The 65810-nt window shown below is 44.6% G+C and overlaps 1 protein-coding gene and 1 long non-coding RNA gene across 14 annotated transcripts in view; both read right to left on the bottom strand.

The window, feature by feature from the left end:
* Nucleotides 1–13441: 13441 nt before the first annotated feature.
* On the bottom strand, nucleotides 13442–52493 carry PIWIL2 (piwi like RNA-mediated gene silencing 2). Of its 12 annotated transcripts, none has more exons than XM_038385074.2 (23): nucleotides 52371–52493; nucleotides 51619–51820; nucleotides 47644–47743; nucleotides 47359–47500; nucleotides 45583–45798; nucleotides 43976–44086; nucleotides 43072–43189; nucleotides 41902–42026; nucleotides 39256–39336; nucleotides 38027–38140; nucleotides 37451–37639; nucleotides 37095–37179; nucleotides 36209–36298; nucleotides 35098–35238; nucleotides 33687–33800; nucleotides 32591–32779; nucleotides 29210–29311; nucleotides 24610–24729; nucleotides 23813–23901; nucleotides 22865–22970; nucleotides 20084–20337; nucleotides 18772–18879; nucleotides 13442–15714 (listed from the first exon to the last, which is right to left on the bottom strand). In XM_038385074.2, the coding sequence occupies exons 2-23, from the start codon at nucleotides 51811–51813 to the stop codon at nucleotides 15558–15560; spliced, it is 2946 nt and encodes a 981-aa protein (XP_038241002.1). In that variant the 5' UTR covers nucleotides 51814–51820; nucleotides 52371–52493; the 3' UTR covers nucleotides 13442–15557. The 12 variants fall into 12 exon arrangements, with proteins under 12 accessions (XP_038241002.1, XP_038241001.1, XP_038241000.1 ...); XM_038385073.2 differs by having other exon boundaries at nucleotides 38027–38155; nucleotides 52371–52462; XM_038385072.2 differs by having other exon boundaries at nucleotides 38027–38155; nucleotides 52224–52455.
* An 8368-nt stretch (nucleotides 52494–60861) lies between these two features.
* The window catches only part of LOC122457543, a 14308-nt gene continuing 9359 nt past the window's right edge, over nucleotides 60862–65810 (bottom strand). For both annotated transcript variants that reach the window (XR_006277111.1, XR_006277110.1), the window contains 3 exons: nucleotides 65326–65455; nucleotides 61438–63911; nucleotides 60862–61006 (listed from right to left, as the gene is read on the bottom strand). This is a non-coding gene — a long non-coding RNA (uncharacterized LOC122457543). The remainder of the gene's footprint in view (nucleotides 61007–61437; nucleotides 63912–65325; nucleotides 65456–65810) is intronic.

The raw sequence follows: 65810 nt of genomic DNA, 5'->3' as shown, positions 1-65810 counted from the left end.
ACACCCCCCACTACACACTTACGCGTCCCACACCCAGCCCCAGGAATGCAGGGCTCTGCAGGTGTCCCAGGCAGAGTGGGGCCTGGCTTAGGGTGGATGACAACATAATAACAGGGTGCATGACACGAGCATAAATAATAAATGAATACAAATGACCCTTTGCCCTGCTCTAGCCCCTTCCCCGTGAGGCCTTCACAGCTCTTTACAAACCCTCATGAATTCAGTTACAGTCCCACGGAGCAAGGCGGCTACATCCCCGATTTAGACAGAGAAACTAAGGGATGAGACTGGCCCAAGGTCTCACACAAGTCAAGGGCAGAGACAGGAAACAAGCAACAGGGTTCCCAGACCTGCACGTTAACCAAAAGACCATCCACCTCCCCACCCTTGGTGTCATGCTCAAGCACTGGCCTTTTCATCCCCATCTGCAACAATAATCGGCTTTTCTGTAGCATTTTTCACCCACAGACCTGGTAGTACTTTACAAAGAGGTTAGTATCATCCACCTTTTACAGATGGGGAAACTAAAGCACAGCAAACTGATTTACCCAAGGTCATCACGCAGGCCTGTGGCAGAGCTGGGCATGGAATTCAGATCTCCTGAGTCCCAGTTTGAGGCTCTATCCTCTGAGTCTAGCATCTCTTCCTCTTGACATCTCTTTGGCATGACAGAACCAGCACTGTTAGTGACAAACCAAAACCTTCGCCTACCTGCTTGTTTCTCCCTGGAAGTCAGATAGAACGTGACCGGGTCAACAACCTTTCAGTCATAAGCCTGGCTGGTCACTTACAGCAAATGAGCACAGAGCAATCCTATTTAAGAGGTTTAGAAACCCTTCTGTTATGTGCCCGTCCCATTCCCCGAATTATACTGTCTGTTGTAAATTACACAGCAGTGACCCAGCAACTCTGTCATCTCAGCGTTTAGAGAGATGGGTCAAGCTTAACCTAGCCCCTTTGATAATGCAAAACAGGGTCTTTTAGAAACCAGAGATAATAAATCTTCTGTTCTTTATAACCAGCCTAGTGGTTATAGGTCTTTGTCTCATTAAAAGTGGCTGGTATGTGGAGGAATATTCAGGTGACGGGCAGCAGCTAAGACTTCTGTTTACATATTGTAAAAACAAAGGCAAGGAGAGGACACAGTATCTGTAGGCCTGATACCAAGTAGGCACACCACACATGGGCTGGAGCCAATTGTTGAACTATAGGCAGCCGAGAGTTCTCTGGAAGAATTCTCAGCCAGGGCACTAGCAATGTCAGTTATGAGGGAAAAGGCCATTAAATGCCTGTCTTTCTGGCAGCCTTTCCTCTTGCCCCTCTATCCTCATCCCTAGTTACATTTCTAGAGCATTTTAAGAAGTGTTTCTGGGAGATTCACTGCAGCTAATTGGGGTCTGAGATACAGCAGCAATTTTAACAGGGCACAACAACAGTACGAAACGGCTTAGGCAAGACAGCAAAGAATACCGTGTCCAGCTGAAATGCTGGCAGAATTTTGGGAGGCAGAAAACAGTTAATCAAGCTACCTAGAAGGCGTCAAGGACTCAGGATTAATAAACACACACTCTTGCAAGTGTGCCATTTGATTTTTAATGATCACAAGTTGTCAAGGCTTCCATTTGAAGCCTAATTAAATAGAAAGTATCTTCAGCAGCCTGGCTCCCCTTAGCCCCACAGAGGAACATGCTCCACAGGAACGAGGGCTATTAAAGAACCAGTGGAATTTTCCAGAACAACATTGAAGGGTTCATCTTCACCACACAGTTACTGCTATTGAGTCAATTTCGAGAGAACACAATTGGCCATGTTGCAAAAGAGCAGTTGAGTTCCATGTGCTTCCAGTAATACCCTGAACCCACACTGGCACTGTACCCAATTGTGGGAAATGCAAAGATTTTAGGGGATGCAGGCCATGGTTCATAGTGCCCCAGCAAACCACACTGTTGTAGGGTGTCTTCTGCAGGGTATAGGGGATAGAATGTATCTGTCCTTTTGGGGATTGCAGGTAGAACTGGGATGAGCCTAGGAAATCCCACAACTCAATGTAAATAATTCCAGGTTGTCCAAGATTTTGTGCTCTCATCTTGTGTTGTAGGGTATGCCACAGCACAAAGATGCCATGCAACAATTGCCTCCAAAGGTCATTAGGGGAATTGTGTGGGTTAAAGCACTCTGCTTTGTCTGGACTGTTAGACCTTTCCATTATTCCCGTATGTTGCAGAGCAGCTATACCTCTCCAGGCCATGTGGTCCCTATAAGCCATGATGCTTCCTCGGGGAACAGTGCAAGGTAGGAGAAGGAAAATAGGTACGGAGCGTGGAGTTTGGTCTGAATTCTGGACAGAGACAGACGCCTGGGGTAGCTGCTTCTTGGGACAGGGCAGCAGGGCTAGACTGAGGCTCCCGCACCACAGAGTTGCCAAGGGGCAGTTTGCATAGAGCACCAGGGCATGTTTTGTAAATTAGCGAATCATACTAAGAAAATTCCTGACTCCACATCACCAATTTCTGTTTCAAACGGAAAGGCTGGCTCCCAAGCTCTGCTATCGCTCAGCAAGGGGCCCCCACTAGTTTGGACCCAGCCCAACGTCCTGCCCTAGAGCAGGTGTAGGATTACGCATCAGAGTTGCTAATGGGATCAAAGGGCCTGAACGGTAAGAAATGAGATCTGGGACACATGAATAGTTTATAAGCTACCCATTCTCCTTCTATGCCTGTTGTGGAAATGCCAGAGAGAAACACAGCCTTCCACAGGGACAGCATCCCTTCTGCTGCTGGAAGGGGGAAATAAGCTGCTGCAGGTAGAAACTAGAGGTGGATGTTTTCTACTTCATGATTCTCTTTCCGATTGCTCCTCACCCTTTGTTATCTGCCACACTACCCTTAGTACGAGCATCCGACAGAGCATCAAGCGTAAATAACAAAGCAGTTACACTGCAGCAGTGGCTCTCAACCTTTCCAGTCTACTGTACCCCTTTCAGGAGGCTGATTTATCTTGTGTACCCCTAAATTTCACCTCACTTAAAAACAGCACACTTGCTTACTATCTCATTTTTACCTTATAATTATAAATCAACTGGAATATAAATATCGTATTTACATTTCAGTGTACAGCATACAGAGCAGTCTAAACAAGTCATTGTCTAAACAAAATTTTAGTTTGTACTGACTTCGCTAGGGCTTTTTGGGTAGCCTGTTGTAAAACTAGGCAAATATCCAGATGAGTTGACGTACCCCCTGGAAGAGCTCTGTGTTCCCCCGGAGGCACACGGACCCCTGGTTGAGAACCACTGCACTACGGTACTAGATTTCTGATTCCGAACCTAAGAGTCGGTCACTTATCCCAACTTATTAGCTTACAGAGCAGACTCCTGGCCTTGGAGGCAGAAGGCCCAATTGCTGTCTAGCTTGAAGCTGAAAAGACCGCCTTTTTTCCAGGCTGCAGGGATAGGGGCTTAACCCAGTCCCGGGAAAGGACACAGCAGGCCTTGTCCCCTTAAAGCAGCAATTAAGGCGGTTTATAAAAAGAAGTCTTATTAGGCCAGCAGCCCTGGGAACTGAGATAATTATAAATACTTGGAAACCACAGGGATGGGGCCAGGGAAGTATCTCGAGACAGAGGATGTGGAGCAGGTAATGTCAGAGGGGGTAGATGGGAGTAGACGGTGCGGGGTGTTCACCTATTAGCCAGGCCATGCACAGCAGGCCAGGGGACTCCTAGTGTTGAGTACAAGCTAAGGCAGCCCCTCTGAACAAAAGCTACAGGGAAGACAAAAGCCATGGGCCGGGCCTCCTCTAACTCTTTCCAAAGGAAATTGGGCTCTTTCCCCACCTGTATGGTCATTTATCTCCTAGCACCCCACAGTGGGCTGGCTCAGTGCCTCAGACCAACAGACCCCCTGCCCTAAGTCGGTTACAAAGACACGACATAAGCAGCGTGGCCAGGAGGCACATCCAGGACAGGGAGAGGACCATACTCACTCACTGAGGGACTTCCCGGGTAACTGAGGGCAGTTTCCTGCTATCACAGGCAGCTCTGCCCTATAGTCAGATGAGCACAGCATGGTGGAGGAAAGGAAGAGGTCGGGCAGCATTGTTTACATTGCTACGGATTGTGCTTCCCTGGAGATGCGATGTGCTCTGATCCCGCTCCCCCCACACCCTCTCAAACACACACAGAAAGGTAATAGACAAGGGCCCTCGGAGTAGAGCTCCTATTCTTTAATCACTCGTGTTTATAACTACATCCTGTTTATTTAGAACATTCTCTCCCCTAAGAGTGAACCTAGTCTCCTGCCCTAGCTGAGCAAGGTACACCAGCCTGCTAGCACTAGGCCATGTCTAGCCCCGGTTTGCTACTTCCAGCTATTGCAAAAATAAGGCTCGCGTTGGAGCAGTTGCAGCTACGGCCCATCTCTATACTGGTTTGTGCAGCATCTAGCATGCTTGGTCGCTGCTCTTTGATTGGGGCCTCCGGAGGCTCCTGTAAATAGGAACTCTCAGAACTCAGAAGAAGCCAAGATAACGAGACTGGCAAAGCTGCAACGAAGCACCCAGACAACCTAATTGGATTGAGAGGCTGTGCCGATGCCGCTGATTTTATTGCAAGTCTCACGCTATTTGGTGTTCTCTTAGAGTCATGCGATTGTGAGACCCTCAGCATTCTTTTTAGAAAGCGTCAAGCCGTGCTAGTTGCTGAGGAAAGCTGAAAAACATGAACCAAGTTCAACTTTCAAGGCCCGGAAGCCACCGGATAAATAAATCCCTTCCAAAACAGATTCGCAAAAAAACCCAAGAGGACTTGTAGCACCTTAGAGACTATCAAATTTGAGCATAAGCTTTCATGAGCTGAGAGTTTATGCTCAAATAAATTTGTTAGTCGCTAAAGGTGCCACAAGTACTCCTGCTCTTTTTGCGAATACAGACTAACACGGCTGCTACTCTGAAACCTGCCAAAATGGATTGTTTGGCTTTAAAAATATATAAAAATATATAGTAAGATTTTTAACGCCAGCCAGACTTTTCAAAGGCATGGGACTGGCACCACAGCTACCCTACCTCTTGCTATCTTAAAATCTGCTTCTAGCAGGTGGGGATGTACCCAGTGACGGAAGAATGACAAAGCAGACTGAGTGGCTAAGAAAACACCTCCAGCAGAAACTGAAGAGGCCAATCCCAGGGACTTTAGTCAAGGCTGGGCCATAGGAAGCTGCTTAAAACAAAGTCAGCAAGAAAAAATGTTGACTCACGGGATGCAAAACCAGGACCCGGATTTGGCCCTGGAAGCAGCAGGTCATGTCTGAAGGGGAAATCTACCACTTTAGAGCAGAGCATGATTCAAATTAAAATGCTGGGTGAGCGAGTTGCTGTTTGCACACAACAGATTTACTTTCACCTTTGTCTGTACAGGCGCTGAGATTAGGGTTCTCTCCATGACAGCCGTAGGCCAACACAGTGCACAACAAGGAAAAGTAACGTACGGTCACTACTGCACTAAGACTGGAGAGCTGAATAGCAGCTGAAGCCAAACTCCAGGGTTTGTTTCTAGTGGGTCTGGGCAAAGCCAACCTGTGGAACTCCTTGCCAGAGGATGATGTGAAAGCCAAGACTATAACATGGTTAAAAAAAGAACTAGATAAGTTCATGAAGGATAGGTCCATCAATGGCTATTAGCCAGGATGGGCAGGGATGGTGTCCCTAGCCTCTGTTTGCCAGAAGCTGGGAAAGGGCGACAGGAGATGGATCACTTGATGATGACCTGTTCTGTTCATTCCCTCTGGGGCACCTGGCATTGGCCACTGTCAAGACGGGATACTGGGCTAGATGGACCTTTGGTCTGACCCAGCATGGCCGTTCTTATGAAGCAGCACGTCTTCATGCACTCACACACAGAGCCCTCATTCAGAAGCTGGGGAGTGCACTTCCATTCGCACCTGGCCTCCTTCCCGAGAGTTAACCGCTCTCCTTTCAGTGCCTAGGGCTCAGCACTGGCAGAATCCCGACGCTGCTCGCCCAGCTCAGCGAGATTGGCGGCAGAAGCCAATTTAGAACTTCAGAAGCTTCCTGCCCTACTTGAATAGTTTTGCTGCTGTAATCCACATGCCAGCTGATTTATTCCATGCAGAACAGTTCAACAAGGCTAGCTGTAAAGGCTCCAAAGTCAGTCAGTAATTCCAAGCAAAGGGGGAATCACATGCTGTAACAGGACCCAACGTCTGTTACAACTATGTCAGAGACCTCTAAAGAGCAGGACAATAACTGTCCTGGCTGATGTGGCCAGTGGAGATAATAGAATCACAGGACTGGAAGAGATCTCACGAGGTCCTGCACTCATGGCAGGATTAAGTATTGTCTGACTTAGAACAGCCTTGAGACAGTACATTTTTCTGGGGAACATTGAGCCTAACACGGTCTGGTCCAATTTAGCACAGCTGTGCCCAGAGAAGGCACCGTATAGCGTATAGTATATAACTCTCCATCGCAGAGTTCACCATACATGAGTTATTCCCCCAGTTGGCCTAACTTGCATGGTAGCAGCCACAGCGCAAATTAACCCACAGGCTGCTTTGTCATCAGTGGAGCTGCACTCACTCGTATGTGGCACTAAGACACTTGGGGGGCACATCCCATGAGCCTTAGCGCTGCAGTAATCTATGCGGTTCTATGAATTCTTTCCTCCTAGTGAATTGGAGAACTTGTCTGCCCTTTCTGGGCCCACAGGGAGAATGGTGGGAAGGTACTGGAAGACCAGCAGCACTCGCGTGGCTCTAGCTGGCATCCACACTACCATGTGTGAGCAGCTCACTGAAGTAACACACACTACCACTGTGCTTACACCACCACTGCATGCATCTTCTGTAAGAAAGCAGTGGTAGGTCTGCTCACGGTTATTCCTGTGCATTCTGGTTTACTGTTTCCAGACTCTCTTGCAGAGGTTATTGCAGGGAAACAGGAAGGTAAGTTCATGCTGTAGACGAAAATAGAGAGTTTTAAAATATTTTTTCTTTCCAGTGCAGTTTTGTTAAATTCTTTTATTTCTCACTGTTTTCTTTGGCCAAGTTATCTCATGTCTCTCAGCAGAGACTGTTTTGGATTCTGATCAAAGGCAAAAGCTGCCCCTATAATTTATGAAAAACGTCAAAATCAGGGGGAAATAATGAGCGCCTCCTTATTTAGCAGCGAGGCATATATGTCCATTTTCTCTTACTTCTGACATCAGCCTGAGAGTCAGATATACTAGACTTCCAAGGGAGGTTGTGGAATCCCCATCATTGGAGGATTCTGAGAACAAGTTAGACAAACAACTGTCAGGGATAGTCTGGGTTTACTTGGTCCAGTGTCAGTACAGGGGGCAGGATTAGGTGGTCTCTTGAGGTCCCTTCCAGCCTATGATTCTATGAAAATGAAGCAGGGGAATATTAATATCAACCACAGAGCTCAACAGATGTGGACTGAGTACTCTGAAGATGAAGAACTGTAGAGATTCTCCATCACTGACAAATTTTAATCAAGATTGGATTTTTTTTTTTTTTTTAAAAAGGATCTGCTCTAGGAATTATTCTGAGGAAGTTCTATGGTTGTGTTCTACAGGAGGTCAAACTAGATGATCACACGACTGCGTTTCGGCCTTGCACTCTATGAAACATGCCCAGCATTATTAAAACTATTAAGTGGAAAAAAAATCAAAAGGTTACACAAAGAGTGGAACACAATATCTGCCAAAGGTCACAGTGAGAGCTATCAAAACAGTAGGTGTAAGCAAATACCTCCAGCTAACAAGCAGGAATGGAATCTTGCCAAAATACATCAATGCTACATTTGTTGAAAAAGGGAGAACTTTACAGCATCCAGAGCTAGTCAGCCCAATGGCAGAGCCGTGGTAACATACACAGATCAGAGCACAACACGGAGCAGGTGTTTGGTCAGATCCCACCCACGGATTGCTGACCACAGTACTTCTTGCTCAGGCTTATGCTATTGTGCTAAGAACAGTTGCGCAGACATTGTGGTTCAGGCTGGTGCCCGGGCTCCCAAGACTAGTGAGTGGGGTGGGCTTCAGAGCCTGAGGTGCAATTTCAAAGTGCTGTTTACATATCTGTTTTAGCACCGTAGTGCAAGCCCCTCAAATCTGTCAACCCAGGCTTGGAGGCATGCTGCCATGGGCTGCTGCTGGCTGAGTGGAAGTACCCTAAGAGGTCATCTTGTCATCCAGAGAACTGATTTGTGCCTGCACCAAAGATCTGATGTTCATGGAAGAGCGGACGTGGGGCTCTTTGCTGGATTACTTCCCATGCACCTTTCCCCAAATGTATTTCATACCAGGGAACAGTTATTAATCTGAGCAAATCTCAGCCTTAAAAACCAAGCAATTGGAGAGTGCCAAAGCTTACCCAAAAATACAACTGTGGATTCATCAGTCACTGCACAAATATAACCACTCCCTGGAACTGAAACACAATGCTCACTGCAATTTGGATGTAGTTATCTGCAAAGAATTGAGAGAGCCCAAGGCAATGGCTCACACAGAGCCTTGCATGGTGTCCAGTAACAGAGGGGTAGTCCTGTTAGGGTGTATCCACAAAAACGAGAAGTCCGGTGGCACCTTAGACTAACAGATTTATTTGGGCATAAGCTTTTGTGGGTAAAAAACCCACTTTTTCAGATGCATTCTTCTTGCAAGCAGATTGCATTCTTCTTGCATCTGAAGTGGGTTTTTTACCCACGAAAGCTTATGCCCAAATAAATCTGTTGGTCTTTAAGGTGCCACCGGACTCCTCGTTTTTGCTCACACAGAGTGCAGGGATACCAACCCCATCCTAGTTTGTTCTTAACCTGGTTTTGGTAAAGGTGGCCAAAATCCACATTGGCTGACGTGGGACTGGCAAATAAAACAGTATAAAACCTGCTATTGCTAGCACATTAGGAGAATATAGTCGACAGAAGGTAAATTATTAACCAAAGGAAGAAAATGAAGTATGTGATGTATTCAGAAGTTCTGGAGATTGGAAGCGGGCAGAGAGAAAACACTGACTTCTTGCTTAGGGTAGTCCATTCCAGGCTGTCCTGCAGCCTCCTACTTTTGAGGAGAGCTGCCATCTTTCCGCTCAGCCTCTCATGACAAGGACCCTCTTGCCTTTGGAGACAAGTTTCATTAGAAGCAGTGTTTAGACCTGGTGCTGCAAGCTTCCCGTGTTGGGAAGCACCATGTGTGACACCTGCAGCACTAGCCTCCCAGCATGGCAGCCTGAGCCAACTGCACCTTGGCATTGGCTGTGCCCACCACAGGGCACCTTGATACGGTTTAATATTTAAACAAAGGTTTCAAGGCCTCTGATAGGTTTGCAATCCTGGTACCGAGGTTGCCCTGTCTGCAGCCCAGGTATCCTTGCCCAGCAGACATTAGGTTGTCTGCAGATGGCACACAAACGCCAGATACAAGTCTCTCCTTCGCCACATAACCCACAAAAAGGCCAAACGCCTTATCAACCCAGCCCCCTATTTTAGTGTATTAGAAACGATGGCCCAAAAATTCAAGTTAGGCACCCAGCTCCATAGTTAAGCACATAAATAATAATTCTGCCAGGGGCTGAGCACGCTCAGCTTCCATTACTTCAATAGGAGCTGCAGGATCCCAGCACCTTTGGAAGTCAGGTCGTTTATTCAGTATGCCTAACTCTGGGGATTTAAGGTAGTGAAATGAAGCATCCAGAGTTCAAAAGTCAAGGGGCAAAGAATCCCTCACTTCGGCCCCTTTAAATCTGGGACTGGTGTTTTTCAAAGATTCTGGCTGATGTTCACATATCCAAGGCCAACAGCCCCCCCCCCCCCCCAACAGAACCAGAGTCTAGCATCACCATCTTATTGCCTTGATTTTGACTGACCGACACACCCCGCCCAGCTTAGTTTCTACATCACCTAGCTAGATTGTAAACTCTTCAGCACAGACTTCAATCTCTGACTAAAGGACCTAGCACACCATTGGTGCTACAATATAAAATAATGCCCCCAGGCTACATCTTAGCATCTGGTGTAAGAGGAATTGCAGCAATGCAGGGAATGTCTTGTCTCCCATCAAAGGAGAGGAGCCACTATTGCACAATAGCAGGTACGGCATTAGATACACAAAAAGCACACCTGCGGGCCTTAGGTGTCAGGCAGTACCCTGAATGCAAAAGGGAAGCTCTGTTTTGTTCCAACTTCCAGTCACCTGCAGATACTATAATAATGATTTGTTCAACCAATGTCTTAGAGGTGCAGGGGAATTAAGAGTCCTTAGCTTGGGTTTCTGTCGCCACAGCCCCATAGTGGTATAGATTCCCTGCACTTTGCCCCTTTTCCAGCACAGCACCGCTGGGTCTCAGTGGCAGTCCGAAGCCGCCACTCATTTCAACACTCGGCAGAACCAGCTAAGATTACCAATGTGCAAGACAGTCAGGGATGAGGGGGGAAGCCTGATTTGAAAAGAACGTTCAATGGAACTGAAAAACCTCCTGTATGAAAGTGAGAGCCCCACACTTCTTGCTCGAGTAGAATTTAACTGGAAATTGCAAATCATGGGCCATTCAGGTTCAAGAGCATTAAAACAATGCACTACATTGTCTACAATCACTCTACATTAGTCAAATTCCTGTTCAAACCAGTTTATCTTCAGAGGGACAGCTCCTTTCTAGGCCACCAGTTCAACTCTAATCCACGTCAGCACTGACTAGTAGTAGTTACCATCCAACTACAGTTCAGTGGCTGCCCAGTTCGTAATGGAGAGGGGTCTACATCACAAAAAAAAGCTGTGACAGTTGGCACTAAATTGCCCTCCTCATTAGCAATCTGGATTGGAACGGGCTACACAGAGACTGAATGCCTTTCCCCTCCAGAGGTGGTTCTGTCCCATCAGAGATCAGGGACTTTGGCAGGGTGGGGGAAATAGGCAATGCCCAAGTGACCATCCCCCAAATGGGGGATATTGGTTTCCAGGGCACTTTTCACAAGTTTGAACATTTACTTATAGGGCAAATAAATCCATATGGGAGAAACACTGCTAAGGGCATGTACTTAGGGTGAACAATGGCATAGACCAAAAACTTACTGATTTCTCCCTGTCCTGTCCCTTTTCTCATACATCGCACTCATGCCTTCTGCAGCATTTATGGGCCCTCAGTGCATTCATGCACAAAACCTGGGCCAGTTTTGACCCTTTGGGTTTTACACCCTGACAAGATCAAGTAACAGAGATAAGTCAAGCAGGAAAAACGGATCGAATGTAGTTTTTTCAATCCCCAGAGCTACCTCTCCATTACTGCGGGACTGAAAACACACACCATGGCCCCACACCCCACGGGCTGCACAGTAAGGGTGGGGCAGCGGGTAACCTGTGCATAAAAGTGTCATCTATTTCCTATAAATGCATCTGCCAGACAGTGTGCAAACATTCCGACGAGCCAGCTTGCCTCTTTAAAAAAATCCCCCCCAAAAATGACAAGAGCCAACTCTGTAGAAAGCCAGCCACTAGCATTATTTCAAGGTGGCTACACAAGGCACAGGAGAAGACTCTGTGCTGAAGGGTGGCATGGAGGGGAAGGAGGAGGAAAAGACAGATAACGACTGTATAACCCTACATGTCTTTCACGTCAATTTTTATCAACCAAAGCCTTTCTTTAGCCTCAGACTTTGAGGGGTATATAATCTCACCCTCAGCTAAGGCCACCAGGGACTTACATGCCTGTACCCAGATTAGTGATTGGAGGAAGCAAAAAGTCACTTCTGTTAGGTCAAGAAATAAACTGAGTGAATGAATGAATCAAATGAAACCCTGCTTGGGAGCAGTTACAAACACCGCCCATCCCCCTTTACCAATTTGGAAGACTGTCAGCTCCTCTGATAGTTACCACACTGGTTACATTCTTCATTCACATACCTGTTAAATCTGATGAATTTATCTGTTTCTAAATACATGCCTGGTGAGAGCCTGCTTTAATATCCTGGGCTTCCCCCACTTGCTCCAGTCTAGCAAACCATCTCTTTAATGGGAGATTTTTGGCATTTCACTGGAGTTCTCATCACTTAGAATTGGTACAGTCCAATGCAAAACACTTTCAACACAATAAAGAAAAAAGATGTTTAACAGAGTTCCGTTATAATTTTACTGTGTTTAACAGAACTACACATTTATACAAAAGTTTTTCAACCATTCGGTATTAAAACTGAGAAGAGAGGCTACAAAACCAGGAACAGATACAAGATTCTTTAATCTACCCCCAATCTTGAGAGGAGTCATTCCATTGGACAGATGCAGATACTTTGCAAATGCAACTCCAAAACGAATTCCAATCAATCCACAGAGAAATCTTCAAGCCAAGAGTCAGTTCTAGATCAGCATCTCAACATTCATAGACAGTTTTAAAATTCTAGGTTTTTTTAGCCTCATCCCCTCACATACAAGTAAAAACATGCTGAATAGTTGAAAAGCTCAAATATATCATCTTTCCTGAGGATGCTGCATGCTCACATGGCAACTGGAAAACTTTGGTACTTTGAACAGCTATCCCAGCCTTAAGAGGAAGAATTAAAAAATATAGTTTTCTTACAGTAACCAGTAACTTTTAAGCACATATTTGCAAAAACAAAATAAAATGTAAGATTCTGCTCTTTAAAGCATTAGATTAAAAAAAGGAAAATGAAGTAGAAATGTAAAAGCTTCAAATAAATTCCAGGGTGTCGCAAGGGATTTTTTGGACATGGATCAGCAAATGGGTTGTCTTTGGTTTCATACAAGCACCAATATTTGTAAAGCACAAAAAAAAACAAACCTACAACCAGCAAAACACACTGAAAGCTACATTCAAAAGCTATTGGAAGACAGTCAGATTTTTCAAGTACACCCAGTGATTTCATTCGGAAATTATGAAAAGGGCAAGTATTCAATACTTTTGCATTAGCAGGGCGTTCATTCCAGAAACAGCCCTTTTTTGGAACATGAACTGTCTGTTTGAAGCGGTTTACCAGAAAGATCAATAACAGTGCCACAAAAGTTCCCTGGTCACTAATACAACAGCTCGTAAATGTATTACTACTGAGGCATGAACTGTGGCCAACCCAATGATCTAATTAAAGGTATATTTTGGAAGTCTTACTTCATGGACCACAATGAACCAGTTTCACAACCTCAGCACCTTTTAAACCACACAAAACCTAGTTCTTCTGTAAACCAACATTTCCTTTGGAGACATTAGTCATCTGTGTTTGGGCTTCTGGTTTTCTGAACTGATCAACTGACAACTTTAAAGGAACTTTTTCCCAGACTGCTGTGTAAATCCTGGGCGTAAGCCAACCAATATGGTTTCATATAATTCAGGAGTTTTCTGGTCTATTGTAATCTGTTGTGGTAAACTAGAAACTACACAGAATAGGTGTAAACCTTTACAGAGAGGCAGTGAAAAAAGGAATGAACATACAACAAATGCAGTTTTTATTTAGTTACGTTCATGCTCTCTAATCCAAAGCACAGACTAAGATGGGATAATATACACAGAAAACTGATTATTCAGGGAGCTATAGGAGCAAAAGGCAGCACCTGATGGAAGGTAGCTGGTATAGTGGGCTAATGTACTGTGGCTTTCCATTTCTGAAAGCTAAGGAACTAAAATGGCTTAAGTCACAAGTGGAACTAGTATGGTGGTCTCAGCCTAATCTCCAGACATCTCTCAAGCCATTGCAGCAGCACTTCTGGCCCTGCTATTCAATCGAAGTGCTGGAGCAGCAAGGCAATCCCCCCAGGACTGGAGCAGCAACAAGCATTTCCTGAAATTCCAGTTTGCACAAGGAGCAGATCATTAAGACAGTTCACCAGGTTGGCAGAGTGAAAATGTACACCTACAACACATCATCGCTCAGTCTCACACTCTTTAATGGAGCTGGAGATAATCCTAGCAGTCACTGGAAGTGCTAGGTGTTGCGCAACTATCCCATGCACACCACTTCTTGTGCCTCAGGACATCCTATTAGCCCATGTGGGAGTGAGGAAGGAGGGGACTCCAGAAGATCTGCAGATAACCCTCCCCCTGCTAAGTCTGAGGCTGTCTTATTTTGTGTTCTCTCTGGGCTCTGGCTTAATGCAGCTCTCCTACTGCAACCTGCTCTAGGGTAGAAGTGCAGAAACAGGGGCTCACGGGAAAGCTGCCTTCTACCACATTGATGCATAAATAATTTCTACATTATGCTTGGCCTTAGCCTGCACTACAGAACTATTTCTCTAGCGCTGAAATGCAACAAAATCATCCCAGACGTAAACAGGAACTCGTTGGGAAGGTCTAGCTTTCTCTGCCACCCAAGGCCTGCTGTTGTTAGTCTGAGATATAAGCTCCTGAAGGTTGCATTTACAGTCCAAGCTGAGACATCTCTTAAAAAGTAGAAAAAAAATAAAATTAAAAAAAAAGGTGGTGCCATGTTCCTTCTAAACAATGTATCCAGCCACCAGGCTCAAAAAATACCTGACTGTCTTCTTAGGGCTTGTCTACAGTACTGCTTAAGTCGATGTAACTTACATTGCTCCAGGGTGTGAAAAAGCCACCCCGCTGAGCAACACACAGTACGTGGACTTAAACGCTGTCTGCACCAGCGCAGAGTCAGCGGGAGACGCTTTCCCACCGACATAGCTTCTGCTCTCGTTGAGGTGGAGTAATTATGCTGATGGGAGAGCGCTCTTCCGTCCGCATAGTGCGTCTTCACCTGACATGCTACAGCAGCACAGCTGCATCGGCGCAGCCCATGTAGCGCGGTAGCGTAGACTAGCCCTTAGCATGTTACCTGCATATGCTCAAGCAAGCAAGCAAGCTCAAACTCTCCCTCACAATGGAACCCTGCAGTCCCATTTCATGGGACAACCAGCTGACCAGGAACAGATTTAATTGTTTGCAAACTGAACACTATCCTTTGAAACAAGATTTATCCATTCCTGTTGCATCTTCTCATCCCTTTGCAAATGGCTGTTACCAGGCAACCATTCATAAATGGCCACTGCTAATTATCTTTAACCTTAGGTCAACATTCCAGTAAAGATAGCCCTACCTCTGCTGATTCTGTTCCTTTGCTATGACCAGCAATGACCTGATCACACCTCTCCCTTGGTGTATGAAATTAATACTATTTACTTCTGTGCTGCTGAGCCAGCCTCAGTGCCATTAGCCCAGCAGTGGGGAGGTGGGATTAAAATACTGCTGTAAAGCCAGCATACTGCTTTTGTTTTCATACGCAGGACAGCAACAGAAGTCAAGAAGCAAAATTCCCCACCAGATTATTGCATCCATTTTAAAGGAGGTCGTGTTTCTGGGTCTAACGTTCAAGTGTCTTTTAAGTAACCAAGTAAAAAGAAATGCAGAATATATATATTTATAAAAACAAACTTAGAAGAGAGTCTCCTTTTATACGGCTGTCAGAGGCACTGGTGTGCAGTGTCCTTTCAGGGGGTGACCACAGAGCAATGAAAGCCCCATCCAAGAGGCTCCCTTCTCCATCTGCTGTTTGAGGAGCTAGATTCTCCCCCTCACCTCCCAGCTTTCCAGGTTACAGGAAAAAGAGTCTCTCACAGAGCTGAATAGCTGGCTCATGGTGCAGAAACTGTCCTGCGAGAAAGGCCAGCTTGTGAGCGTATTTGCAGGGGGCTGGAACTCGGATAGTGCCTGGCCAGTTCCAGTACACGTGGCAAAGCTTGAAAGTCAACCTAGAAACAACAGGAGGAAAGAAAATTCCATTAGAATTCATACCTCCCTACTTGGGACACTGTATGTCTAACCCACAGTGAACACCATGTGTTTGTGGAGGGCTGTCCTTTCAAGGCCACCGGATAGATGCTCTTTAAGGGCTAAAACTGTCTCTCACTGAATTGCCATCCTGGGGCAAACCTGTTAACCTAGCTCTGACAGCAGCCCATGCAATGCTAGGAATCTCCAAAGGGTATTATATCAGCTTTAACAACAGTGTATGTATATTTAGGACCTAGAGATTGTCTTCTGGCTCCATGGGGAGTTACAAGGAGCTTCCTGCAGGAATTAAAATAACCGGGAGGTGATACATCTATGCAAATCTCTAGGCAGGTATACAAGACAGGAGAAGTCCTCCCACCTTGTGGGAAGTTGCATATACCAGTTTGAGATGGTTAAAAGGAGGCTACCAAACAAAGAACTCAACTGTATAAAGTGACCACCCTCACATAAGCGAGAGGTTACTCTCATTTGATCCAAGAACTGACACAGCTATAACCCAGGGACCCCCTGATGCCAACTGATAGAGAGCACAGGGAATGCATAGGGTTGTACAGGGGTCCCCTGGGTCAGACATCTGCGTACTAGTTCACCAAAGGGGGCGTGAAGCCTCTGCTGAAAGCCATGAAAAATGTACATACAGATAAGATTTAAGGAGTTATGCATCTATACTGAAAATTATGCTCTTAGAGTTCAGGCACGTCACCAAGAGGTGACATATTGGAGATGTTCCTTTCAGGAAGGACATAAATGACACCTACCTCCCTGCCTGGCCATTTGTGTACTGTATGCCTTACGCTGTGTGCCTATGTGCATACTTAGCCAGGGGTGAATTGAGAGATTATGAAATCTACAGAAACACACAGCAGGGATGTGCGTGTCCTGTTCATGAATTATGACAAACGATTGGTCTGGTATATCCTGGAGTGCAAAAGAGACACTTAATCCTTCACTTCGGAGGCACACCGACAGCGTGCACGTCTCACAACAAAAAGGTCACGGCCTGCCTACAGGGATTTTGGGTGAGCAATACTCTTACGTCTAATAAAATATAGTGTTAATTACGTCTAGGCTCTAGAATGCATGCTATGATTTTCTATGTAACCATTTGTTTCCAATACTTCTAGTTGCTACTACTTGACTCTATGCGTTGTTAAATAAACTTATACTTGATTTCACTATAAACATATCTAAGTGCTGCATGTTAAGTGGAGTGGTGAGCAGAGGTGAAAGTGGGGCACACTGTTACTTTGGAAGCAGTGGATTGGTGAATACCTTGAGTGTCCATGGAGCAGAGGTTGGACGCTCAATGGAGAAGCTCGGAGGGCTTGACGGCTGAAATGGGCCCAGAGCTAGCCTGCAGAGGGACAGTGGAGCCTGCGTAGGCTGAAAGGGGAGGGCTTGTTTAGCCCGTGGAGCCGACCGCCACAAGGCACAGACAAGGCTTCCTCATGCTAAGGGCAGGTGGTAGCAAGGTGCCTCACAGTCCTGGGCTCCCCAGAAAGCGTCACAACAACATTGTGACCAACAGGGACAGACACTCGGGACTCTGTTCTTAACAGGGTCTCCATATAGAAGATGGGTGACTGGCTGGTAAGCTGAAACTTACACGTTAAGATACGTTTTCTCTGTAATGCTTCTGTTCTGAACAAATACTACTTTGCTTTATGAAGGCTGGATGGGTCACTGGTTAACCCTGCCATTACCCAAGAAAAAAAGAACGGCAGGTACTGAACTTAAGTCAGACTTGACAACAGTATCACAATGAACTGCAACTTAAATCCTCAGTCTAGAGGAGGGGAGACAAAGGACCGTGCCCCAAGAGAGGTGATGGCTACAAGCCTGAGACCCTTGAAGAGGCCATGAAGGGGATCAGAGGTGCAGTTACCTCAGCAAGTGTGACAGCCAGCACCAGCTACTTCAGAGGAAGGTACAAAAATCCTTAGTGCACAATTATGGAATAATCTACTCACAGGGGAAGTATGTTCCTGATCCTCTTTTAAAAAGAAAGCAATGACCTACTTAATGCAAACTGTGTATATGCTCATTATCCATAGATTTCTAACCGTTTTTTGAATCCTGCTCAATTATATATTGTCATTGGCAGTCAGTTCCACAGGCTAATTGCTAATTAATTATACATTGTATAAAGTAGAGTTTCTTTTTATCTGATTTCCATTTATTGCTTTTTTCAAATTTCATTGATTCCCTGTTCTCGGATAATGACAAAGAGTAAACAGGAACGTCCAATCTGCCTTCTCTGTACCATTCATTTTTGAGTCTTTAGCATTTGAGCCAATGAACTAAGGCATGACAGGAAGTCATTTCATCTCATTCTTTGTAAAGGTACATGTTGATCTCTAGCTAACTTCCAAATGGAGATTGTTTTGCAACAACAGGCCTTGGGGAAAGTTCCAGCTTTGCAGCTGTGTATTACAAGAGTATTTCTCAACACTAAGTCCTGTTGGAGAACAACAGATTACAAGAAATGGCCAAACCAATCAATCAGAGTTTGACATCATCATTGCTGGACTTTTGGCCATGATTTCCCGCTGCACCCCTTCAATAAACTCAGAAATCTCTCGAGCTAGTATTTCCTGGAAAAAGAAAAATGGGAAATAATATGCGAAGATGCCCAACTCGCAAGCGATCCTGCCTCACCTTGTAGAACAAACTTTGCAAATAAACTCAGAGGCTATTTCCAAAATGAAGATGTGCCATGCTGGATCAGACCACTGCACCAGTAAGTCCAATACGCTGACTCTCGCAGCAGTAGATAGCCAGCATTTCAGGGGGCTGGGGCAGGTGTGGAGCAGCTGCTAAACGCACCTCTGCAATCACATCAGAAGGCACACGGGAGCAACTTCCACTTCTCTTTAGGGCAGGATTTGGACGATGACATCACAAAACGTTCAAGACCCGAGTTACGTGTCATCAGTGCCACCTCCAGCTACTCGACCATGCAGCTTTGTAGGGAGCGGATGTTTGAGGAAGACCCCTCTGCTCAGTGCTCTCACCTTTGCATGTGATCAGGACTGAGGTTGGCCGTGTTAAGCACACAGATATAGTGCGTTGGGATGCCGCAACCCTGCCGGACATGATGAGACAACAAGTAAAAATCCACCCTGAGAAGGATAAAGAGAAACACTTTAAAGAGTCAAGTTGTCCACCTGTAAATAAGAAAAAAGCCTGTGGCAGTTCCTTAGTTAGGTCTGCTAAAGGGGTTTTACACCTGAAGTTGAGTTTGCTTTATCAAGGTTTCATTCTAAGTTGAAATCACAGCATGACCTCACTGCCTACTCCTTCAGTGTACCCTCCCCAGGGGTACACTAGCATCTACACACCAATTATACAACAGCAATGCCTAAGAGTTACATATGTAAGAGGGCCTTTCATTCCCAAAGCACTTCAGTCTATATTCATGCCAAACGTTCTGTGATGGAGAGCAACCAGTACCGTGGGGAAGTGGATGGGAAATTTTGAGCAAGGGCCGAGCAAAACCCCTTCTTATAAAATGCTAGGGGTATGTTTTATGCAGCGTTGTAACTGCATTGGTCTCAGGATATGAGAGAGAAAAGGTGGGTGGGGTAATCTCTTATCGGAGAAACTTCTGCTGGCGAGAGAAAAACTTGAGCTTATAAAGAGCTATTATTCAGGGGTATGTTTAACATACATAGAGAACAGATGGGACCCTCTTTGCGAGGTCTAATGAGAAAGTGCTCCAGAGTAAATGGCATTGTTACATAAGGTAACCTACTGAGGCAGAAAGAAAAGGAGTACTTGAGGCACCTTAGAGAGACTAACAAATGTATTAGAGCACAAGCTTTCGTGAGCTACAGCTCACTTCATCGGATGCATTTGGTGGAAAAAACAGAGCTTCTGTTTTTTCCACCAAATGCATCCGATGAAGTGAGCTGTAGCTCACGAAAGCTTGTGCTCTAATACATTTGTTAGTCTCTCTAAGGTGCCTCAAGTACTCCTTTTCTTTTTGCAAATACAGACTAACACGGCTGCTACTCTGAAACCTATCATTCTACTGAGGCAGGTAAATGAAGGACTGAATTGAGCTTCTGGGGCCTGGAAAGTCTAGGTACCAAATGCGTTAGATCCCCTCTGGCTATGACTGGCAGCATCCTGCTATAAGCCACTGCTGAGCCATATTCAACCCTTTGCTCTGGAACTGAAATGTGCACTAGGTTTCCACAAGCTAGTAATGCAATGCAACTTGACTCTCCGCTTTTATTGGCAGTTACAGAACGGTGATGGGGATGGGGAGAAATATATGGATGCTGGCAGAGAACAGACTTTTGTGGGTTGCCTGCCACTTACCAATCTCTGCTGGTGACAGTATGGTCAATTACAGTCCCTGGAGCGGGGGTTACAAAGTGCTCACTGGAAGCAGAGTAGAGATTGGTGCTGATTTTCTTCTGAACCACAAAGAACACCATCTTAGGCTGGTAGTTCTCAAAGGCTTCAAAGCATTGCTGGAGTTGTGGGATCTCATAGCTGACCACTGTGTTCAGCTGGCTGTCTGACACCCCATCTCTATAAACTGCTATCTTCTCAGGGAGACAGTGGTTCACCTGAATAAGAAACAAGACAAAGAATGGAAGCTCCTTCACTGGAGGTTTTCCAAAGGAGACTGGATAGCCATTATCTTGGATGGTTTAGAAACAACAAATCTTGCATCTTGGCTGGGGGTTAGTCTAGATGATCCTAGTGGTCCCTTCTAACCCTATGATTCTAAGAATGGTCTAGGGTAACATGGGTGAATTTGATGTCTTAGTGAACCTTCATGCTGTGAAAGAGGCCAAATTATATTTGGAGATTATGGTCTGAGAGTCCACAAATATAAGCTCAAGTACCATTCTTGATCCGTAACAGAGTACCCACTGACATCAGAAGGCAGTTTGCAAAGTTGAGCGTAGGACACGGACCTTTTAGTTAAAGTCACTGCTGTATGCAGCATCACTTGGTGGGAAAGAGGTCAGTAACTTGGAACCTAAATTGCTTGAAAAAATCTGACTCTATGTGTTATCATGAGCATTAAGAGTTAACACCTAATTTTGAAGAAGTATTTCTCAGGCTGAGACAGTGCTGCATCAGTTTCTATCTGGAAGGTTATAATCCTAACCATATGGGCTAGAAACTCATTCTTTCCTTGAAGTGAAAGCTTGCATTCTGTGAAACAGAATGGGCCACAAAGACTACACAAATACATTGACACTTCTGGCTTTGACCACTGATCTTTTTACTTTGGGTTTAAATGCAGACAGACAGTCTGCTTTTGGATACAAATGATGCCAACTTAACTGCTGCCCTGGAAGATGCTGGTTCATCGACTCCCATGTGAAATGAGTTTGCTGGGTCTCATTCCAGTCCCAAGTTGACAAGTATCCACATTCAAAAAGCCACCACCACAATCAGCACCTTTCTGGACAGCCTCATCAAAAAGGCTAAGGACTGAACGGGCCATGGAAATTGAATCCCCCTTCTCCCACTAGAAAGGGATTCATTCCAGAGCACTATTAAGGCATATTCATAGGACAGTATTGGGAAAAGCTTGCCCGACCACTGCCCATGAAGGACCTGTCCGGCGACTAGACTTCAGTTTCCAGAGCTGTTAATCCAGCGCCTTCGAGAAGAAAAACTCGAGATAAAAATCTACCCTATCTAATTTACATTTTTGTAAATAGGACTGACTGCCTTTTAAATAAGTGCCTTTGCAACTCAAAACCCTAAAGCAGACCTAACCGTGTGACTGGGAGCATGGCTTTACTTGCGGACACCCACTGTAGATTAAAGCATATACACAACCTGCTGAAGTGGTGAAATAATCAAGCCACCACATCACGGTCCTTACACTTTCATACAGAACGTGCCATTCCCTTTTTTGCACCGAGGGGATTTATGGTGAGATAGAAGGGCTGAGGTTATTCAGAGACAGGAGAATCTAACCGCTTAAGACAGGCAGCGGTGTTGAGAGCGAGAAGAATCATTCAGCCATCGCCACAGTTGTGCACTAGGCCACATCGAGGTAGTTAAGCAAGTCCCAGAGATAAGGAAGGGAGATTATGCCGGCTGTGCCAAACAAGGGGCCGTTTCACCTTTTAAATTCAAAGTGAGGTCTGCAAAGTCTTTTACTCACTTGCTTAACTTTTATTTGTTCTAGTTTTCATTTAGAAAGCCCAATTTAATGCCTTTGACTGACACTATAGTAGTTTTTCCAGTCAAAATGAACTCCAGGTTGTGTTGGGAATGTTAACCCTCATGAACACATGGAGCGACAAACCTAACTATTTGTGCACTGAAGCACAGTGGATGGGTGGATGCCACTTACTGGGTAAGAAGAACAGGAAGACTTGTGGCGCCTTAGAGACTAAGGCATTTATTTGAGCATAAGCTTTCGTGAGCTACAGCTCACTTCATCGGATGCATTTGGTGGAAAATACAGTGGGGAGATTTATATACACACACAGAGAACATGAAACAATGGGTTTTATCATACACACTGTAAGGAGAGTGATCACTTAAGATGAGCCATCACCAGCAGCGGGGGGGGGGGGGGGGGGGGGAGGGGGGAAAACCTTTCATGGTGACAAGCAAGGTAGGTCTTACTGGGTAAGATCTTATTTTTGGTGCTCTCTTTGGACAGCAATCCAGTACATAGGAAGTACCAGACTGAGTCAGACCTAAATCCATCTAATCCAGTATTCCATTTCTGACGGTGGCCAGCACCAGATGTTTCAGAAAATGGTGCAAGATGAACGTTCAGATATGGGACAATCTGCCCCTTACACTGGTCTCTAACAGTTAGAGATTGGCTTAAGCGCTGAAGCACAAAGTTTCATATTCCTTTCAAAATTTGTGTGTGTCATTAAATATAACAGCTCTGGATATTCTTGATATCCATAGAACTACCCCATCTCTTTTTAAAATCAATAAATGGCACCCACAACTCTTCACCCTAGGATACTGAATAGAGATGGTGCCTGCACTCCTGAGTATAGAAGAGGTGATGCATGTTTCAGGCTAGGCACACTTTTCTCTTTGCAGTTTTATCCATTTCTTGCAGTGGTCAGCGAAGAGTCACCCACTACGTTTCCTCACCTCATAAAACTTCTGTAAGGCCCCGACCAGGCAAAGCTTCAAACTGTCTGCAATTTCCTGATGAGGCATCTGGAACACAACCCTAGAATACCACTTTGTGACAGCACTCATGGCAGAAGGAGAGAGGTAAATATTACCTACAGAACTCTTGTGAGTCAAAGCCCAAAACAGTTATACAAATCAAAACAAATTCAGCTCCGGCTTTGCATACATCTTTTCTCAGACTGTTTCTAAAAGGATTCAGGCATATGGCAATGGGGGCACCACATGATCAGAGATAATGCCAGCTGGTCCTTGGCATTGGGAATTGGTGACTGCAAAACAAGTTATTAAACCCTGTTGAAAAGGACAACCAAGGTTAAGTCAATATCTCTCCTTTTTAGTAAGGGCAAGGCAGTGCCATAAAGTGACTTTATTGATAAAGAAAAGTTTCGCTTCCAGGCAAGTGATACAACTTTTCCACCACAAATGCAACTCCCTAGCAGTGCAAGTGTAGGAAAACACTCAAGATCTGAAGGCTTTTCATCTGTGTATGACAATGTGCAGTTTAATCACAGACACCACTTTTTCCTCCAGCAAGAGACTGTCAAAAGCATGGAAGAGTAAGACAAACTTCCCATTTTGCTATTGGCGAGGTCTTATTGTGTGCTTAGTTGACCAACACTTCAGAAAGCAGAGGGGAATACACAAGTTGAAAATTGATCAAAACAGCAACTGCCCTACTTGAGAACTATGCAGGATCTTCACTGTGACAGAGTAATCTGGAACGCTCCATTAAAGAACAGATCCATCTGTCTCCCTCTACAGTCCATGGCATGTGTCAGATTCTCTGCAAACACTGGCTGCAGTGTGAGGCACACACATCAGCCAAACACTGGGCTGCTTAGAAGTCTAAGTTTTACAGGCATGTAAAGGGGTAGAACCTATTCTAGTTTAGAAACAACTTACTGATTGGTGCTTGCAATGAAGCCAACCACAGAGCGCATTCCCCTGCTGGGATCGTGGTACACATCCATGCCAATCACCATCAGCTGTTTCTGGAAAGGAGAAAGGAAGTCCAGTGCAGTGGAAAACAGAGTCACAGGCATAACTCACTATTTCACTGGAAACTATTTTCTTTTTCTATTTTACTTTCTAAAGAGCAAAAAAGCAGAGCTGAATTAAATACCAGGAGGGACTGGTACCAGCAGGACTCAGGCTCAAGTCCTGCAGTGGTCATAAAATCCCTGGAATTAAATCAAAAGTACTAGTTACCACCAGAGAGCTAACCAGATAGTTCATTTTATCTATCCTTCATCGGTACTGTGGTATACAACACCCTCCTCCCCATGATGTAGGGAAGAGCTATTATCCCCATTTTACAGACGGGTAATGGAGGCACACAGAGAGAATAAGTGCCCACGCAAGAGGTCTGTGGTACAGCTAGGAATCAAACCGAAGCCTCCTGAGCCCCAGACTAGCATGCTGATGGCCTGTAAGAGACAGGTTAAGTACATTCCCCTGTGAAAGAGGGAAGAAGGGGGATACATTTCCGAGAGGCTGAATACCCCTTTCACACTATGAACTATTCTTCCTCTATCTGATCTAGGATGAATTAATATTTGTGCATGCACGTGCCATGCACACGTGTGGGGGAAAGGAATAAAAGGCCACAGAGAAGTCACAGATGAGAATCCTGCACCTACAGGTAGGTCATTCAGGGTGCTGAAGCCTCCCTCGATGGAAATAACTTTTGCATGGCTTACCAATGGGATGTTCACTCCCCAGAGTTCCCCACCTAGCTTGCAATTAATCTGCAGCAGAATTTTCTGTGCTACGCTCCTTAATTTGTTTGGCTGAGTCATGATGGTTCGAGCATTGATGATCTGCAGCAATGGGAAATATTAAAAATCAGTTAACTCCAGCTAAGTTTTTAAGACTGCAAAGGCAGGGTCTACTTTTTTCCGCCCCAGACTGTATTCCTACTATAAAAGTCTATCATAAATTTAACAGATTATACTTGCATATTACAAGGCGTCCAACTATACAACTTTAACGGCTGTTAAGTTTTTCCATTAGTATTCTATTTCTTTGCTTTTTTTCCCCAACTCTTTTAACAAAGTAGTAAAAGAAAGACTTTGCATTTGTTAAAGCCTGTATAACCAAGTTCTGGTCCCTGGATCTGCAAGTGTAATTCTCATTAAGTCAAAAGTTTTGAATGTGCATCTGAGGGCAGAATTTAGCCTTCACTTAACAAAAGTCTCATACGCAGCAAAACACAAAAACTGATACCCATCCAGCCCTTTACCCCCACTTCATCCAAAGCTGACAAGTATTTTTAAGGATGCTTACACCCTAGACGAGCATTTGTGTCCCTCTCCACCCATCGGAAAAGAAAAGATGTTTCCCCAAACGGAATGACGTTTGCATTACATCCTCCAGCAAACTAAAGCGACTTTCTAGCAACTTTCACTTTTTTTATTTTTTATTAAACACATACTGTAGGTGCAAAAAGAAAAAGGAGTACTTGTGGCACCTTAGAGACTAACAAATTTATTAGAGCATAAGCTTTCATGAGCTACAGCTCACTTCATCGGATGCTTTTGGTGGAAAAAACAGAGGGGAGATTGATATACACACACAGAGAACATGAAACAATGGGTTTATCATACACACTGTAAGTAGAGTGATCACTTAAGATGAGTCATCACCAGCAGCAGGGGGAGGGGGGGAAGGAGGAAAACCTTTCATAGTGACAAGCAAGGTAGGCTATTTCCAGCAGTTAACAAGAATATCTGAGGAACAGTGGGGAGTGGGGTGGGGGGGAGAAATACCATGGGGAAATAGTTTTACTTTGTGTAATGACTCATCCATTCCCAGTCTCTATTCAAGCCTAAGTTAATTGTATCCAGTTTGCAAATTAATTCCAATTCAGCAGTCTCTCCTTGGAGTCTGTTTTTGAAGCTTTTTTGTTGAAGGATAGCCACTCTGAGGTCTGTGATCGAGTGACCAGAGAGATTGAAGTGTTCTCCGACTGGTTTTTGAATGTTATAATTCTTGACGTCTGATTTGTGTCCATTCGTTCTTTTACGTAGAGACTGTCCAGTTTGGCCAATGTACATGGCAGAAGGGCATTGCTGGCACATGATGGCATATATCACATTGGTAGATGCGCAGGTGAACGAGCCTCTGATAGTGTGGCTGATGTGATTAGGCCCTATGATGGTATCCCCTGAATAGATATGTGGACAGAGTTGGCAACGGGCTTTGTTGCAAGGATAGGTTCCTGGGTTAGTGGTTCTGTTGTGTGGTGTGTGTGGTTGCTGGTGAGTATTTGCTTCAGGTTGGGGGGCTGTCTGTAAGCAAGGACTGGCCTGTCTCCCAAGATCTGTGAGAGTGATGGGTCGTCCTTCAGGATAGGTCGTAGATGCTTGATGATGCGTTGGAGAGGTTTTAGTTGGGGGCTGAAAGTGATGGCTAGTGGCGTTCTGTTATTTTCTTTGTTGGGCCTGTCCTGTAGTAGGTGACTTCTGGGTACTCTTCTGGCTCTGTCAATCTGTTTCTTCACTTCAGCAAGTGGATATTGTAGTAGCAGGAATGCATGATAGAGATCTTGTAGGTGTTTGTCTCTGTCTGAGGGGTTGGAGCAAATGCGGTTATATCGTAGAGCTTGGCTGTAGACAATGGATCGTGTGGTGTGATCTGGATGAAAGATGGAGGCATGTAGGTAGGAATAGTGGTCAGTAAGTTTCCGATATAGGGTGGTGTTTATGTAACCATTGCGTATTAGCACCGTAGTGTCCAGGAAGCGGATCTCTTGTGTGGACTGGTCCAGGCTGAGGTTGATGGTGGGATGGAAATTGTTGAAATCCTGGTGGAATTCCTCAAGGGCTTCTTTTCCATGGGTTCAGATGATGAAGATGTCATCAATGTAGCGCAAGTAGAGGAGGGGCATTAGGGGACGAGAACCGAGGAAGCGTTTTTCTAAGTCAGCCATAAAAATGTTGGCATACTGTGGGGCCATGCGGGTACCCATCGCAGTGCCGCTGACTTGAAGGTATACATTGTCCCCAAATGTGAAATAGTTATGGGTGAGGACAAAGTCACAAAGTTCAGCCACCAGGTTAGCCGTGACATTATCGGGGATACTGTTCCTGACCGCTTGTAGCCCATCTTTGTGTGGAATGTCGGTGTAGAGGGCTTCTACATCCATAGTGGCCAGGATGGTGTTTTTAGGAAGATCACTGATGGACTGTAGTTTCCTCAGGAAGTCAGTGGTGTCTCGAAGATAGCTGGGAGTGCTGGTAGCGTAGGGCCTGAGGAGGGAGTCTACATAGCCAGACAATCCTGCTGTCAGGGTGCCAATGCCTGAGATGATGGGGCATCCAGGATTTCCAGGTTTATGGATCTTGGGTAGCAGATAGAATACCCCAGGTCGGGGTTCTAGGAGTGCGTCTATGCAGATTTGTTCTTGTGCTTTTTCAGGGAGTTTCTTGAGCAAATGCTGTAGTTTCTTTTGGTAACTCTCAGTGGGATCAGAGGGTAATGGCTTGTAGAAAGTGGTGTTGGAGAGCTGCCTAGTAGCCTCTTGTTCATACTCCGACCTATTCATGATGACGACAGCACCTCCTTTGTCAGCCTTTTTGATTATGATATCAGAGTTGTTTCTGAGGCTGTGGATGGCATTGTGTTCTGCATGGCTGAGGTTATGGGGCAAGCGATGCTGCTTTTCCACAATTTCAGCTCGTGCATGTCGGCGGAAGCACTCTATGTAGAATTCCAGGCTGCTGTTTCGACCTTCAGGAGGAGTCCACCCAGAATCCTTCTTTTTGTAGTGTTGGTAGGAAGGTCTCTGTGGGTTAATATGTTGGTCAGAGGTGTGTTGGAAATATTCCTTGAGTCGGAGACGTCGAAAATTGGATTCTAGGTCACCACAGAACTGTATCATGTTCGTGGGGGTGGAGGGGCAAAAGGAGAGGCCCCGAGATAGGACAGATTCTTCTGCCGGGCTAAGAGTATAGTTAGATCAGACGTCAAGAATTATAACATTCAAAAACCAGTTGGAGAACACTTCAATCTCTCTGGTCACTCGATCACAGACCTAAGAGTGGCTATACTTCAACAAAAAAGCTTCAAAAACAGACTCCGAACGAGAGACTGCTGAATTGGAATTAATTTGCAAACTGGATACAATTAACTTAGGCTTGAATAGAGACTGGGAATGGATGAGTCATTACACAAAGTAAAACTATTTCCCCATGGTATTTCTCCCCCCCCCCCACTGTTCCTCAGATATTCTTGTTAACTGCTGGAAATAGCCTACCTTGCTTGTCACCATGAAAGGTTTTCCTCCTCCCCCCCCCCCCTGCTGCTGGTGATGGCTTATCTTAAGTGATCACTCTCCTTACAATGTGTATGATAAACCCATTGTTTCATGTTCTCTGTGTGTGTATATATATATATATATCAATCTCCCCTCTGTTTTTTCCACCAAAAGCATCCGATGAAGTGAGCTGTAGCTCACGAAAGCTTATGCTCTAGTAAATTTGTTCGTCTCTAAGGTGCCACAAGTACCCCTTTTCTTTTTGCGAATACAGACTAACACGGCTGCTACTCTGAAACCTGTCATACTGCAGGTGCTGGCTGTTGTATCTGCACTATCTTCCTCTTCTGAATGGATCGAAGCTCCTCAACAGTTGCCATAGGTCTTACATTCACAACAGCTAGAGAACCTCCTTTTGCTCAATTGGCAGGGGTCTGAGGTTTTGGAACAGGGGGATTTCAGTTCTATCCTTGCTTTCCTTTGGGAGAGGTGTGAAGCACATGAAGCCCCAGCTAGCCACAGATACTTACAGAGATAACCATGCAACAGTTCTATAAAAGACTAGACGCTATAGTCACAAGCAAGGCAAGAGTCCACACCACAGTGAATGTGCCTAATTACAAGATTAAATACAACCTATTGTTATTCTGCTATAGACAACATGATGACCAAGATGAAGTTCCAGCCACACGAGGCCTTTTTCTAAGCATGCCAACTTTGCTATACTGGACTTAAATTTAGAGGTATGCAGTAAATTACATGGCTATTTCCTATATACTTAAAGGGTTAGGTTAAATGGTCATGATTTTATGTTACTGTAGGGTTTTGTTTATATAGCCAGATGAGCCTGCCTGCTCCACTGCTTCTAGAGGTGCACTTGCTCCAGAGAGAAATGTGACGGGAAGCTTCAAATGTAGATGAGGATGAAATAGACAGGATTTTGTGGTCTCTTGCCAGGCAAGAGCTGTGTGTATGGAATCCCTGTCTCCATCATGTCTAACCCCCACCCTAAGAAGTTATAATACCGCAGTGACCTGACTCACCTGAGAGGGTACTGGAGACTGCACACAGCACAGCTTTTTAATGGCTCCATACAAGTCATCTCTGGTCCCGGTGATGATACATACTACCATCTGCATCTTACCCTTCAAGAGACATGCAGAGTCAGGCTTTAGCATCACAAATGTTGCTGGATGCTCACAGACTTTGCTCTGCCTTTGCAATGGAATGAATGCAGCTCCTCCCCCCCCAAGTAACACTGTGTTGAAGGGAAGTAACACACAACCCTGGGACATTAGTGCCCACTGTCTAATAAAGCAGCAGCTAAGAGCAGTATCACAGCTATTTGTCAGAGAGCGAGCCAAATCCTTGCCAAGAGCCTATTACTGTAGTTACGCCAATACTCTTAAGAACAGATTTGGTATGATTAGCACCTTCACAGGAACAACTGTGCACCTCATTAGTTTTCAGGTCTCCCCAGCTCCCTCCACCCCCTTGTTTATACATAAGACTTGGAGTGGATTTGGGAGCACAGGTCTTTAGTAATAACACCATGAACTGTGCAACCCCAATGTTCCTTTCTAGTATCAAAGCCCTTCACTTATGGGCTCACATCCAACCTCCATGACATGAACTACAGCAATTAAAGCAAACCTCGTGCCTCATTTAACTGAGATAACAAGCACCAAGGCGTTCATAGCTGCATGTTGTGAAAGATCCCATGGCACAGAAGTCATTACTGCGGAGGGCTGGGAAATAATTGTTCCACAAATAACTAACAAACAGGCCAAGGCCTTATCACCATAACAGTGCAAAGGAACATTACAAGTACACCTGTATTAAATCCCAGGAACAGAATGTGGGCAGGTAGCAAAGTCTCTCTCAAGACCTTTGCTGATCAGTCGCTTATCTTCAAGCGTCACAATCAACATGCACCTCTTTACAGTTAATATATTAATTCAAGATAATCTATTGATAGCCTGCAGCTGAAGAGTAGAGCAACACCATATGCAAGTCCCATAGAAACAGTCCACAAAGGGTAGACTGTGTCTAACGTGGCTAAGTAGGTCTCTTCCCCATGCACAGGACCTTCAAAGCACTGCAGAGCTTTCCAGCTCCCATGATTTGTATTTAGGGCATACCTGAGTCCGATACTCTTGTGATGTTGTAGGATTGAAATATGACCATTTACATCCTTGATATTGCCACTGTTATTCAATTGCAACAAATCTTGTGCAAAGTATGTGATGTAAGGTGTCAATGGAAAAGTTACGATTGGCTAAATAAGATTATCCTGCTTAAATCCATGTATCATCATCATTATATCTCAAATGTGGGTGCTACCCCAGGAACAAACACAAAGTAGTTTACATCCAGTCTAGTCAGCCCATTGTGAATGGGCTATTCAAGCTTGATGGCCCATTAAGGGCATTTCATGCTAACAATGGGCCATAGAAGAAACTCATTTTGCCCAGACAAGTCTTTCTGTGGATGGTTTTTTTTTTCCCCACCAAATGCATCCGATGAAGTGAGCTGTAGCTCACGAAAGCTTATGCTCCAATAAATTTGTTAGTCTCTAAGGTGCCACAAGTACTGCTTTTCTTTTTGTGGATGGAGGGTGTTAGAGTTTGAGCAGGAGGACCCAGAAGTGGATTGAGTAAACGGGCTTCTTTACTGCGGTATTTGTTCCCCTGGACCCAATTGTCGAGTAAGCACTGAACACCCTCTTTTTATCTATGTTAGTATCTAAATACCTAATGTACTACAACACCCCCAAAATCCTTATTGAGTAATAGGAAGGCCCAGACAATGAATATTAAAAGCTATACACTGAATACAATTATCCCCACCCCGATTACTGTTTACAGCATTAAGCATATTCTACAGACAATTTTACCTTGAAGATGCACTTCTTTGTAATAACTGCAGCCACAAATTCCCGTGATCAGCAGTTCACAGGGAAGGGAGGAAGGGGCCATGACCTGGAACTCATTTATGTAGCTGGTAAAGGAAGGGAGGCGGGGAGATAACACCTCTTTGCATAAAGGGGATCCTTGGAACAACCACATTCCTTATGCAACTGCAACGCTTATCAATCCTTACCAAGTAGAAGGTAAGGGAGAGGGGTAGCACTTTATCTATCAAGCGCAAAAAATAGTGCCTATCCATGCCTCTACTCCCTAATACCATGTCAGCACACCAGCGGTTTCCCAGGTCTCTACTTAACCCTTACATATTCCAATAGAAGAATGCTTCAGGGTCCAAGGAGCCAATGGCTGCCTCAGTGCGTAAAAGCATGAAAGGACACGTGATATGCTCATGTGACCCTGAACTCCATCTTAAGGCAGTGACTTTGCACAAACAGAGGTTGCGAGCTATGTCTGAACCAGTAAGTTTCCAGGCACATGGCAAAGGGTATAAAAGACCCCTGAGATGACTCCATTTTATCTCTTTCCTGCCCTGATTCTCTAGACTGTGGATTTACAACTAAAAGGAGCATACTGAACTATGGGCTGAGGACCTTACAATCTTTTTGAAGCTACCAGAGAAATTTTACAAGCCAGCCATCTGTACCATCACTGCTACAAACCCAATATATGGACTTTGAATTTATTCTATGTATATGATCTATTAACCATTAACAACTCCTTTTTTCTTTTATTAATAAACCTTTAGATTTTAATTACCAAACGACTGGCAGCAGCATGATTATGGTTAAGATCTGAGTTACATATTTACCTGGCTATGTGGCTGATCTCTTGCGATTAGAAGGTCACCATATGTGATTAAACTGGTTTTCAATAATGACACAGAGTCCAGTATCTAGGTGGTGAAATAAGGGCTGGAATGCCTAAGGAGACTGCATTTTTGACTCCTTGTTAACCAGCGTGGTGAGACAGAAGTTTACTTTTGTTACTGGCTTGGTGTAATCTAATGATAGAACCACCACCAGTTTGGTCCACCCTATTTTTCAGCAGTTTGTTCAGAAACTGGCATTCTAAGCTTTGACCCACTGAGGCACAACGACAACCCTCCAGGGCAGAAATGAGACACACAGCAGAGTGCAGCTTCTTCCCACCTCAAGGCAGGACCAGGCATACTGTAGTCATAATCGCTCAGTGTGGCTTACATAGCACTTAGCAGATGTCAAGCCAGCAGTCAATGCTTTACCAGAGCCCTCTCTACAGACTCCAGTGGAAATGTGGTGCACACACAAGAAATGCAGGGAAACTACCCTATGTGCACGACTGTCCATGGATGATGATACTTTAAAGGATCCTCCCAAATGGACAGATTTGTCAATGTATTTCTCATATGTGCAATCCGAGTGCCCCAATATCCTCGAGATATGAGAATGCCAACTGAACAGCTTTCTAAATAGGATTACCCAAACCCCATTCACTCTGTCCCTTCCTCCCCATTACCTCAGTGCCCAAGATGGATTTGATAGTCCTGGCATAGGTCTCTATTCGATCATCTTTCAATTCCACCCAGGCAGGCTGGTTTAACTGCATGCCAATCGGGCCAGAGACCTTCTCCAGCATGCTGACCAACTCTCGTGCTTGGTCCACAGCCCGTTTCGGATAAAACAATGCCCAGTAATGCATGGGAATCTAGGAGCAGAACCAGACAGCCAACATCACCATCAAATAGCCTGTATAAAAGTGAAGACGGTGGTGATTTCCCCAGAGGATCTTAAAACATTTTATCAAGCCATTAATGAAGCCTCACTACCCACCCACCGAAAGAGATATATTTCTGTTTCACAGAGGAGGAAACCAAGGCACCGAGAAATTAAGTAGTGTGCCCAAAGTCAAAGAGCTAATCAAAGGAAGAGCTGGGAAAAGGACACAGAAGACCCAACTATTAGACACTTCTTGCCTTCATATCCCACCAAATTTGAGGTAAGACCGCCAGAAAGCAGACAAAATGTGCATTTGCACTGCAGAGTCAGCTTCCAAAGGCCCTGCTCCTTGTTCTCCTGAAGCATAGACTCACCATGTACTTCAATCTACACAAGTTTGGGAGGAGAAAATTTTAAAAAATTGCATTAGGTGATAGAGAGGATCCTGACTTCTAGTTCCAGATGGAGCACTTCCAAACATCTTTCTCCTAACTAGACACTCCAATGAGCATGCGCATTCTGAGGAAAGACTTTTCCCACAACACCTTGGAAAGACAATCGATCGCTGGTGTTAACAAATCTAGTGCTTTGGAAAAATCCAACTCCATGTCGTAGGGACCGAATCTAGAGTGACCAGACAGCAAGGGTGAAAAACTGGGACAGGGGTGGGGGAGTAATAGGAGCCTACATAAGAAAAAGCCCCAAATATCGGGACTATCCCTATAAAATCGGGACATCTGGTCACCCTAACTGAAACAGTCTGGGCAGCACCAATACTGCTTGTGGCCTTCCCAATTTAGAAATCAAAAGGACACTTTCAAAAAAACCCAGCTTAACAGGCTACTTCACTGGATTCCTAGTATTGGGAAGCAACCTCTGTCTGCAAAGGAATTTACCGTAGAGATGGCGGCTTCTCTTGTTATCTCTTTGGTCCAGTTTAGATCCTCAGAAGTCATAAAAGAGCTGGTCCTCAGGTTTATTCTTTCCATGGGGAGAACGCGCCCTTGGGTCTGAAGACAAGAAAACAAGAGCCATGCGCAACCGTGGTTCACACACATAGCACAGACATCAGGAAACGCGGCTGAAGTCCCCTCTGCCCTTCTAGTATGCGTACTTCATGTGATCTCACTCCATGTAGTGCAACATACCACTGCCAAATACAACATGGGAAGGAAAGGAGAGACTTTCTTCCTACTGGTCTTCCAATGAAGACTACATAAATAGCCTCAACTGAACTGTGTATTGTGAGATTATGTCTAAGCTGTGTTTTAACACTGAAGAATTTTTTTTTTTTTTTTTAAAAAGGAGTCAAGGGTATAGCCATGGGGAAGAAAAATCCAGACTATTAATATCAAAGCTTGATTAACAGAGTTAAAGTCAGAAAAGCCAGAGTTAAAGGTTTTTAGTTTTGTTTTTACACTCTGGCCCTTGTGTGTAAGCATTCTGAGAGGATCTCTCATTCCACCATCACTAAAACGCAGTGTGTGTTACAAAAGAAAGGGGACAGTAAGAGGTGTAGTTTGGTTTTCAGCTATATGCAAAGTTGATGGAGAACAGGATCCAGTAAAGGTCAATTAATTGAGAAAGCACTTGAGCATAGCGTATGGAACAATCCGGCACTAGCAGGGAGTGACACCTACAAGGTGTTACTTTTCAATCTCTATCTAGGAGTCAATGGGAGGACATAGAACATGCTGAGTTTCTAATTCACTGACATTCTATAGTTAGCTAATCGGCAGATTTCCCGTGGTTGCACCAGGAAGCCAGACAATTGTTAGTTGTGGGCATAGGAGATGGCAGTGTGGTGACCAAATGCCATATAGTCCTTTCGGCAGTGTGGTACACGTGTACAAGAGGATATGCCACATCCCCAACATTCAGAACCTGCTTCTGGTCTTGTGTGCTATGGAGTTCACACATGCTCTTACTAAGTCACTGTTACAGATGGATAAGAGCTGCAGGATTTGCTCTGAAGAGGAAGATAGATATTACATAGTCTTACAGCATTAGGATGCAGGAACTAACCACTTCCCTTAAAGAATCCCAATGGGTGACAATACTCTGCATTTCAATAGTACCTCTCAGAGTGCTTATAAAAGCATGGTATCAAATACATTAAACCCCCTCGCCCTTATGAAGTATTATCACCATTTTATAGATGGGAAAACTGAGACAGCAAGGTTAAGAGACTCATCCCAGGCCACTGCAAGCCAGTGGCAGAATCTGTAATAGAATGGAAGACCCCTGTTATCCAGTCCCTTGCTCCAAGCACTAGACAATACTCATGTACGATGGGAAATATCTTACCTTATACACGTCCTTGTCCAAACACAGTCCCCACCGTGACATTTCCTTGCTGGCAGCCTCATTCTCCTCAATCCTATGCAGGAGATTACTCAGGGATGCATGGTGCTGCTTAGGACTCAGATTAATTTGATGGGTTAGGTCCTAGAGAGGATGGGTAAGGGAACAAAAGAAGTCACATTTGAGAATGTCACTATCTTGAGGTAGAATTGGACCTTGACTTGTATAGGCAATCATTTTCAGGATGATGTCACATTATTCCACTGGCACAAGGAAACCCAGCTGCAGTTTCATATGCCATCAAACACACAGCAGCATGCTGTATAAGCACAGACAATGCTGACAGTGATATAACAAAGCTATGTGCTTATGAACAAGTCACATGCTACGAGGATCAGAGTGTGGCAAAATGCAAGTTCTGCTCCAGTTGTTCCCAGGTAACTCCTTACAGCAAAAGCAGGACAGTGATTACTGAATCCCATTTATCTGGAGCCACATTACAACAACAACATCTGGGGATTTGCTTACTTAGATGTTTATAATAGTGTTACCAAGCACCTAGGTGCCTTACATTTATAGGCAATTATAAGACATTGCAAGCTCCTCAGACTTCCGTCCCACGTTCTCTCTCTTGTACAGCTCAACCCCCGCCCCCCAAGTCTTCTAGCTAACCCATACCCACTCCCCAGCTCCATAACAACTCCAATCTCCTCCGCTGAAATAAACCCATAATCCTGCAAAGGCCTGACCAAACACTGAGCCCTAAGATCAGCCTAAGATCTCTAACTTTGGGCTATGGCAGAACACTAGAGGGAGACTAGGTTTGAAAAGACCAAGCCAATGGCTGTGCAGAGTTTAACCCTCAGGCAACCCACTATACTGTATATCCTATGACAAGAGAGAGCAGGGTGGAGAGAAATCAGCATGAATATTATTACATTAGAGGTGCTTAGCATAATCAGATCCAGTACAAATTGGCTTCTAGACCCGCTTTGATAAACCACTAACTGGGTGCTAGTTTGCAAGTCTTGGGAAAGGGAGCAGAGGACATAAGCAATGAGAAATGTCTGCTTGTGGGGGCTGAAGACCTGCCCTGCTGCAGCAATGCTCCAACCTTCATGGCTCTGAAGTCCTTCTTCATCTTCTCAGGGATCCCGGTCATGTAGGAGAGCTCTGGCAGCAGCAGAATCTCACCCCTCTGAAGCTGAAGGGAAAGGGGAGCCAGTACACATTAAAGATACACATGCTGCCTGGTGGGTTGCTCCCAGCCATTTCATGCACAAGGAAAATACTACCAGCCCTTGCTACTGCTGGGATAAGCAAAAAAGGGGGAGCTGGACTGTCAGAAAAAGAGAGAATGGAATCAAGTGTGTCCCAGGTTTAGTTCCCAGGAACATTAAGGGACTATTTCTGCCACTATTGATATCCCAGTTGCCTTTGATGGGGCTCAGAAGAGTGCACGTGGAGCAGAGTTTGGGCATACTCTGCCTGGCCTCATTGGTTCCATCCCAACTAACAGCAGGTCAGTGAACACTTTGAGGCTTAGGACTTTGTAGAGCTGCAAAACAATTCAAACCAACCCTTGACACCAGAAGAGTTAAAAGAAGCCACATAACAATTGCAGAAGGAGACCCGGATGGTTGAGAGGACTGGTAATGAGATATAATTTTCAGTACAGTGAGTGAAGCTGCCTTATCAAATAACTGTTTGGGTGATTTGATGGGAGGACTTGGGTGGGAGTAGTCTTTGTCTAAGGGGCCACCACATTCGGCACTAACTTGCCTCAGCAGAGATGTCAAAGACCGAATAGTCCATGGGGATTGAACTCCACTGACTCCTAGAAGTGGTCCCCTCTATGGCAGGACTGTGGCACAAGGGCATGAAAGGGAAGCTACTGCCTGTGAGTAGACCCCTTCATAATCCAAGGCTGCCAGCCTATCACTGGGAATTTAATGCTGAACTTCCACTACTAGGACTTTCCAGCTGCAAAAACAACTCACCTTCCCTTGGGGAGTCCGCCTTTCATTGGGTCTGTGAATCAGCAACGGCTGGTCCAGCTCCCTGACTGTTATACCATAATTTTTGCTGGAAAAGGAGTTGGGGAAGAATTTTAAAGAAGCACTTTCCTGACACCAGAACAACAAGCTCAGCTCCCAGACTGCAGAAGCAGCTCTGTCATAACAGAGATAGAGATGAAAACTGAAGGGTCAAACTACATCTTCATTAAAAAAGTTAAAGTAAGGCGACACTCCAGAACTGCACACAAACTGGGGCTTGCTGTTCAATGTTGGCTATCAATCAGATTCTTTCTTCCTACAACACCTCCCTCCATTGTGGCAAATACAGAAGCGTCTACCTGTAGTAGTCTATGAAGGTGATCTCTTTCCCATCAGACATGGTGAAACTGTCCTTCGGAGTCTTGTTCCAGTCAATGTCATCAATACGGTAAGTGTGATTATTATAGCGGGTAATGACGATATTGCCAATTAGCTGCTTGGTGCACTCATCCTGAAAGTTCTCTGCGCTCTGCTGGTAGATTGCATGCCTTTGGGGAGAAGGATGGATAAAAGCTCTCAGATTTCAACCACCTTCTTATACAAGGAAGAACTACTACAATAATATTCTCTAGGTCATGGATGAATTGCACTGACAAGACAGCGTGGGGGAAGCTTGCACTACCTGTGCTGTATCTGCTCTGTAATGAAACAGAAGATGCACAACAACAATGCTTAAACTCCCAACTCAATTGCACTTGTCTGAAACTAACCTTGTGGGAGGTTCATAGGACAATGCTATGTGATCATCTCATTCCCCTTTTCAGAGAATGCTATTCCTCATGGCATACTTACTGAAAAAGCAGTTCTTTGTATGCACCACCATTGTTTTCCGAGACCACTAGATGTTTAATTCTGATTTCTCTTCTCTTACTCACATTACATCCAGGACAGAATCATTCCGGATAACTTTGTGGGAGACATCTGCCAACAGGAAGAGACCTCCATCCGTCCTCCGGATACTGGCTGAGTAACCTGGCCATATCTGCAACCTTTGGAAAAACAGACTGCATGCAAATCAGCATGCTCATCCAAAAAAGTCATAGGGAACTTCGGCATATGAACTAAAAGCTGTTCTACCAGTGAGAATGTACAGTGAACACAAGGCAAGCATGGCACAGGGAATACATTTATCCTAGCAGCAACTACAATTTCAGCTAAAATCTCTGAACTGCATATAAAAAAAAATAAGCAGGTTTTTTAAGGTAACAATGACTAGACACGAACCTCAGCATTCAAAAAACGTATGTGACAAAGGCCTTGCTGTAAAGGTCTGAGTTTCTAGACCTGAGGTGCTCAGATACAATGATGATAAGCCTACCAATACAACCTACAATAGAACCCAAGTGTGGAGCCTGGCTAGATTTGTTTGGAAGGACTGAACCTGGGACTTCAGGATCCAAAAGCATAAGCTCAGAGGCAGTAGCAGACTCAAACCTCTGTAAGTGGTTTAGCCACTAGTCAGGGACAGGACAGATACGGTTATCCTGGGTTACTCACACTGAATGAGGATGGAGATTAATGAAGGATTTTTCATGACATGACTGCCATGGGAAGTGCCTTTTGCTCACAAGAAGCCACGAAGGTGCGAAATAGAATGTGAGCCAACCACCACCCTATCCACTTTGTTTGTTGTCTTCCTTTTGCCTGCACAGATTGTAAATTTACCGGCATGGACTATATCTGCCTCTAAATCTGTACAACACCATCACAACAGGCCCCCAATCCAGACTGAAGCCTCTGTGTACTACCACAGCGCGAACAATAATCTGTGAATGGTTTAGGAGCTAGTAGCTGAGAGATACCCTCCTTTTGTCCAGTCCCGTATGTTCTCCTGGGACATTTCCAAAGTCAGTTCCTGGACTTCCCCTCCCCCAAGTCAGTTGGGAGGGTGTTCTTAATCGTTAGTCCTCACCTACAGAACCCATTTCTGCCAGCAGTCCTTGACCTCTGCAAATCAGGCCTTTAGAATGTTTAACATTTGCACACATCCTGCAGCTTGTTAGACTAACTTACTGAACGGACAGGCTCTTCTCCCTCTTATTCACTTTAAGCATTGAAAGGTGCATGGGTACCATCGCAATAGTAGACAAATAAAAGTACTAACCTATACTGCTGCAGCATTGTAGGACTGGTGGGATCGTAGAAATTTCTCCCAACAAGTTTCATATCTAAAATCCTCATCACCCTAGAACAGAAAACTAGGATAATTACAGGATTCTGGAGTCGGGGATAGATAAATGTAGCCAAATAAAATTGCACTGCATAGCTTTCACCCTTAAGGAGACACCACAGAACAGTCATTAACAGTCTCATCCTGTGAGGTGCTTAGTATCCTCAACACACAATGGAGTCAATATGAATGGAGAAAACTCCATTTTGCAGGATTGGGCTCCTATGTACATTAAAAAAAAGTAATGGACCATCTGCCAAGGAAAAGGAATACGTATGCGCCTTTTTACTTTGAGAACGGACACCTGAAACAGGTTCTGGCTTGGTTTTTAAATTTTTTCCCCTTGCCTGTTTTACCTTCATATATTAGGAAGGTCACCTCCCCTGTTTTTGCTGAAGGACTAAAGAACTGGAGTGGGAGCTTTCTAAGACCTCAGTTGAGGGCATGGAGGAAAGGGGTGTTGCTGAATCTTTCAAAACAATTCTCTTTTCTCCCACAAGTTTGTCAATGTTTGAGTTAAATTGGTGTCAACAACAACAAAAACATTTAAAACAGAGACTAAAAATCAAGTCTCTCCCACTCTCCATTGCTCAGGTTCTGTTCTCTTGGTTCCTGGAGTGTCATAATCCTACGAGTTCTCTAGTTAACCACAGAATTTTCCAGTAAGAACATTGCAGACAAGGCCTGAGTTTCCAATATAAAAACTTTTGAGGAAAAAAAACAAAAAAAAAACCTCCAGGCCTTTATCAGAAAGCAAACATTTCTTCCCAATAACCCCCCAAAACACATTGCCCCTCCCTTTGCAGGTCCCCTTTTAGAAAAGCTTACGTATGAAGAAACTAACTAAGTTATTGTATTCATGTGTTTCAGAGTAGCAGCCGTGTTAGTCTGTATTCGCAAAAAGAAAAGGAGGAATTGTGGCACCTTAGAGACTAAAATTTATTAGAGCATAAGCTTTCGTGAGCTACAGCTCACTTCATCGGATGCAGGTGCCACAAGTCCTCCTTTTCTTTTTGTATTCATGTGGTTAACCATTATCAGATTAATCTGTACATTTGTGTTTCTATCTCCACCTGAGATTACTCAAACTGAAATAATTTCAAAATCTAATCAACATTTCACCAATAAACTACTGTTCACTTTTGCATCTCTCTCAACCAGGGCAACGAAAACAGATTAGCTGCCTTCATTTTCAAATTCTCATGCACTAGCCCAATGGTGCAATGTCTGTGTTGCAAACACACTGGAGGGGAAAGGTTTAAAATTTTAAATACAAAACAATGGCTTAATTGACATTTTTTGTAAGCATTCATGAAAGCATTTTAGTCATTAGGCTTTACAGCTTTCCCGCCCCCGCCTCCAAAAAAAAAAATAAAAATCTTAAAACAACAAATTACCAATGCCCATTTTACTCATTTTAAAGAGACTGGAAAACTCAAAGAAAATTGGAGAATACAAATAGAACCTCCTGAAAAAAACCAAACAAACCAACTCTGTGCAACTTCAACACAGAAGAAAAAATAAAGTAATTGGTCAAAAACAGATTCATTCAATTTCTCCGAAGAACTAAAATATGGTTCCTGGTGCTTTTCTCCCATCACTCGTTCCTTGTGTGCAAGAAAATAAAGTGGTTGTCCCTGGGTTTAACATTTAATTTCCTCAGCCCTCCATTGGTCTTGATCTTGCATCCAGTGAAGTCAATGACATAACTTTCATTCATGACCATAGTGCAGGATTAGGATTAGAGAAATCTTGCCAAATAAAGAACTGAGTGTTCCTTAAAACAAAGCAAAGGAAGGAGAAGAGCAAAAGAAAAAAAAATTTCTCACAGGTTCAATCTGTCTAAATGAACTATAAACACCATGCCCAGGAAATGGGAGTCTAGTGAGTGAAACAGCACAATGAAAAGAAAAAAAAATAGATGTTCTAAAACAAGACTCTCCTTGATTTGTTTGGGGCAGGACTGAAACCTCTGATGTCCCAGACTACACGTACAAAATATTGTTTGAATCCTTGCAAGAGATTCTGGCATTCATAATCAGAAGGCAAGGCAGACGGTTAGTCTGAGATCAGTGCTTAAATAGCTGATGAGGTCACTGAACATGGTTCAGAATAAGCAGATAGATTTTAGATTAGGATGCAGGTGTCTTCAAAAATTACCCTGTAGTAATAGGGTGTTGGTATATGTGTAGTAGGTCCCTTCCTCAGTCCCCTATCTAGCTTTGGAAGATTCAAACTTCTCCTCATGTTTTTGGAGGAATTCCCTCTCCCTTTATACTCCACACCACAATCCCCCCTACCCCCTCATCCCCCCCTCGCTTTTCTCAGGCATCAACCTTCAGACAAGGAATGAAGCACTGTACAGCCTGAGGCAAACATCATCCCTTCAGTCTGTCAGAGCTGCAACCGTTTAGAAACTTGAGCAAACCCCAGAAGCAAGAGACTGAATAAATGCAACCCAAGTCTCCAGTAAAGAATAGCCATTACACTCCTGGGATGTCCTGTCAACTGGCTGGTAGCCTTGCATTCAAGTCAATGATTAAGCATCATGCCAAGTCACTGGCCTCAACCTTTCCTTACCTCCTGAAAACCACATTGTAAAACGGAATGCACAGGTCCGAGCTGGGCTCTAGGATTTTGGTCATCTGAAGCTTTATGGTGATCTCCGCTCCATCTGTCTTTCTCTGACACATCAGATCAACAGTCTAGTGCAGAGATGAAGACATTTTAGCAGCAGCAAGAAGTGAAATTACTCAGACCATTAACTAGAAAACCCCTCTGGAGCCACCTTGTAGCTGAGATTTTGCTACAGCAGGTCCTTCCTGCTGTCCAAAAGGATTAATCTCTCCATCACCAGGGAGCATCCAGTGTCTTCCAAGCAAGAGCAGCTCCATACAAGATAATCCCCACTAGGAGGGGAAACTTTTTTGGGGAGATGCAAGTATCTGGTCTCGGCACAATGCTCCACCTGAAGCGCTGTTGGCAAAAATCACAGCTCCCTTCTCCCGCTTCCAGCTCCTGAGATAGATGAAGACGCTGAACCAGATTTTTGTTCTGACCCAGTAGACTTGTAGTGATATGTTTTGTGATACAGTCTTGAAACTTCCAAGACTTAGTTATATTGGCAAATCTGTGTGCGCTGCCTGCTGGTGAATGACAGTTTTGTGCTCCTGAAAGATAAGTACTGCAGACAGGTGCTGTGCAAACTTCCCAGATGTAACCGCTGAAGTACACCAATTTGGACATGTAAATTCCTTGTCTATTCTAGTCCTGGGTCCCCCAAACTGCCAATTGTGCAGCAATTCTGCTAAGTGGAGACAGAATGGTATCAAAGCCATGATCCCTTGCCACACACTCCAGGCTCCCTTCCTCATCTCTACTTGTTAGAGAGGCAAATTATTCCCTTTTCTAGTTCCTGAAGCGTATGGGGAATGTGTGTGTTTCTTTACTTGTGAGAATGGGGGAAAGCCATTTAAAACATCTGAAATTGTCAGCTGTTTCTGAGCTCACAAGAATTTTACACATATTCCGTGGATTATGGAAATCTAACCCAGACCTTAAGAATTACTGGTTTAGGATATGCCAGTCACAGGATAAAATACCTTCAGTTTTTTCTGATAAGTTTCACTTTCACTTTCTAAAAAAGCCAAGTACCCAAATGATACACTCTGGCACCCTATAATAGCTCAAACCATGTGGCACCCGGCAAGAATCAGCCTGTGTGTTTTCTGCACCAGTGTGATGTCTTACTTGAGGCAACTTGATAGGCAGGTAGAGGATAGAGCCATCAAATGCCGTAACGTCTCCTGTCACCGATCTATGCTCCTTCATCATCCCAAACCGCATACTCTTGCATTCCACATTAGGACTGCAGGTCAGGGAGTTAAGGAGAAGGTGGGGAGAAGAGGAGAGAGAATGCTTTATAGGGTCCGCAATATCCTTTTACTTGGAAAATACGAGTATGCATTCAAATTCTAGTTAACGCTATTGCGTCCATTACAGGCTCTGAGTGCTTTAGTATGACACCTTACAACTCTGCCACAGCCATAACTCAAACCCGAGCCAATAATACCGCAACAGAGGAAAAAATCCGTGCAATATGCAGATTAATATCAAAACACAAGAAGAAAGCAGGGGTTCAAATCAACTCTACTGTGCAACCGACACAGCACAATCCTTACCCCAATGCTACGGCAACTTATTGCAACGAAGACCTAAAACATCACACAACGTTTGTGACTGTTGCCCCATCTAGTGGCTATTCCAGAGTAATTATTAATGCTCATGGTACAGTATTAATGCTTTATGCCAAGAGAACGGATTTGAATTGTGTTACATCTCCAGGATAGTTGTGACCACCAGAAGGATTCTGGAAGAATTGTTACCATAACATTCCTCTAATTAAATCCAGATACTCAAAGGATAAGATGTTCCCTAACACTTAATTTCAGGAATTTTGAAATCAATTTAAATTAAGGATAATTTTCCCTGGGCATTCTGTCCTCCAAATCTCCATGAGAATTGCTTGAAAATCATTCAGAGGGGCAAGTTCACAGAAGTCATACGAGTTCCACTGCTAATTTCACTAGCTTCTATACCTCTACAAACCTTACTATAATTGAGATAGATGTTCAAGCGTGCAAGGTGTCCCTACCTGAAAGTCACATGGTACTGGTAAACAGCTTCATTTTTGCAGTGTATTTTAATCAGGTTCAATCCCAAGGGGAGAGGAGTTCCTTTGGATCCTTGCTTCATTACCGGTTCTCTGTAAAGATATGAAGGGAAGGAAGACAAAAGGAGGCATATAATAGTTTTGTCTAGATTAATGCAAAGTGGCAGCACAGGATGCCAGCACTGGCTGAGGATCTGAGAAAAAAAAAAAATCTGAGTGCATCAACACCACCCCTAGACCTCTTCTGTACTGTGCACCTGTGCAACAATTAGTATGTGCTGAGAACATCATTAATACTTTCCACATGCGCATCTCAAAGCACTTTGCAAACATTCTTCAACTCCCAACACCCACTGAAAGGCAGGAAATATGGTATCCATTTTGCAGATGCGTAAACTATGAAAAAAGAGGTTAAGTGACCTACTAAAGTTTGTTCAGTGACTGAGTGTTCTTATCACAATGCCTGTTTAAAAAAACATTAGTTTTAAGAGACAAGTTGTAGCAATATCCTATCCCAGTGAAGTTGGCTCAGCTTTGCAATACTGCAGATTCACATTGTGTGAAGTCTGTTTAGAATCTGGATTGTTTGGTCTGGAAGTGTCTTCCTGAAGGTCACTAGTACTGTTCCCAACCCTTCTCCCGCCACATGATCCATGTTACTAGTCCTAAACTAAGTCAGGTAGCCGGGTGCCCAGTCTATCTTAGAATATGTTCAAAAATGGCTCCCCCTGCTCTACAATTAGCAAGTTAGAGTGTAAGACAGCAGCTATCAGTGGGAAACAGCTGCACAAAGCTACACACGCCACCACTGTCAGCATTTTTCATTAGCCAGTTTCAGAGAAAGGTTACCTAGATATTGTAAAAACAACGAGGAGTACTTGTGGCACCTTAGAGACTAAAATTTATTTGGGCACCAGCTTTCGTGGGCTGAAACCCACTTCATCAGATGCATGGAGTGGAAAATACAGTAGGAATATGAAAATATATATATTATATATAATCACAACACACAGTACATGAAAAGATGGCGGTTGTCTAATGAGACAATTCAATTGAAATGGTTGATTATCAGCAGGAGGAAAAAATCACTTTTGTAGTGGTAATCAGGGTGGCCCATTTCAAACTGTTGCCAAGGTGTGAACAACAGTAGGGGGAAAAATTAGCATGGGGAAATAGTTTTCAGTTTGTGTAATGTAATGTAGATATTGTAGTTTCTTCCACTAAGTAAGCTAGCCCTTCTCTTAGCTTTTTCATGGCACCTAAGAAATCCTTCCCTCACAGAACCCTGCTGTTTCTCTGTGGTTTCCACTCTGCATCAAGTCCTATTTCTTTGTTAATCCAAGACCAAAGCCCCATAACAGAAGGCATCAATGCAGAATATGAGAGGTAGATATTGGCACCCTCTTCCCCCAACAGCATACAAAAGTCTGCAGCAATGAGTCCACCAGGCACCAAGCCACATCACTGAACAGAGGATTTTCCTTAGGGGTTTCTACAGTATAAATGGCTACAGATCTATGTACCTACTAGTTGATTTAAGAGATGTTTAGAAATAAGTGTGCAACTCACCGCATCCATCTCTCACTTACTTTCTCTCCATCTGTTCAACAAGGATGGGAAGAGGACTTTCTGGCTGGGGCGCAAACCTGAGGGGTGACAGCAGTGGCTGCGAGAGCTGAGGCTGAAGCACACCTGTGCGCAGGAAAGTCAAGTCTGTAGGAACTTTGCACAACACCCTGCCAAGTGACATGGCTGCTCTTCCAAGAGGGACAGGTGGAGCTTCCATTTGCCCACGGCCAAGAATTCTGAATCCATATTCAAGAATGAAAAGTAAAAATGTTAACCCTTCCCCAACTTTTAGTTTCCACCCTCATTATACATTAGATAAACATTACTTGACAGATGTGAATACAGGTTAAAAGAGGTTTTGGTCGGTCTTTATTCCACTCCTCTGGTTTTGAGGCTGAAGCTTATTTAAGCCTAAGACCAAGATCCAAGCCTGACAAGACTCAGACTGCAGCCAAACTCGACACACCTGTGAATCACTAGCTAGATGGCATTTCTTCTTTCTGCAGATTTGTCCTTCACCAAATGGTACAGTTATGACTTCTTGCACCCAGAGGGCTCTCCGATATTCGTGTTCCAGAGCCCAAACCCTACAAAAGTAGCGTGCCAGTGATACCTGACTCTTGCCCAGGGAGTTTTAGGACAGACAAGGACGGATGATGGAAGAGAGCTGTTAAAGTTCCATCTAAGCCTTCCCCACAAGCCAGTACAAGACAATTCCCTATGATACATTCTTCTTATTTATCATTTGTATTACAGTAGTGCTTAAGTGCATGAGGCTCCATTGTGCTATGCCTGTAGTAAAGATACAGTCCATTCTCCCAAAACTCTACCCAGTCTAGTTTTAAGTGAGTTCTCCACCCACTTTCTTTGAAATGTGGTTGAAAACAGAGGTTTATGGGTTGTGCTAAGAGCAAACAATTTCCATTTTGCTCCTCCGCATGGATTGTATATTTGATTTTTCCATCAGTACAATTGCTTGCTATACCTGTCCCAAGGTGAAATAGGATAGAACAGCAGCCCAGACCCTTTACAAAAAGCGTGAGAAAGTTTACTGCCACACACATCTTGACAATCTGTCTAATGACACTCTACCTCAATCCTCTTACCACACATACTCTACAGCAGAATGACAAAGAAAACTAGAATGCAGCTCTTTCATCATCCTGCCCAACCAATAGCAACTGCTGCATACAATCCTCCAGACTGGCAATGTCAAACACAATTACTGTACTGATTTCCTGAGAGACAAAGAGACTAAGATCATGCCTCCGAGTTGTGTTAATACTAATAAACCTCATTTCCAGAGCATTTTCATCCCCCAGTTGACCTACAAGCATTAAATTGTTTATCACTGAAATGCAGCCACCTCTGGCATGCAGGCCTGCAATCAAACACCACAAGAGAGGGAACTCTGGCCAAGGACATCAAAGGACTTTTCAACTTGCACAAAAAACCACCACCATTTTTACCACCCATATAGAGCAGAAAGACCTTGTTTTTAATCTCATTCAAAAGACCAGCACATAGCAAATGGCAGCATACTCAACCGACCTGCCTTGGCAGAATAAAAGATTGAATCAGCCCTGCTGCGTTTCAAGCCTGTGCCGCTGAGGAGCACTAGTATATCAAACCTGCTATTTAGTCTAGTAAGCCATCTCCAATGTCTGTTACATACACTGCAAATGAGCAGTGTACAAGCCTAGTTCACTGGTATATGAAAGCTATTGCTGACTAAGCATCACACACACAGTTCTTTCTGAACCAAGGAGTTCAGCTCAAGGAAACATTTTACTCACCTGCCAGGGAAAAGCGGCATCCTCTCCACCTTGCTGTACCCAGCTGGCATGACATTTGGTGATGGAAAGGTGGGCTGCACTGGCATGACTGCTTTAGGATTGGCCTCCATACCACCCATGCCCTTGCCCAAGATACCTCGACCTGAATGAAGGGATAGATTCAAAACATGCCTGAAGAAACCCCCCAAGATATGAAAGAGGTTTCTTTACCCGTTTAAATACTACACCACACAACAGCCTTTACCGGAACAGAACAGAAACTTATACAAGACTGGGATAACTTACCCAAAGGCTGAACTGCCCGTCCCAAGGCAGGTCTCGGAATTGTTTCAAAACCAAGTCCTTGGAACATGGAAGGCAGAGTCATGACAGATGCCAGAGGCTCCTGCAGAAAGCCAAAGGATAAAGCTTTAAAGAGAAGCCTCATTAAGACCTAAAAGGAACAACAATCTCAATGGATTAGCTGTACTTCCAAGGTATATATCATGCAAGAAACTCTCTCTTAGGTTCTGAAGCATAACTACAAAGTACGGAAAACCTCTCTAGAGAAATCTTAAGGGAGCAGCTTATTCTTATTTATGCTTATTGCATCTGTAGTATGCAAGGTCCTGGAAAAAATTTTGAAGGAGAAATTAGTTAAGGACATTGAAGTCAATGGTAAATGGGACAAAATACAACATGGTTTTACAAAAGGTAGATCGTGCCAAACCAACCTAATCTCCTTTTTTGAAAAAGTAACAGACTTTTTAGATAAAGGAAATGCAGTGGATCTAATTTACCTAGATTTCAGTAAGGCATTTGATACCGTGCCACATGGGGAATGATGAGTTAAACTGGAGAAGATGGGGATCAATATGAACATCAAAAGGTGGATAAGGAATTGGTTAAAGGGGAGACTGCCACGAGTCCTACTGAAAGGCAAACTGTCAGGTTGGAGGGAGGTTACCAGTGGAGTTCCTCGGGGATCGGTTTTGGGACCAATCTTTTTATTACTGACCTTGGCACAAAAAGTGGGAGTGTGCTAATAAAGTTTGCAGATGATACAAAGCTGGGAGGTATTGCCAATTCGGAGAAGGATCGGGATATTATACAGGAGGATCTGGATGATCTTGTAAACTGGAGTAATAGTAATAGGATGAAATTTAATAGTGAGAAGTGTAAGGTTATGCATTTAGGGATTAATAACATGAATTTTAGTTATAAGTTGGGGACGCATCAATTAGAAGTAACGGAAGAGGAGAAGGACCTTGGAGTATTGGTTGATCATAGGATGACTACGAGCCGCCAATGTGATATGGCTGTGAAAAAAGCTAATGCGGTTTTGGGATGCATCAGGAGAGGCATTTCCAGTAGGGATAAGGAGGTTTTAGTACCATTATACAAGGCACTGGTGAGACCTCACCTAGAATACTGTGTGCAGTTCTGGTCTCCCATGTTTAAAAAGGATGAATTCAAACTGGAGCAGGTACAGAGAAGGGCTACTAGGATGATCCGAGGAATGGAAAACTTGTCTTATGAAAGGAGACTTGAGGAGCTTGGCTTGTTTAGCCTAACTAAAAGAAGGTTGAGGGGAGATCTGATTGCTCTCTATAAATATATCAGAGGGATAAATACAGGAGAGGGAGAGGAATTATTTCAGCTCAGCACCAATGTGGACACAAGAACAAATGGGTATAAACTGGCCACCAGGAAGTTTAGACTTGAAATTAGACGAAGGTTTTTAACCATCAGAGGAGTGAAGTTTTGGAATAGCCTTCCAAGGGAAGCAGTGGGGGCAAAAGATCTATCTGGTTTTAAGATTCTACTCGATAAGTTTATGGAGGAGATGGTATGATGGGATAATGGGATTTTGGTAAGTAATTGATCTTTAAATATTCAGGGTAAATAGGCCAAATCCCCTGAGATGGGATATTAGATGGATGGGATCTGAGTTACCCAGGAAAGAATTTTCTGTAGTATCTGGCTGGTGAATCTTGCCCATATGCTCAGGGTTTAGCTGATCGCCAGATTTGGGGTCGGGAAGGAATTTTCCTCCAGGGCAGATTGGAGAGGCCCTGGAGGTTTTTCGCCTTCCTCTGTAGCATGGGGCATGGGTGACTTGAGGGAGGCTTCTCTGCTCCTTGAAGTCTTTAAACCATGATTTAAGGACTTCAATAGCTCAGACATAGGTGAGGTTTCTCATAGGAGTGAGTGGGTGAGATTCTGTGGCCTGCGCTGTGCAGGAGGTCGGACTAGATGATCAGAATGGTCCCTTCTGACCTTAGTATCTATGAATCTATTCGACAGCAGTATTTCCATGCAACCCAAGCAGACCAAAAGCAGAGTTTTCTCAGCTTTTCCCCAACAAATATCAATTTGCTGCAGCTGTAAGATCTCCCTGCAGAGGTTTGTAGACTACAGACCTCAGGTTACACACTCGCAACTGCCAAGCAGCAATTAATTCTAAAGCTAAACCTTTTTAACTTAAAATTATTACAAAAGCAGTTGAATTACCAGTGACATTCTTATCCTATAATAAAGTTTTTGTTCCAGACCTTAACAGGAAGCATTCTAGGAAGCTGGCTGTTGTAGGTTCAACAGAGCCCCTACAAATAAGTAAACAAGGAAACACGTCCAGGCCTCTTAAGAGAAAGAGAACGAATGCTCAGACGTGATCCATGCTGCAGAGAGCATATTCAGTTTATTCCACTAGTCAACATCATCAGACACAGCGATAAGAACTGCTATTCAGTTGCACTTGTTTAGATTAATGTCAATATAATGTCCTTAGCTAGAACAAATACATTCACTGCTATTATTTTCTAAGCAATCAGAATGTTATCACTGATCCGTAGACACCTAACCAGAGACAGTCTGCCCTGGAGAGCTTAGAGTCTAGAAATAAAGTTGTCATAGCAAGTCTCTGATAAAGTTACTTAGACATTGTTATATTAAGAATTAAAAATATCAAAAGTCAGATTTTGCTACGCTTCTTAAAGACTACTCTGATGGGAAGAAGCTATAATTTTGAAGGGGGGAGTGAATAAAATGAGTGAGCACCTTATATAGCTCTCTTTAAGGCAGTGGTTCTCAACTGTGGGCCACGGCTTGTTCAGGGAAAACTCCTGGCGCGCCAGTTTATTTACCTGCCGCTTCCGCAGGTTCGGCCGATAGCAGCTCCCACTGGCCGCGGTTTGCTGTGCCCGGCCAATGAGGGCTGTTGGAAGCAGCACGGGCCGAGGGATGTGCTGGCTGCCCTTCCTGCAGTCCCCATTGCCCTGGAGCGGCAAACTGCGCCCAGCGACCGACTGAACCTGCAGACATGGCAGGTAAACAAACTGGCCCAGTGTGCCGGGGGCTTTCCCCTGTGGACCACAGTTGAGAACCACTGCTTTAAGGAATGAAGCAGAAACTTGCTTCTTCCAATCCTGTCCAAGGGGTCTCATTGCAAATAAGACATTTTAGATTAGTGTTGAAATGACCCAAGGCAATTAAATGAAATCTAAATATTTGATAGGGGAGGGAACTCTGAGAGGCAAGGCAGCAAGATCTAATCAATTTAAAATAAGTTAAAAGATAGTTCCACAGCTTGCACCAGCCCAAGCCCCCCAGACACTTATTACAGCTTTTGTAATTTTAAAAATTGGTTTTCCTCCCGCTTGTTGCTGCAAGAATAACTCACAACCACAGTAAGAGAAATTGACTATCTATACAGAGGAAAGGGAAACTGACCCTTTGCAAAGTGCTGGCCAACACAGAGTAAACAAATTAAGACTATGTCCACATTGCAACTGGAAGGTGTAATTTCCAGCTCAAGCAGACATACCTGTGCTAGCTCTGATCAAGCTAGCATGCTAAAAAGAGAAGTATAGCTGGAGCAGCATGAGGGACTAGCCACCCAAGTACATAACGAGGATCTCAGGTGGGGTTGTACTTGGGGCAGGGCTAACCCCTCCCGCTGCTTGTGCTGCCCAGCTACACTGCTATTTTTAGTATGCCAGCTTGATTAGAGCTAGGGCAAGTTTGTCTATTCAAGTTGGAAATGACACTTTCTAACAAACATATCCTAGGAGAGATAAACATCTCCTTCCATCTAACAGTCAGTTATGGGAATCCCAGTCATTCCCCTGGCTCAACCAGTCTGTGCATCACCCAGCACAATGGGGCCGTGACTGGGACTTCTAGGCAGTACTGTAATACAAATACATAAATGAATAGGCAAGATGTTCCCAGCGAGACATATGACTTTGACAGTGATGGGGCCCCCACTGGAACGTTTACCTGCTGTACCAGCCCTGCTGGCTGCCGTGGCTCCTCTGGCAGCCTCTGCATCCTGCTGGCATGTGGGACGGAGGCTGCCCGGCCATGGACCAGATGCTCGGCCCGAGGCAGCTGCTGCTGAGGCCCAGGCATGCGGGCCCCACAGGGCTTGCGAAAGGGGGCAGAGCCCTGGAAAGGGGGCCTCCAGGGATCCATGGCGAGGCTGCCAGAGAGAAAACACGTGTGGCATAAAGGCAGGTACGAGGGGGTGGGGTCACCAACAGGCCAGGGACCTGGGTGCAGCCCCCTGCCTGGCATCCAGGGGGGCAGCTCAGGGGCAACCCCCTCCAGGGCCAACCTCCAGGTACAGTGCCCATTGCTGTAACGCCCCCGGGGATCCAACCCGCCGCCCCCCCCGCTTCCCCTCCCCCCTCCGGGGATCCAACCCGCCGCCCCCCCCCGCTTCCCCTCCCCCCTCCGGGGATCCAACCCGCCGCCCCCCCCGCTTCCCCTCCGGGGATCCAACCCGCCGCCCCCCCCGCTTCCCCTCCGGGGATCCAACCCGCCGCCCCCCCCCGCTTCCCCTCCGGGGATCCAACCCGTCGCCCCCCCTCTGGGGGTCCAACCTGTCCCAGGCTCCCGCTCTCGGGGGGGGGGGTCTCGGCCCTTTCCAGCCCCCTCCTGTCTCCCTTCCCCGGGGGACCCAGGGGCCCGCTACCCCCTTTCCCAGCCTCGGCCGGCGTCCTGCCCCCGGCGCTAGGGGCTGCCCTGACCGGGCCGGACACGACGCTCGGCACAATCCTCCCCTTTCGCGCGCTCACGGCCGAGCCTCAGCGCCTCGCCCTGACGCCCGGCTCCACGGCGGTCCTCCATTGGGCCACGCCGCCGTCTTTCACTCAGCTCCACCCTCCCATTGGAGACTATCCCCCCCGGGGCCCGCCCATGTCAGAGTCCTTGCCTGGGAGCTACCAAAGTTGAGGAGAAGGGGGGGGGCAGAGCAAAGGGGTAAAATCCTCCCATTCAGTGACTAGTGCCGCAGCGCAGGGGATATAGCAGTATCACCCCCACATAGTGAATGGTGAAGCCCATGTGCTATTCATCCCCACATGGCATTCTGTGTTTATCCTGGGAGACAGGCCCCTCTAATTGTTAAATTTCAATTAAAAACAACCAAATTTAGAATGTAATGCAAGTAGCTACCTCCTTTTCCTGCTGATAGAGTGGGGCAAAGGAGAGACGATAAAGAAAACCCCACAAAAATGGAAATAAAAATTTGGCTTTTCCAGTCTTGGTTTTTAAAATTAAAAAAAAAAAAATTAAACATCTACAGACATTTCGTTTAAAAAGGCCTCTTTTCATTGAAAATATTGAAAAATTGCAACTTATCCTAAGATTTCAGTGTGCTATAAAACATCAATCAATTAAACCTCACAACCCCTTTGCGTGCTAGGTATTATTACCAAATGAGGAAACTGAGGCAGCGTGAAGCAGCTTGCCCAGGGTAATCTATTTACTTAGCTAGTAAACTATTTGGGTCAGGGACCTTGTTTTTGTTCAGTGTTTGTATAGCGCCTAACACAGCGGTTCTTAGACTTTTGTACTGGTGACCCCTTTCACACAGCAAGCCTCTGAGTGTAGCGCCCCCCCCCATAAATTACAAACACTTTTACATATTTAGCACTATTATAAATGAAGTGAGGTTTGGGGTGGAGGCTGACAGCTCATGTCATAACCCCCAGTTTGAGAACCCCTAACACAAGGGAGTTCTGGTCCACGGCAGGGGCTGCTAGGCTAGGTGATACTGCAGAGCCGGAAGGGAAACCGGCAGTCCTCCTCAGAGTCTGGTCACACCAGTTTAGCAGAGGGAGCGGGAAGGGCTGCAGGCATTTCTCAGCCAGGTAGGACTCATTCTCTCTGCCCTTGTTTCCGTCTGGCGTGCTTTGCCCAGAGAGGAGGACGCTGCAGTGAGCGAGCGAGCGTGTGAGTGAGTCTCCGCCCGACTCTCAGAGTATAATGCTCCTTTTCCCCAGGATGCGCGGGGTGGGGTGGGGGTGGGGAGTAATGGGGTTCAGATGTAGAGTCACTCCTGGGGGAAAGGAGTAATTGTGGCACCTTAGAGACTACCAAATTTATTTGAGCATAAGCTTTCCTGAGCTACAGCTCACTTCATCGCATGCGGTATTTTCCACCAAATGCATCCGATGAAGTGAGCTGTAGCTCACGAAAGCTTATGCTCAAATAAATTTGGTAGTCTCTAAGGTGCCACAAGTCCTCCTTTTCTTTTTGCAAATACAGACTAACACGGCTGCTACTCTGACTCCTGGGAGAGGGGGCGATGCGTTTGCTGTGGGGTTGATCCCTTTCTGTCGCCGCTGGGCCGCTGCATTCAGCACCACGGACAGCAACCCACAGGGTATATTAATTAAGTCAATGCTCCGTTCCCTTCCATCGCTTGGAGTGGCTACACTGGCAGCACTTGTAAGCTCTCTAGTGTAGCCATAGCCTGAGATTGTGTCCATGTGAGCATTTCTCTTAATTGCTCATTTACCGATGCTGCGTGGCTCCAGGGCCTGGACACCTGAACCCTGCTTTTGCTGGGCCTTCTGACTGAGAAACCGGGCTGGAGATAAGTAGCAACAGCCCCATTGCATTATTCAGTGGAATTAGGAGGATCAAGTCCTGTAAACCCTGTGCTCTAGGCTTAGGACAAATTCAGACTTGGTTTACACCCTCTTACACCAGGTCTGAATTTGACTTTACATGGTGAGTCTCTTCCCAGGCAAGGGAGTTCTAGATTGGTTTTCCTCTCTCCTTTTCACTATGGCTTGCATTGCCTTTTCCTGAATATCAGCCAGATCCTGTGGGACTCTCCAAATCCCATTGATGATGACAGGATTTGAAGGTACTCAGCACCTGATAGTACTGGACACTCTAGTACCATAAAGTGTTTATCTCCATCTGTAAGTACTTTTGGTGACCTTTGTGTGTTTCTTTGCCCTTAGAAATTTATGTATAAATCCTTGCTGTTAGTGTGCCAGTATAATTTATTTGAGTGGTCAGAGAGAGATTCCATCTGTTCCATATTATCAAACTATATCTTTCATATTGTTTTAATAGAATTAAAGAAGGATTGAACTGTTAACATAACTTAAGTAGACACAAGTTAAAAATAATGATTTTTTTAAATAAAGGACCTTTCGTATGCTAAGAATAATGTCTTAGAATATTAAAACTAACATTTTTTTTCAATCTAATTTCCTTCTCACCACTGCACAGTTTGTCCACTTTTTGCATTTTTCTCATATGGACAATGAAAATAGGCTGGTCAGTCTCACTTCTATTCCTAATCAGTTTTACTTTCAGGTTTTCATGCACCATTCCAATAGCGCAATATCTGGGCTGTCAATGCTCTGATGGGGAACGTTGCAGTCAAACCAAAGAGGAACTGCTTACAATGTAATTTATTCTGCTCAGTGTTTGCTTGCTAATTTGATTATCCTGCCTGCACCCCAATTAATCATGCAAAACACCCATTGACCGCAGTGGTGCAGAACTGAGCCCAAAATATTTGTGGGATAGTCCAGGTGGTGATATCTGAGTGCCCATGATATGAGAGTATCTGATTTCATGGGTATTCTTTTTAACTACTGTATTTTAATGTGCCATGATAATAGGCACTCTAAACATCAGTACAATTGTTACTAATATTAGATTTTGAAAAACCTTTACAAAAACCCCAAGCCTTCCTAAAAGTATCCATGAAATGTCTTTGCATAAAATATTCAGATCCTTAAACAGATGCTTTTTCATCCATGCTACTGGCATTTTTAAAGAATGTATCATTTTATTATGGCTACACCTTTTTTACAATATATAGAGTCCTTGAGGGTATGGAGTGTGAATTGGGCAGCCTCATCAGTCTTGAGCCATGTATATTTGTGGGCTGATTGAGGGCTCCATTGCAGATGTAGATAAAGTCCATGGACCAAATTCACTCCTGGTGTAAACAGATGAAACCCTTATTGAAGCCAACAGGTGCTGAGATTTGTCATCATTATGAGAATGCCACTTGCAGGTACATGGGCTGCAGCATTCTCACACTGACTGCTGTCTTTGTCTTTCCTCTTTATGGCAGGTTTAGCTCCCAACCACGGAGCCAGCAGCACAGAGATATTGTTTGAGGAGCTCGCCAAAGACCTCCTAACCTGGACTCTGATGCGGAATGAGGTGCTGGGTTTTCCCCACTGCCTGATGATCTTTGGGGCTGCTACCTACTATAGCATCAAGAGTGTCTCAGATACCCTGGACTCCACTCAGAAACAGAGGATGAACCTAAAAAAAAAGGTATGGTGCTTCAGGGATCATGCAGGTAGGTCTGAAGGTGAGGAAAGGAGGGGCACCTGTTAGAGAGACAGAGAGTCACCCACAGAAGGATGGCTGGAGACTTCCTGGAATATAGTTCCATTTTCACAAGGCCTTAAGCCTCCATCTCCTGTTCTGAATAAAGGTTCTAGTGGGCTCCTTACTGAGGGACATTTGTACAATGGCTAAACACAATACAGTAACATAGGATTTGACATACTGAGTCAAATCAGTGGTCCATCTAGTTCAGTGCCCTGTTTCCAACAGGGACCATTAGCACAGCCAGGAATACAAACCAGATCTCCTGAATCCCAGTCCACTAGACCATGCTACCTCACACGTAGAACCATATTAAAAATTTAGTACACTGCAAAAGTTAATTTCTGAAAAGAGATTAATGTAATATTAAATTTCAAATTTGATTCAATCAACTTTTTAAAAAATTCTGAATTGGAATGCTGCAGAAAGCAGAAGACCTTGCCAATTTTAGGCCAATCTTATCATAGAAACAGTGGTCTCAAATAATGTGCTCAAGAAGTACAGGGCCTGAAATCTCAAGAAATGTACAAGGTTGTGGGCAGTGAAGGAACCAAACAAAGTTCCATTCTTGTGTGCATTAGAAGCTCAAGGAGAGCAATTTTAAGTCACACCATGGTCTGCCCAAAAATGAGTGATGCAAGACAAAAATGAAACTTGCACCATTACAAGTGAAGTGAGCTGTAGCTCACGAAAGCTCATGCTCTAATAAATTTGTTCGTCTCTAAGGTGCCACAAGTCCTCCTTTTCTTTTTGTGAATACAGACTAACATGGCTGCTACTCTGAAACCTGTCATTACAGGATAGTTACTTCCAATGCCCACATGAAAAAGGTAAAAACAGATAATAATTAAATTAAAATTAATGATACCAAAATTCTTCACAAGTTTATGAGATTCCTTTTTTTTAGCCAAAGACAGAACTGAGACTATAGCTGAATTTATACATTTTATTAATTTAATTACATAACTATTAATAAATATATTAATAAACAAGGAGTTACAGAAAGCAAAGTAATTTGATATGACAGTCAAAGTTAAGTCAAATTATTTATATTTGAATATTCCAATTTTTATCCAGTAGGTATAATCAAATCTAGTTAATTAATTTCACACATCATAAAATGGTGATATTAGCAAGATCTTAGTACAGAACAGAATTAACTACCAGTGTAAATCTTTTAATAAAGGTCATTGTTCAACACTTAACTGGAAGAAATAGAAGGAAAAAATTTTCCAGTTATTACACTTCAAAAAGCTCAGTAAGGTTTTAGTGATCCCCGACAGCTGAAGAAATGTTAACTTTTGAAAGTCTCTAGAGATATCTTTATTCTGCTGGGTCATCTTCATCCCAGATTTTGGAATTAGTAATGACGGTAAGAACTGAGGTAGCCAGGTAGGTCCTGGATCCCTGTTGAGCTTAAAATTCAAACCTCAGTGCTTTCAAACAACTACCCTAAATTAACTTTCACACCAATAAAATTGCACCAAACAGGCAACCTCAACTTTGCACCCTAAGTACATGTAATAATATACATATGCAAAAACATCTAAGATTTTCAACAATTCACTGTAAACCAATACCTGAGAAACAGTCATCATCACGAAATACTGCGCCTCTACAAAAATACTAATACTTCACAGAAAAATAACTACCTAAAACATCCATATCATCATCCTCAAGCATCCACTTAATTCAATAAGCATAAAAATCCATTAAAAACCACTGTTACCACGTATATCAATATACACAACTACCAAAAAATACTCTAACTGTTCTGACACAATAGGTGCAAAGTTAAAATTGAATGTGTGGTACAGTTTGGTTGGTGTGACTGTTGAAGTAGAGTAGGTGTTTGAAAGTTGTGAAGTGTGGGGAGTAAGTACTAGTTTCCAGAACAACATTTAGTTTTGGTTGCTTGTTTTTAGCGATGCGTGAGAGATAAAGAGCTTTAAAAATATGAAGTTAGACATTCATTAAATGTTACTGGATTAAATGTTACTCTTTTCAACATTAACATTTTTGAAGAGTTTTTGGGGGTGGGGGCTTGGGGTAAGTGGAGAATACAAACACATGCCTTCCCTTCAGTTACATCTTTACATTTCCAGAAGGAAATTATGATTTATTTTTTAATAATAGAAGTGCTTGTGTGTTTAAAATCTCTGCATTACAGATTGACAATTATTCCTTTGTGCCTAGTAACAAACCGGTTAGTAAAAACAATGAGTACAAGAGCATTAGTTGCCCAACTATATAGAAGTCACACACTTCAGTCAAAGGAACACATTTTCTAAGATGTGTGTACCTTTTTTACATAAACTCAGGTAGTCACCTTGTTAAAATATTTTTAAAATACTCGGTTACATATCTACATGAAATCAACATTTAGATGCAAATAACCAGTTGTACTGACAATTTCTAACTGGCAAAAGGTAGAAACTTAGTATAATTCCATATGGCATCATTGCTATGGTACTGTTTTGGTATAAAAATGGGCTGGGAGAAAGGTGAATAGTGTGCCTATTGAAAAAGGTTTTCCAACACTCTTCAGGGTGGCCACCCTACATCTCAGTTTTCTTCCATCTTTTTCAAATAGTTTTTCAGCTTTGAACAACTTCTTGTAGCTTACAGTGACTTTAAGGAAATAAAACTGACTTCTTGTTAAACAGAAGTCCAAATCACCAAGCAATGACATGAAAATGACTCGTCAAAGAATTGTAAAGATTAATTAAATAAAAAAAAATCCCACTTTTCTACTAGAATGTGAAAATATGATGCACAAAGCATGCTTTATGGACTAATTAATAAAAGACAATTAGAGAGGACATACATGATTATAAAATAAGATGATATATCAGTTCTCATTTGGCACAGGCAGTTACAGAACTGAAAGGTCATAGCTGGAAATTGTTATCCAGTCTTCAGGCCATGCTGTGGTGCCACAAGTAATTGAGATTCAGAGTTTGTTGTATATTGCCTATTAACATAAATCAGCATTTGAAAGGTGATAGATGTGAGTCACTTTGTTCAATTTATCTTTCCAATACACTCATACGCCATGGTGCTGGACATGGTATAAACCAAAAGAGAACACAAAAATATTATTTTAATGCCATGTTAATTACATTACACAATAAATATTTAATATTGCTTAAGGAAATCTAGTAATGCGATACATTAGATGAATTTATAGTATAATTTACCTTTGAAATAGATCACACAACTATACTTTACTCTCAGAATTTGCTTCCTTTCTTCTTCTTCTTAGCAGGCTGTTAGCCTCTCTTTTCTTGTTTTTCCATTGTGTGCTTCTGTTTTGGCCCATTCTCCTTAAGAGGATGTAAAGGGTGTGCAAGACAGTTACAGCAGACTTGCAATGCTATTTGATAAACACAACAGAAACATGTTGCATGTTTAAAGACAGAACAAAATAAATTTCAAAAAGAAGTAGACAAAAGGAAAAAGTAAAAATTCAGTCATTGAAAAAGAAGACTGATGTTCAAAATACAGGTATCCATTTCCATGATTTGTCCTCTGTACTCTCCTTTGCTTGACATTCCTGACATTTCCTTCTTGTCCACTTGTGCTTGGAGCTGTCTGAAACAGAGAGAGGGAGCACACAGGCGTGTGTCAGTCAGAAGCTCTTAAAACAACTCCACATCCCCCACCCAAATTGAGCGTAAACTACGGATACCGTGTTGTTTTCCGGGTCTGAGACAGCTTGGACATTCAGCTCCAAGACAGTTCTCTGCGGTCCTCAGACAATTCCGTAAGGACTTTCCCCTTCTCCCAAGCCCCACCGGGTGACAAAAATACCAAACCCATCCTATTCCAGAGGCACAATCTCCAAATTTCCCCTTGAAAACTATTACACCAGGCAGGCTCCATGCTAAATCAAGAGGAATTAGATGAGTAAGGGCAGTATGGAATTAATGGACAAGTCTTCCAAAGTCATAGTCACAAGGGAAACTGCCTGGATTGACTTAGTCCAAAACTTAGTCCACAGGACCCTCCCTTTCTGAGCTTACCTGCAACAGCAGCAGGAGGTCGGGTCTCCAAGAGCACAGTAAGCGGAGCAGAAAGCAGGAGACTTGGCTGCACAATTCCAGGCAAGTTGAAAGCGCAGTGCAAAGGGCCAGGACTCTGGACACAGTCTCATGGGGGCACCAGAACTAGTGTCTGATGAGACCTATACCCTGTTTACAGGGTGCTCATTCAGATCAGTGGGCTGCACTTGACCTAGTGCCAAGAGACTAGAGGGCAAAGACCAGATCCCTGATTACAGGGTGGTCACTCGCCTCAGGCTGTGAAGAAAGCACAATGCCAAGAGCCTCAAAGGGCCTGGAAGACTCAACCCCTAATTACAGGGAGGTCAAACTGCCCATGTGGCTGAAATGGTGCCAATTCCAAAGATTTCAAAAGAGAGATGCAACCTGTACCCTGATTATAGGGTGGTCACAGGGATTAGCCAAATAGCAGAGACCGTAACCTGAATTACAGGAAGGTCAAGCTCCTCAAAGTACCAAAAGGCTCACTATGTCCCATTCGATAGATACTTGTGACATGCACCCAAATGACAGGGCTGTCACGATGACTAGTCAGCCAGTGTACGGCGTGATGCCAAATGAGCAAGTGGGTAGAGAGCCGGACCCACGTTACAGGGCGGTCACATTGCTCAAGTTACCAAAGAGCTCAATGTCCCTCGAAAGCGAGGGGGTTTGACTTGCACCCTGATTACAGGGCAGTCACTCTCACTAGCCAGCTAACGGAGCATAATGTCAAAAGGACAAAACAGCACAGACCTGGACCCTGCTTATAGGGCGGTCAGGCTGCCCAAGGTATTAAGAGGCTCGAGATCCCCGTACAGTGTAATTACACGACCTGATACAGGGAGGTTACTGCGCCCAGAGTCCCTTTCCTTCTCCTCCATCTTCAGTGACTTGTCCTCTTGTACTCTTCTTTGCTTGACATTCCTGACACTTCCTCCTTGTCCACTTGTGCTTGGAGCTGTCTGAAACAGAGAGAGGGAGCACACAGGCGTGTGTCAGTCAGAAGCTCTTACGACAACTCCGCATCCCCCACCCAAACTGAGCGTAAACTACGGATACCGTGTTGTTTTCCGGGTCTGAGACAGCTTGGACATTCAGCTCCAAGACAGTTCTCTGCGGTCCTCAGACAATTCCGTAAGGACTTTCCCCTTCTCCCAAGCCCCACCGGGTGACAAAAATACCAAACCCATCCTATTCCAGAGGCACAATCTCCAAATTTCCCCTTGAAAACTATTACACCAGGCAGGCTCCATGCTAAATCAAGAGGAATTAGATGAGTAAGGGCAGTATGGAATTAATGGACAAGTCTTCCAAAGTCATAGTCACAAGGGAAACTGCCTGGATTGACTTAATCCAAAACTTAGTCCACAGGACCCTCCCTTTCTGAGCTTACCTGCAACAGCAGCAGGAGGTCGGGTCTCCAAGAGCACAGTAAGCGGAGCAGAAAGCAGGAGACTTGGCTGCACAATTCCAGGCAAGTTGAAAGCGCAGTGCAAAGGGCCAGGACTCTGGACACAGTCTCATGGGGGCACCAGAACTAGTGTCTGATGAGACCTGTACCCTGTTTACAGGGTGCTCATTCAGATCAGTGGGCTGCACTTGACCTAGTGCCAAGAGACTAGAGGGCAAAGACCAGATCCCTGATTACAGGGCGGTCACTCGCCTCAGGCTGTGAAGAAAGCACAATGCCAAGAGCCCCAAAGGGCCTGGAAGACTCAACCCCTAGTTACAGGGAGGTCAAACTGCCCATCTGGCTGAAATGGTGCCAATTCCAAAGATTTCAAAAGAGAGATGCAACCTGATTACAGGGTGGTCACAGGGATTAGCCAAAGAGCAGAGACCGTAACCTGAATTACAGGAAGGTCAAGCTCCTCCAAGTACCAAAGAACTCAATATGTCCCATTCGATAGATATTTGTGACATGCACCCTAATGACAGGGTTGTCACGCTGACTAGTTGACCAGAGCATGGCCTAATGCCAAATAAGCAAGTGGCAAAGACCTGGACCCTACTTACTGGGCGGTCAGACTGCTCAGGGTTCCACAGAGCTCAATATCCCCCAGAAGGCAGAAGGACACAGACAATCCCTTAATTACAAGGTCAGGACTCAAACCCAACCGGCTGAAGTAGCATGGTGGCAAAAGAATGAAGCGCAGAGACCTGAACCCTCGATACAGGGTGGGGCCATGCTGCCCAAGTACTAAGGGATGCTGTAGTTCCTGTGAGTCACAGGCACCTGAGCTAAATCCGCCGCCTTAAAGGCCAGGCATTGTCATCAGCCCCCTAAATGGAACTCAGCCTAAAAGGAGAGACCAGATCCCTGTTTACAGGGAGGTCACGCTGTCCAAGGCACTCAAAGATGACATCTGAGCTTTTACTCTTCCCTTTTGTGGGGAGGAGGAGGATAAAAACATTAATACCCTTTGAGCTCTTTTTCCGATTCGGAGAAGAGTAAAGAAAAAGCGCTGCAGCGATTTAACTTAAAAAAAGAAAAATAAATAACTAAAAATTAAAAAGCTTGCACACCCACTTCTATCACGTGCTCTCACAAACACATCCGTACAAAACAAAGGGGGACTTCCCAGAACAGAAAGAGAGCTCATCGAAAGCGGTCACTCGACCCTCAGTGTTAAACTCGACCAATCTTCCTCCCCGCAAAAAAACAAAGGGAAAAGGGACAAGACCTGCACCCTGATTACAGGGAGGGGTCAAAGTGACTAGCCCAACAACCCAAAGGAGCCACAGGGGAAAGGACCTGAACCCTTCTTACAGGGCGGTCCCTCGGGCTAGCCGATTAATGGAAAATCCATCACAAGTAAGAGAAAAGGGGGAGACCTGAACCCTACTTACAGGGTGGTCACTCAGCCCAACGCATTAAGGGGAACCTAGTCCTCCCTAAATAAGAGGCGCATGACCTCCACCCTAATTACAGGGCAGTCATGCTGACCAGGCTGAGAACAAGACGCAAACCCAGAAGAGCAAAGGACAGAGACCTGAGCCCTAGTTACAGGGAGGTCACCCAGCTCAAGTAACAAAGACATCAGTAGCTCCCATAAGCGAGGGGATGGTGACTCTCACCCTGATTACAAGGTGGTCACTCTGACTAGCTGAATTAAAGAGCATAATCACAGACGACAACTTGAGACCTGAATCCTGATTACAGGGCGGTCATGCTCCTCAGGGCCCTAAAATAACCCTAATCCCTGATAAATGAGAGGCTTTTGATCTGCACCCAAATTACGGTGTGGTCTTTCCGATTAGATAGAAAAAGGTGCATAAAGCCAGGGAGCAAAAGGGCAGAGACCTGACCCCGAATTACAGGGTGGTCACGCCCCATCAGGTATCAAAGGACTCAGTATTTCCCATACTACAGAAGCTTGTGACATGCACCTGATATACAGGTGGTCACAGTGAGTAGACTCTCAGCAGGGCATGATGGCAAAACAGCAAGATGGCAGAGACCTGACTCTGAATTACAGGGAGGTGAGTCACCCTGCTCAGGGTTCTAAAGAGCTCAGTATCCCCAAGAAGCAAAAGGAATATGACTTGCACCCTGATTACAGGGTTGTCATCCCGACTTCAGGGCTACAGCAAGGCGCCAAATGAGCAAATGGGCAAAGACCCGGACCCTAGTTACAGGGCGGTCACATTGCTCAAGTTACCAAAGAGCTCAATGTCCTTCGAAAGCGAGGGGGAGGTGACTTGCACCCTGATTACAGGGCAGTCACTCTCACTAGCCAGCTAACGGAGCATAATGTCAAAAGGACAAAACAGCACAGACCTGGACCCTGCTTACAGGACGGTCACGCTGCTCAAGGTAGTAAAAGGCTCGAGATCCCCGTACAGTGTAATTACACGACCTGAGGCCTGATACAGGGAGGTTACTGCGCCCAGAGTCCCTTTCCTTCTCCTCCATCTTCAGTGACTTGTCCTCTTGTACTCTTCTTTGCTTGACATTCCTGACACTTCCTTCCTGTCCACTTGTGCTTGGAGCTGTCTGAAACAGAGAGAGGGAGCACACAGGCGTGTGTCAGTCAGAAGCTCTTACGACAACTCCGCATCCCCCACCCAAACTGAGCGTAAACTACGGATACCGTGTTGTTTTCCGGGTCTGAGACAGCTTGGACATTCAGCTCCAAGACAGTTCTCTGCGGTCCTCAGACAATTCCGTAAGGACTTTCCCCTTCTCCCAAGCCCCACCGGGTGACAAAAATACCAAACCCATCCTATTCCAGAGGCACAATCTCCAGATTTCCCCTTGACAACTATTACACCAGGCGGGCTCCATGCTAAATCAAGAGGAATTAGATGAGTAAGGGCAGTATGGAATTAATGGACAAGTCTTCCAAAGTCATAGTCACAAGGGAAACTGCCTGGATTGACTTAGTCCAAAACTTAGTCCACAGGACCCTCCCTTTCTGAGCTTACCTGCAACAGCAGCAGGAGGTCGGGTCTCCAAGAGCACAGTAAGCGGAGCAGAAAGCAGGAGACTTGGCTGCACAATTCCAGGCAAGTTGAAAGCGCAGTGCAAAGGGCCAGGACTCTGGACACAGTCTCATGGGGGCACCAGAACTAGTGTCTGATGAGACCTGTACCCTGTTTACAGGGTGCTCATTCAGATCAGTGGGCTGCACTTGACCTAGTGCCAAGAGACTAGAGGGCAAAGACCAGATCCCTGATTACAGGGTGGTCACTCGCCTCAGGCTGTGAAGAAAGCACAATGCCAAGAGCCCCAAAGGGCCTGGAAGACTCAACCCCTAATTACAGGGAGGTCAAACTGCCCATGTGGCTGAAATGGTGCCAATTCCAAAGATTTCAAAAGAGAGATGCAACCTGTACCCTGATTATAGGGTGGTCACAGGGATTAGCCAAATAGCAGAGACCGTAACCTGAATTACAGGAAGGTCAAGCTCCTCAAAGTACCAAAAGGCTCACTATGTCCCATTCGATAGATACTTGTGACATGCACCCAAATGACAGTGCTGTCACGATGACTAGTCAGCCAGTGTACGGCGTAATGCCAAATGAGCAAGTGGGTAGAGAGCCGGACCCACGTTACAGGGCGGTCACATTGCTCAAGTTACCAAAGAGCTCAATGTCCCTCGAAAGCGAGGGGGTTTGACTTGCACCCTGATTACAGGGCAGTCACTCTCACTAGCCAGCTAATGGAGCATAATGTCAAAAGGACAAAACAGCACAGACCTGGACCCTGCTTATAGGGCGGTCAGGCTGCCCAAGGTATTAAGAGGCTCGAGATCCCCGTACAGTGTAATTACACGACCTGATACAGGGAGGTTACTGCGCCCAGAGTCCCTTTCCTTCTCCTCCATCTTCAGTGACTTGTCCTCTTGTACTCTTCTTTGCTTGACATTCCTGACACTTCCTTCTTGTCCACTTGTGCTTGGAGCTGTCTGAAACAGAGAGAGGGAGCACACAGGCGTGTGTCAGTCAGAAGCTCTTACGACAACTCCGCATCCCCCACCCAAACTGAGCGTAAACTACGGATACCGTGTTGTTTTCCGGGTCTGAGACAGCTTGGACATTCAGCTCCAAGACAGTTCTCTGCGGTCCTCAGACAATTCCGTAAGGACTTTCCCCTTCTCCCAAGCCCCACCGGGTGACAAAAATACCAAACCCATCCTATTCCAGAGGCACAATCTCCAAATTTCCCCTTGAAAACTATTACACCAGGCAGGCTCCATGCTAAATCAAGAGGAATTAGATGAGTAAGGGCAGTATGGAATTAATGGACAAGTCTTCCAAAGT

The sequence above is a fragment of the Dermochelys coriacea genome, chromosome 26 (assembly GCF_009764565.3).
Source record: "Dermochelys coriacea isolate rDerCor1 chromosome 26, rDerCor1.pri.v4, whole genome shotgun sequence".
Lineage (NCBI taxonomy): Eukaryota > Metazoa > Chordata > Testudines > Dermochelyidae > Dermochelys > Dermochelys coriacea.
The sequence above is the reverse complement of the archived record's forward strand: the minus strand, read 5'-3'. Positions and strand labels throughout refer to the sequence as shown.

What these genes read in the sequence shown, in the direction of transcription:
- PIWIL2 (XM_038385069.2), bottom strand. Translation starts at nt 51,915, where the DNA reads ATGCCAGGCAGGGGGCTGCACCCAGGTCCCTGGCCTGTTGGTGACCCC. An exon ending in CAGCAGGGCTGGTACAGCAG is followed by an intron (nt 47,744 to 51,618) that starts GTAAACGTTCCA and finishes GGCTTTCTGCAG; the next exon opens with GAGCCTCTGGCATCTGTCAT. An exon ending in ACCTTCATAGACTACTACAG is followed by an intron (nt 37,180 to 37,450) that starts GTAGACGCTTCT and finishes CTCCTTTTCCAG; the next exon opens with CAAAAATTATGGTATAACAG.